The sequence below is a fragment of the Castanea sativa genome, chromosome 4 (genome assembly GCF_040712315.1).
Source record: "Castanea sativa cultivar Marrone di Chiusa Pesio chromosome 4, ASM4071231v1".
Lineage (NCBI taxonomy): Eukaryota > Viridiplantae > Streptophyta > Magnoliopsida > Fagales > Fagaceae > Castanea > Castanea sativa.
Genome location: NC_134016.1, coordinates 16,897,079 through 16,966,952, shown reverse-complemented (window position 1 = coordinate 16,966,952; position 69,874 = coordinate 16,897,079). Strand labels below are relative to the sequence as shown.

The window sequence follows — 69,874 nt, the reverse complement described above, 5'->3', positions numbered from 1 at the left end:
GCCTTACTAAGATTTCCCAGTATGCAAACTCTCGCATAATGAATTGTCTAGTGATTTTAAGATACTGCTTCATGTAAGCATCAAGGAACGTAATGTCACCATCCAAGATTGGTGCATAGCAAATACGTTGCCCTCAGTCAGCCCATTATTGAATATAGACGGCATGTTCTATGGCCCAATCCTTGTCGTATTTACCCTAGAGTGATATCTTGTGAAGTGCAGCTAAAGTATCCACAAAACTTGATGGTTGTTGCTTCATCCCGAACCAATGGAAGACACGCTTCGGATGATGCTCCTCTACTATCTAAAAATAAATCAAAAGCACTACGGACCTCCATATATGTTGGCCGGTAGTGCAATATGTGGGCAGAGAGTCCAACACCGATTCGTACAGCTCTCATGCAATCTGAATAAATGGTCAAGAATAACAAATATATTGCTATTTGTGTCACAAATGCCAGATATAACATCCATATATGTAATACAAATGGTGCAACAGGATTTTGAAAAATTGAAATAATTTGTATCCATCTTGTAATACAAATACTGTAATTTATCATAAACTCATATGGGGCTTTGTTTAGGGCAAATAAGCATTTCTTTGTTTTGGTTTTTTGAGATGCATGAATGAATTTAATATTGCACGAAATGAAAAAGGAGTGGAATTGTTCTAGTAATCATAGACCCACATGGGTAGATCATAACTATATCTTCATGTAGTAAAGTGGTAGAATATCTAGTGTGCCCGTATTGTAGATAGTGACGCACGATACAAAGCTAGGACATGCGTGGCATGCTGTGTGGTGCACTTTGGCCCGCTCCATCTAGCAAACATACAGTTTGGCCAAATGCTCATTAATTATTTACACAAAATCAATGCAAATTTAAAACATTACGAGATACACATTCACTAACAGATACTTAAATCGAATTATGGATAAAAATTAACGTACCTAATGGCAAGGGAAGTTACCTGCACCGATTGTTGTGGCAGCCTTGTAATTGGGCATATCTGTGGAAACTTTACATAGGTACACAACTACACCAACATAAGTGCTCCTCCAATCTGCTTCACTTTCTTATTCGATGCCTTACATAGGTGCCTGTTGAGCCGACCTAAGGCTGCACTACCCCAACTATACTTCTTTGCATCACTGATTGGGTCGAATAACTGTAGAGGCATGATTGAAATCTGTTGTTCCAACTTGTCCAAAAACAATATGGACCCCAACAGAACAAGTATATGATAGTGGGCATATCACTGCACTAGTACATCACTCGCATATGCAACTATGGGAACTCTAAACCGTTCAGCAAGCTACTTGATTTGTATCCTTACCTCGCCAAACATAGCACTACAACCAACTGTCACAACTAAAACAAATCAGCTAACAAAGCATCATTAGCCCTACAAAGCACAAACACAATGGAATTATTCAAAGGCAGCAAAGAGATATGTTAAGAATAAAGTTTCGAATGCACCAATAAAGCCGACACTTGATATTAAACAACACAACATGAACCAACTCTTTGTCAAGCTTAACACTTTCATTATAAATTTCAGCATTTGGATTGCATCATTGATGGTAATAATCACAGACCAGGCTATATTACACAAATTATGCAGAACAATTTTCAATTCCCAAATTTTTTTTAATAAGTAATTTTCAACTCCCAACTTATTCATAATTCATTGAATCCCTCACTTGCCGATTAATCACAATTTCTTTAGAGAAAGTACAAACAAAATAAAGATTATTTCTACTCTCAATTCTTCCCTGTAGTAAACAAAATGCAGATCACCTTTACAACCCCCAACCAGCAAGCCTATCTTTCTAGATAGCCAAGCAAGCAACAAACGCATGTTTAGGAATGTTCTTAAGGAAACAGACTAGTTGCAACTAGCACACATGGAATCTAAATTTTAAATAAAATACCAGAGCTTTGTTTGAATTCTAAATCTACTTAATCATCACACTTTTAATATACTTTATTTTTAGGCGTAAATGCACTTTTAGTCCCTATATTTTGACTTTTTTCCATTTTAGTCCCTACATTTTATTTTTACCACTTTTAGTCCCTAACCCAATTAACGCGGGACATTTTAGTCCTTGAAGCACTATTCCTTCACCAAACTAACGGGAAAATTGACAGATTAATAAAATAATAATAAAAATTTACTGTAGCACTGACACATCATCATATAAATTTATAAAAATTAATTTTAACTAAATAAAAAAAAGTAAAAACATAATTAAAAATAAAAATTCGAATGAATTATGATTTAAAGATTAAGAGGAGAGATTTGGTTCGCAAGTTTGATTTTTTCTCACCGTGAGTCGGTTCTCCCTTTGTCAGCTCCGCTCATCACCGCCGGAGGTTGGTTCTCCAGCCTCCAGTGGTGCGGTTCCTGGACTCGGTTTGATGCGGTGCATCGGTAGATTGACGTCCACAGCCAGTAAGCCACAGAGTGACACCCACAACCACAGATCGACACCCTCAAATCCAAAAAAAGCAAATCAACACCCACAATCATACATCCAAATATCTACACCCACAAATTGAAACCCATTAACCCACAAAGATCAAAACCCACTAAACACAAAAAACTTAGCTGAGATTGAAGCTTATGAGTGTTGGGTATCAAAGATCCGAGTTTGAGGAGAGAGAAGAGATCGATGGCAGCGGCGGTTAGTGTTTGGTGAGAGAAGGGATTGGTTCGGTCTTGCTATGGTTTTTGTATTTTGATGGCGGCGGCGGTTATGGTTTTTGTATTTCGTCTCTGACTCCACTCCTCTCTCTCCCTCTCGGGTCAAACTCCTCTCTCTCCCTCTTGGCTTTGATCTGGGTTTAGAGAAAGAGATTTTGAGATATGGCTTTGATCTAGGTTTAGAGAAAGAGATGTTGAGATATGGTGGTTTGGATTTGGGTAGAGAGAGGGGCTGAGATCAACGGTTGTTTGGATTTGGGTTTAGAGAGAGTTAAGCTAAGATCGGCGGTGATTGGAGCAAATCAAGGGGAAGGAAACTCTGAACCCAGCCCTTTTGCTCTTTGGGTTCTCCCTTGACTAACGATGAGCAAAGCAAGGGGTAGATCTTCAAGGTTTTAATAATGGATGCCGTGGGTTTTTGATTCGAAGAAACCGATGGGAGACATTTGAGTTTTTTGAATTTTTTGGATTGATTTGATAATTTTTTGGTTTTGATTATTTTGTATATGTTTGAGAATATTGGGGGTTTTGGTTTGTTTTTCTTGTGGGTATTTGACCTGATCTGGGTTTGGTTCTTTGTTGGAGATTGATTTTGCAGGAGATCTATATTTTTGTGATTGTTGGGTTTTGTTCTCATTTGAAGATTGCTGTGTGTTTTACATGTTTGGTTGCTAAGAAAATGCAAGAAGGGAAACAAAAATAATGATTTTTTAAATTTCTGGGCAAGGTTGCTGGAAAGAAAATGAAGAACATGAAAGAACACATGTTCTAGATTCTTTGTGTTCTTCCCAAAAAAAAGAGAAAAAAAATTAATTTAATTTTTTTCTTTTCTTTTTAAAAAAATAAGAAGGTTATAAATTTTATTATTATTTTATTAATCTGTCAGTTTTCCCGTTAGTTTGGTGATGGAATAGTGCTTCAAGGACTAAAATGTCCCGTATTAATTGGTTTAAGGACTAAAAGTGGTAAAAATAAAATGTAGGGACTAAAATGAAAAAAAGTCAAAATGTAGGGACTAAAAGTGCTTTTACGTCTTATTTTTAAAATATGGGCAACAAAAAAGGCTGATGCAGAAGAACAAGCACCAACATGCATCTAAGGTGAACAAGGATAGATTTCAATTTCACAATGGGGCAGACACTAGATTAGCCTCCAACCAGAGTCATTTATGGCATTGATGCAAGAAGATGGTCTGTCCATCCATTGTCTCTAGATGCATGACGGAACCTCACCTCCGGTTGGGCCTAGTTGGCCTAATAGATTAGGGAATTTATTTTATTTTTGTAAGGACCTAAAATTCACAAACTCGTTAAAACGCCTACTGCAAGTTTCTTGATCAAAGATCCTTATACAATATATTTGGTAGAGAGGGTCCAACAACAAAAAGTCCTCTCTCCGTAGTGTCCTGACTCTTATTTATATCATTTGTTCCTTTCATCGTGGCCTTACATCTCGCAATCTACTATGTTTTTCCCCCTGACATCTGTCTGTCGGTAATGGAGCAGAGTTCTAACTTTGCGTTCAGCACTGTTCAGGTCATATCTACATTAATGCAACGGATTGAGTTGGTACCTTCTAATTAATGCGACCAGAATGGTTGTTGCCGGGCATTTAATGCAACCCTCTAAATTAGCCTGCCACCTTCGGATATTTGTAACCCTTATGTCAGCAGCGCCCATGCCACTTCATCTTCGGGTATCTCCAGGTAACTTCCCTTACTTCTTTACTTCATCTTGCTTAATGCATGTCGGCCTTCCTTTCCTCAGGTCTTCGGGTTCTTGGGTCCTCGGAACCTCACAATTTTCTTTGGTAATCTTATTTAAAATCCCAAAGTTTCTATATTGTTTTATGCTTGACTTGGTAAATAAAACTTCTATTGGAATTGACTACAATTATTGTACAACCAAGGATGTAAATTTGACATCTACTGAGTTTTTCAAATGACAATATGGATGAATAACCACATATGACTTAACTTCAATGACAAATCTAATCCTAAAATTATTAAAATACAAGGAGATCTTATGCAAACTATCCTAACATAAGGACTATCAATGAGAATAAAAGTGACTTCCACAGATACATAGTTACAAGATTTTGCTTGTTTCTCAAATGATTTCTATCAAACACGAGTTCAACTTCTACTCCTCAAGACTAGTAAGTTAGAGGTAAAAATTAAATCAAGAAAACCCATTTAAAAAGCATGTTCAACATTTAAATAAATCATCAATTATTGTTTAAAAATCATCAATCATCAAAATTTAGATAAATCATCAATTAAAAAGTACATTAAAAAACCACGTCTATAGTTTATAAAGTTTTAATTTTTTAATAAAAATTGCATAAAACAATACCTTATCTTCTTTGGTGAGAGGAAACACAAATGGGATTATGGAAGTCAAATCGGATTTCGATCTACCTTATCCAGCTAGGGCTTCTCCGGTTTAGGACTTCACCGGTTAGGATTTGGGGATTTTGGTTTGAATTTGGGGCTTTTGGTTTCGATTTGGGGATTTCATGGCGACACTCAATACACGGCTCACACACGTTTGAAGGAGGAAGAAAGGGGTGACGCAGCTGAAGGAAAGGGAGGTTCAGGGGTTTCTAATGGTTTTTTTTTTCTTTCCAGAACTCGCTAATACTAATACCGAGTAATGATATATATAGTATGTATGTATGTATATATTCTCCATGGAATATTAGTGCTAGTGTGGGTGAAAGCCTTTATGGAAGAGGAAGGGATCATTGAGGGCATCCCCAGTCTTGTAGTGCATTCATGCAGCAAGATTAAGATTGAATGGACATAGAGGGAACGAGGTCTGGTTAAGTTTTCAGGAGGAAAACCTTTCGAAAAAGGCTTAGCCATATCCGAGCAACACAAGGCAAGCTAGAAAACCAAAGGAATTGGAGGAATCGAAGCAAACCACGAAATCCCAAAAAGGGGAGAAGTCATTCGCATTTCCAAAGTAAACTCCAGTTGGAAAGCCAGGATTAGAAGCAGTTCCAACACCAGCTTTGGGTCAACAAAACAAGCTAAGACCCGTGCGCCAAGTTATTGTCTCAAATTCATTATGTAGATGCAGGATGGGAACACCTTTAACTTAACTGAATTGAGAAGTTGAAACAAAAGTTTAAATCATTGAAGGCTTGTTTGGTAGAGTGGTTCAAACCAACAAATTCAGTTTTTAAACAACCTTACACATTTTTACACACTTTTTTACCCACAAGTATTTCAAAAGACTACAAACAACATTACTTAAACTCCTCTACCAAACGAACTTTAATTTTCTAAAAATCGAGTTCCATTTAGATTTCTTAATTCACGAAAGGCCACATTTGCTTGGTCCTGCGTGGCGCAAATTACACATAACTCGAAAATGTAAAAATCGACTTACATAAAAAACTCGATTTTCTAAAAAACGAATTTCAAAACAGGGATACAATGTTAAAATTTAAAGTGTTTGAAAACAGAGACAATTTACTGGATATTTTAAAAATAAAGGACAAAAAGCCCATCCAAAAGTTGAGAGTTTAAATTCGAATGACACTTCTTTCTCCCATAAAAAGGGAAATATGGGTGAAATTATGGATACTTTCGCCTATATAACTTATTACTATACATACATACATACATACATATACATGTACATATATATATATATAGTTGTATATATATAGCCAATTGCAAATGTGATAAATTACCTCTACCCAACATACTCTAAAAGACGAGCCAAACAAGTTTCATAAGCCATTCAAAATATAAATTGCAAAGATGTGAACATGTTTCAATCCCCCCTCCTTTTTACTTTAGGGTGGGAATTAGATGAGACTATCCATTGGGAAACAAAAGATTAGACAAAAACACAGAAACAAGATTGGGTGAAGAATAAGAAATCCTGTCACATCTTACTACCAAAATAATGATCCTTATTACTATTATTCTTTTTAACTATATTATTGCTCATGCATGAAAATGCAAGTGTCATTATATAATACACATTTATAAACAGTGCAGAGCATTAGACGCGCAAAATAATTTAATTATTTACTTCACCTAAAGCAAAAAAAATGGTGCTCTTGCATTATAATTTAATTATTTACTTCACCTAAAGCAAAAAAAAAGGTGCTCTTGCATTATAAGGAGGCTTGAAAAAAGCGATCGTTTACTCCAGCTCTATATAACTGAATTCTGATTCACTTTCAATGCTAATCTCAGTGTTAGCAGGTGCAAAAAGAACATCTCCTTCAGTAACAAGTTCGCCTTTGAATGATCCTGCATGCATAATTCCCTCCCCAGCCATGACAAGGAAAATGGAAGGGCCTAAAACTGCTGGAAAAACTGTTGATGCCCTGTAGGGAAGAATACATCGATCCACCATAAATTCATTAAAAGGTGGCAGGTACCTTCTTACATATGAATTCAGAGGAACTCCTTGCAGGATTTCAGGAAAGCCCTGCAACATAGACAAATATCAATATTCATATATTTGTAATTTGCTTCTGATGTAGTAACATCACCAAGATAATCGATAAAAATGACCCCAAAAAAAAAATATTTATTAAGAAAATATTAAAATAATATCATTTTTTTTCTTGCACTAACAGTGAAGAACAATCATTAAACTCAGTCTAAAATGGGAACCAATATATGTGCGCGTGTGTGTGTGCGAAGATTATCCACTGTCAGGTCTGTCAGACCATTAATTGGTTTCATGCTATGCAACAACCAAACATTTGGCTGAAATAACCCCACTTGGAGGTTAACAATACAGATCTCAAATTACTAGTGGAAGTGGCTAGATGAACTCCATGACTACAAGATTGCCAAAGGAAAGATGTATTTCCTTTAAAGCAAACAAAAAATCCAATAAAAACTGGATTAATACCTGAGAACATTCATTACCTGTTTGTATGTGAGCATGGAACAAAGAGTTTTGACATCACGGTGCTTGGGAGTAAGGCCAGCCCGTACAACATTGTCTGAAGTTGCCATGCATTCAATGCACTCACCGGATACATATGCATGAGGTTCATCTGCCCCAAGATACAATGCTTCACCAGGATTAAGCTTCACATAATTAAAAAAGAATGCTGATATGACACCAACATCAGCTGGATATTGCTTTTCCAACCGCAACACCAGTAGCTCCTTATCTGTTAATTTCCTCACCTGACACAAGAGGGAAAAAAGGTCCTATCAATCATCAAAAAATATGAGGAAAAACAAAAGCAGGAACACTTTTTAAATTTTTTTGAATTCTCCTTGTGCCTGTCATGCTCAATACCAAGTTAATCAGTGACCAAATGCCATCACATATAGAGATGAAAATTTTAAGTTTATTTACATATATTAGTGTAATTTTAAGGTTCCAAGAGCTACTAACAACAAATTGATTTTAATAATTGGCAATTTATACATAGGGTGTAGTTGATCCAACTGTGGGTTCATAAAAATGCATATACTATAAGCAGTAATTGAGCGGTGCAAATATTGCTCAATTTAAATTGGCACAGCTTAATCCTCTCTCTCTCTCTCTCTTGATATATATATATATGTGTGTGTGTGTGTGTGTGTGTGCGCGCGCGCGCATGCACACAGGCTCCATAATTTCGCATTTGATCAAATCTGGGTTCTAACAATTGAACATGACAGAAGTTTTTATTACACAGTGACCATTATATAGTAGGAAGCAGCATCTTCTCAAAGGCTAAATATAACAATCAAATCATCCTACAAATAAGAGCATAAAGCTCTACAAGCACAATCTTACTTATAGAACTACAAACACAAAAAGGAGATTATTAATTGCAAGTGACCTGGCTTTCAATTTGAAGACGACTTTTTATATTGGATATCACTTTCGTTATCATCTCTTTGCTAGCCAACAGGAGCTTTGTGAAAATTGACCGCAAAATAGATTTTACTTTTTCCTCTCCATCCTGCTCATTAATATGCAAGATTTGGTTTGCATATGCACTACCAACCATATCTACAATCTCAGGAACATAACAAAGTACACCCTTAAGCTCCTGGTAAGAAAATAGCAAGTTGCTCCGAGTAAATGATACTGAATTAACAAATCATTTGAGCATGCATAGAATACAAGAAAGCTTAGCTCAGCCACTACAATTACCAAATGTTCTACCACACCAGTCACCTTGTACACTTCGTATCCATAATATAAACATCCGGTGAACCTCAAAACAGTACTTCTAAAGGAAGAAAAAAAGTGTGAACCTGGCAGCAAAGAGAGGGAAATATTACCCCATTTCTCCTGCACATGCTCAATTTATGATACAAGGGATGCCTTTAAAAAAGTCTTGTTTGTTTCTGGTTTTAGTTTTATTATTGTTATTATTATAAGTTACCACACACCCAATGGGTTTTACATTCATGACCTTACCCTCCATGCAATATTGTGGGAGGAAATGCTATTTGAGCTAGAGCTCATTAGCAGTTTGTTCACAATTTTCATGAATAAAACTTGATTAAAGCTGCTGCACATACCTCGATAGTTAACAAAACACAAACACACACACACACACACACACACGCACACATGACTAACAATCAGGCAGCAGAATCCAGTTTTCAGCAAGGAGGGGAAGACTAATTTTTTATTTCCTTTTATTTGTCTCCCGACCAGAAACTACTAGGAAGTCCAACTTTTGTATATAACTGAGATCAGTCAGAGCAAAGCTGGCTGATGGTTAGGGATTAGGGATTCATCTTGTGACCTGAAGTGTCATGCGAAGAACCCAAGGGAACTACAAAGAAGTTAATAATTCTCCATTAATCTCAAAAAAGAAATTTACTAACTTTGTCATGGTAGTGTGAATAAGGGTTCAGCCAGTTGATAAACTTTTAATTCAGGAATTAAATGGGCATCACAATAGTTATGAGTTAATCACCTAATAGGTAGAGGTAAAATTAATTACATGTGCACAAACATGAAGGTAAGAATGAATTATAGAATAAAACTGGGTGCCAATCAGAATTTTAATCAATAATAAAGGTACAGTTTTATCCATTTTGAATGCAGCGACAATTTCACAGATTGCTTTCATTATTCTAAACTGTTTAACAAACAAGCAATTCTAAGCAACCCATTCACTTATCACACCTATATCAGATCATCCACAAAACTCAGATTTGAACTTGGATCCACAATACCAGTCAACAAGAAATATCAAAGCAAAAGCTTCAGATATACAAAGCTACCTTGGATCTCATAATACCTCAAGACTGATAAACCCGCAAAGGGCCTCAAACTCTGTTATTGCCAAAGCCATCTCAGGCTTGTGATTGTTGTCCTTATACACATCTGGTTGTGCCTTATGCAACGTCCTTGCCAACTCTTTATTGGGATGAGCCGATACCTTGCCAACTCTTTATTGGGATGAGCCTGTATCGACGAAGCTTTTGCCATAGAAAGTACCTATTTCCCACTAAAGAGTCAAAATCCCACAAAACTCTTCATAAACAAAAAATAAAAGATTCACACAAAACCCATCAATATATAACAAAGAAAACTCAAATTTCCGTCATATCAAAACCCAAAAACTCAACCATAAGCTTACTGCAACAAAGACAAAATTGTATAAAAAACATAAATTTAGACACATAAACACATGCATCCATATGTGGGACCTTTCACAATAGAACAAAAAATCACACTAAACCCATCAAATATTTAACATAGAAATCTTAAATTCCAGTCAAATCAAACCTAAAAACTCAACCAGAATTTTACTACAACAAAGAAAAAAATGTACATAAAAACGCAAATTTACACACCCAAACGCATATATCCATAATATAAAATTCACGAAAAAAACCCATCAAATATTGAACATTTAAGACTCAAATTCCAGTCAGATCAAACACAAAAACTCAACCAGAAAATAGACTACAACAAAGCAAAATTTTACAAAAACATAACTTTACACACCCAAACGCATATATCCATAACTTCAAATTTTCACACAAAACCCAATAAATATTGAACATTGAATACTCAAATTTCAGTTAAATCAAACCAAAAATCAACCAGAAATTTTCTAGTACAAAGAAAAATTTTACAAAAAAAAATACAAAAACAGTCTCATATATCAACCTGCAGGAACATCAGTTGTACTCTCCACATAAGAATTTTTTTTAATAAGAAAATTCACACTAAACCCATCAAATACTCAAACATAGAAATCTCAAATTCCAGTCTAATCAAGTCCGAAACATACTAACACAAAGCAAAATTGTACCCAAAAAAGAAATTCAAACACTCAAACACATAGTGGGAAAAACATGAGCAGAATTAGTATATTGTACCTTAAACAAGAAAGGAAGATCACAACCCCAGTTGTGTAAAACCTTATCACCAAGCACATTAGGATTCTCCGAAATCCACTTCTTCAAGCTCACACCCACATCATCGTCAACCGACACGCCATTGGAAGCGCGTGGGGCCTGGACCACAAACGAGGGTCCAGACTCGTGAGTGCCCATCCATAACTCCGCGTATGGAATGTCGGGTCGGGTCTCGGACCCCGAGTTCTGGGCATAGAGCCGAGCGACCCGAGAATCGTGACCCTTTAGACCCCAGTCGTAGTTTTGGACTGAGCATCGTAGCCTGAGAAGATTCTTCTGAGAAGGTGTGGAATCCATTAGAGAAAAAGAGAGAGAGAGAGAGAGAGAGTTGGGTCTAGAGTCCAGTGGTATTGGTGGCAGTGCATGTTGGGCATTCTGGTTTTATGCTTTTTGAAGCGGAGTTATGCTGGGGACACTTTGGCAGATTGGCAAGGGCCTTGCCACGTCAGTAGGCTATGACACAACTTACCAATCACAACTTAAGTGGCAGATTGGCAAGGGCACGTCAGTAGGCTATGACACAACTTAACATGTAAATGGGCCTAAAAATAAGTGTAATATTGTTTAAAAATTAAAATAAGTTTTTAAAATACATGCAGCAACTAGACACTTGTTTGAGGGAATTTGCAAGCTAGGTCAGTAGGGAAAAAGTATATAATAAGTTAACCTAGGATTAGAAGGTTTAAGGAAACTAGCATTTCGAGTTTCAGAAACTCGAGATGTGGCAAAAACTCGAGTCTCACAGCCTCGAGTTAAGCCCGTTTGGTGAGTGATGAGATGGACAGAAAACGCCACATAGATCTCAAGTTTTAAATACTTGAGTTCTTTCAAATAGAAAATCGAGTCTTAGACACTCGATTTTCTTGAAGTAAACATTTAAAAATTACTAAGATCTTGAGTCTTAGAGATTTGAGTTTAGCTGTGCAAATTTTTTTAAATACACGCCCACGCACACACACTCAGAACAGCTCTCTCTTCCTTACCCACTTAGCCTCACTTAGAACTTTCTCACCCACACTCATATCAGTCCACACTCAAGTGAAATCTCTCACCCACTCATATCAATCCACACTCACTTTGCTCACTCACTTTGCTCTCACTGCCTCACCCACACTCACATTACCTCTCTCACTGCTCCTCCCTCTCAACAAATTCATATATCAGGAATGGGTTTCATTGTAGTTGGGTATTTGTTTGTTTGTTGGGTATTATTTGTTGGGTGTGGGTTAAAAGATTTGACTATTTATTTTGTAGATAGTTAACATAACTTTGCTTTGTTTGACCTATTTTTTTATTGTTAAATTTTTTTTTTCCATTATTGTTTGTTTGACCCATTTTTTGATTATTCTCTCTCTTTTCATGAATTACTCTAACTCTGAACAATATATAAATGGGTTAAGTTTTTGTTTCGTGAAATTGAGTGATAATTTAACCTATTTTCGGGATTTGCCTGTTTTTGGTATATATTAAGTTAAAGAAGTTTTGCAGTTTAAGCCTTGAATCTATGTGCTAGTGTTGAAAGAATTATAAGGGCTAATACTGTTCAAGGCTGTTATGCCTCAAATGATACATATAATGCATGTATAGCAAGTCCGCTTCCCAACTATTGACATGATTTGTTGTAAATTGGAATAGCATCACGTTCACTTAAACCGACTATTGCTAAATTGTATTATCGTACATTATCACAATAGGTCTCTTGTCAACATTAGTTGTAAAAAAATTTGTGTCCTTCCTATTGTGTGCCACTCCAATTGGTTTCTAGGTTAAGTTTTCCAAGTTGGGAGGAGACGGAATATGGTGTAGTCTTTGAAATTGAATAATAAATTTGTGAACCTTTGATTAATCATTTGACACCCATTCAAATTTTTTCTATTTCCTATTCTTTCACTGTTGTTTTATCTATCCATTTGATTGTTATACTATTTTTTTTCCTTAATTATTCTTAACTCTGAACAATTTATTCTATAGTACTCTAATAAGTTTGTTGGTTAAGTTTTTCAAGTTGAGAGGGGAAGAAAGTATCATCTAGTCTTTGAACTTGGGTGTTAGCTATAATTTATAAACTTTTTTATTAATGATCTGTACAATTTTTAAATGTGAGGTTGATGACTTGCTTTGTTTTGTTAACTAACATAGTAACTTGACTCGAACAGGTTCACAATGAGTGGAATTGATATAGTCCTATACTACGGTGATCCGCTTAAGTACGCCAATGCAGACCAGGGATTGCCATTTGCAGGGCCGGGTATACACATGGAGTTCACCCATATTGATCGTAAGTTGAAGACCCTTGATGAATTGAAGAAGACAGTTATGAAAGAATTGTGTGTGGATCTTGTTTTGAACGACCTACAAATTACTTATCGTATGCCAACTGAAATCTTGAAAGAGAAGATTAATTACAAGTATATGGCGATAAAAGCAGACAAACATGTAAACATGATGTTTGACAGGTTGGAGAGAATAGCCGAAGTGACTATGATTGAATTATACATACAATTGGAGTCGCGTGTAGAAGTTGGTATCAAGGAATTCCAACAAGCAACCACAAGTTTACAAGTTATAGTTCCGGATGTTCAATACGAGTATTCTACACATGTAGAGGATAATGCTCATGATGATGATGACGACGACGATGATGATGATGACGACGACGATGATGATGAAGACTATGTTGATGAGACTACTGCCATTAATGGTGAAGATTTTGTCGATAGAGATGAGTTTGAAGAGATGATTGAACAAAGGGACTTTAGGGACCTTCAGAGGGACATTGATGACGATGAGACATTGGACGGTAGTGAACCTGATGCAGACAATGTTCTTAGTGTCCAAAACATTACGAACACAATCCCTGCCTACGCACTTCCTGCCTTGTCATTTTCTGCAAATACTTGGAAAAATATGGTTGATCCTTCACATATTGAGATACCATTTGTGTCTACTTGGAGAGATGGGATGAATTTGTGCAAAGGGTTGACTTTTGCCAATAAAGCGGAGGTGCAACGCGCATTAAGACCTTGTGCCCTCAAGGAAAACAAACATTTTCTGATCAGTTGGTCGAATACTACAAAACTTACTGTGAAATGCGTGGAAGAGTCATGCAAGTGGTATGTCTGTGTAGTCATGAAGCCCAATCTCCAAGGACTATGGATGGTCACGGACATCAATAAAATGCATCAAAGTTGTCCCAACCTTTGCACCAAAAAACGCAGCCATGCATTGAAGGTTGGCTTCAACTCATGACTTCTGGAACTAGAATAGGCACTTATGGCATAATCAAATAATCTAGTTGATATTTCACTCAGCTTATTGTTGTAATGAGGCTGTAGCATAAGTTGTCCTACATTCTCAATTCACAGATAAATATAAATATAAACTACATTTTCAACCAAATGTAACTCCAACCAATGAAAGACTCTTGATCCCATAGCAGTTTGAACAATGCCAAAAAGTATCACCATTTAAATAAATCTCAACATTAACACAATAAGCATATAACAATCGACAGCATTGTCAATTTTCAATGTCAGACATCAAAGCGTATGAACCAAACTATAAATTCAAGAGGGACCTAATTAGAAAAAGGCTATACCTTTGAAAATCGAAGACCCAAATAAATTTCTGAGCAAATTAGTTACAAAACCTGCAACGAATAATAAGAATTCAGAATTACTAACTAAATCCCCCATCTTTCAAAGATACAAACATATAACAACATTTAAAAGTACTAACTAAATCTTACAAAATATAAACAAACTGTTAAAGAACAACCACCATCAAAAGTATTCAAAACCAAAACACAAACAAACACAGTTTCAACTTTCAAGGATCAAAATTTCTTAGCATTCAAGAGGGAATATTTGAAAAGGATGTACCTCGGTACAAAAGCTGAAAGAGACAAATACTGTGGAATAAACCGAATCGAAGAGAAAAATTGAATCTTGAAGAGAGAGACGTGAAAAAGGATGGAGTCTCCGTTAGAGTGAGAATCAAAGAGAGAGTCTCCGTTTGAGTGAGAGTAACTGAGCGAGAGTGAGGAGAGCTGTTGTCAGGTGAGATTTTAGGTTTTAAGTAGTCAAAAACGTGTTTCTGAAAGGCGGGTTTAAAAACAATGATTAGAAATCGAGTTTTAGAAACTCGATTTTGTAAGATATCCACGTGGAAAATTTTGTCCACGTCAGTAAATGAAAATCCACAAAATCGAGTATTAAAAACTTGATTTTTAGTTTAATCTCGAGTTTTAGAAACTCAAGATTTTAGTTTCCCACATACTCTCAAAACCGGCCAACTAATGAAATCCTTAGCACAGTAACGTTATTTGGAAAGGGTGTTCACACTTGTTTACTAGACTTTAATGGTAACCAGCGTCCTAAATTTGTGTTGTAATGACTAGTGCACCACGTTAGCTTCTCAACTCCATCAAAAGATGACGAATCTGTTGAGAGAGAAAAGGAATAAAATAATATTTTTGTTTTTACCATAGCACCATTGTAAATTTTTTTTTTTACATAAACGTCGTTGTCATTGTGTATGGCGAAACAGGCAAGCAACACTTCAAAGCATAAAAAACAATGGAATGCATTTTAGAGCAATTATATATTTTTCTCTATCTCTGTTCCTACTGTAATCTGATCTGCTCTGCTGTTTGGACGATGGGATTAAAGGCATCTAAAAACAAGAAGAATTTCAGATTCCACAGGAATTGGGACCTTTTTGGTCCAAAATGAGATCAAATATCTTTGGTTTTCCATATATACATTCTCTGCAAAATCACATTTTTTTAATTTTTTTTGGTGTTTTTGTTGAGAAAAAAGAAAATGATGTTTTCACATGTTTATTCCCACCAGAAGGAAGTTTTAAATTTGAGAATTTTACATGTATTTTAGGTAAAGTTGGTTTTAATATGATTCTAGACAAACTTGATATAAAATGAAGACCGAAATACATTGGTGGTTCTTAAAAGTTTACTTGTTGAGCGTTTTCCCCCACATGGTTTACGAAATGAGCACTATCGGTCTTTCATTCACTTCCATGTCTAATAGTGATTTTTTTTTATTACATGACAAATTGTTATTTTATCAAAATGTTTACACGAAATTCTATACCCAAACTTGTTTCTTTGGCCCAACTCACACCCAAAACCGGGGGAGCTTCATACTCAAATTGAAACCCAATGCCATAACCAGATTGAGAGAGAGAGACCTTACTTTAGTAAGTATGAAAACTAATTTGGGAAAAATGATTTCATTGCTTTAATTAGAATTACAAAGCTCTATATATATACACTGATACACACTGAAAACCAGTAACTAACTCTAACTAATTCCCACAAATTGTGCTAACTAAATACTAATAGTTCTTGGCACGTGTATTACTAACAATAGTTGGCACAAGTGAACATATATACAATATTCTAACTAAACTACAAGTCGTATATAGCAACTAACTACATGTCGTGCTCTGCTCTGCTACACCTGGACTTCCTCTGTTGCTCTGTTCTTCTATATCTTGACTTCCCTTGTTTTCTTCTATATTTGAAGCAATTGATTCTTTGACAATAGATTTGGCTTGACCAGAAGGCTTCTTCTTTTGATACTCCCCCTCAAGATGGACTGAGGGCAAATGAATATTGATCAGTCCCATCTTGGAAATGAGTTCTGAGAAGTGGTTAAAACTCAAAGCCTTAGTTAGCACATCAGCCAATTGGCAATGAGTCCTGACATGAATCAACTTTATCACCTTAGCCAGCACCTTGTCCCTGACCACGTGACAATCAATCTCTATGTGTTTGGTTCTTTCATGAAATACCAGATTGGAACCAATATGGAAAGCTGACTGACTATCACAAAAGAGCAAAGCTTCTCTGTCATGCCTTACTTGAATATCCCTTAGAAGATAAAGAATTCATACCACTTCACATGTAGCTACTGTCATTGCTCTATATTCAGCTTCTACTGAAGACCGTGAAACAGTGGACTGTTTCTTAGATTTCCAAGAAATTAAGGAGTCACCAATGAATATGCAATATCCAGTCACTGATCTTCTTGTGTCTGGACATGCAGCCCAATTTGAATCTGTAAAGCCCTTTACATGCAACTTTGAGGCAGTTGAAAAGAACATTCCCTTCCCTGGTTCATTCTTCAAATATTGCAAGACTCTATAGGTTGCTTCAAGGTGTGGTTTTCTAGACTTAGACATAAATTGACTCAACTTACGATCAGCATAAGTGATGTCAGGTCTGGTGATTGTCAGATATAGCAGCCTCCCCACCAATCTTCTGTACTTGTTGGGATCATTGAGCAAATCACCATCATACTTGCTCAACTTAAGATTCTACTCCATTGGGACCTTGGAAGGTTTACAACCAAGCATACCATCATCAATTAGTACTTCCAAAGCATACTTTCTTTGACAAAGAGCTATACCCTTATCAGTCCTTGCACTTCTAAACCAAGGAAAAACTTTAAATCTCCTAAATCCTTGAGCTTGAACCTTTGATCCAATAAAACCTTGAACTGATCTACCTTATCCTTGTCATTGTTGGCAATTAATACATCATCCACATAGATTAATAAAGCAATAAAGGACTCACCTTGCTGTCTAGTAAACAGTGAGTAATCTGCTTTGGGTTGCACAAAGCCTAATTGAATCAAGGCTTCAGAGAACTTGGAGAACCATTGTCTGGATGCTTGCTTTAAGCCATAAAAAGATTTGTTTAATTTGCAAATAGCCTTCCCCTTGCTGTGGAAGCCAAGTGGAAGAGCCATATAAACATCCTCAAGTAAATCCCATGAAGGAAGGCATTGTTGACATCAAGTTGGCTAAAAAACCAGCCTTTCAGCAGCCACAACCAACAAGCAGTTCATAGAAACCATTTTGGCAACCGGATTGAAGGTCTCAGTATAATCCAAACCTTCTTTTTAGGTAAAGCCTTAGGCAGATCTCGAGGAAGATCTTCATCAATATCATGATGAATATCAATAATAGTGTCATCAGAAATGTTATGGGAAGAAGTTGAAGGAAGGGAAGGATAATGTGGAGGAGTATCATAAAAGGAAGGTGGAATAGGGGTCATGATAGGAAGTGGAATAAGAGCAGAAGAAGAGGAAATAGCTTTACCCACAGGAAAGGGAAAAACTGTCTCATGGAAAACTACATCCCTAAACACAAGAATAGTGTGAGATAAGAGATCAAAGACCTTATAACCCTTGATATTATAGGGATATCCAAGAAAAACATACTTCCTTGCTCTAGGAGAGATCTTGGAGGACTTAGAACCAGTTGTGGAAGCAAAACATAGACAACCAAAAGTTCTAAGATGGGAATAAGAAGGAACCTTTCCAAACAGAAGTTCATAGGGAGTTTTATGTTGTAAAAGAGGAGAGGGCAGCCTATTAATGAAAACTAATTTGGGAAAAATGATTTCATTGCTTTAATTAGAATTACAAAGCTCTATATATATACACTGATACACACTGAAAACCAGTAACTAACTCTAACTAATTCCCACGAATTGTGCTAACTAAATGCTAACTAAATACTAATAGTTCTTGGCACGTGTATTATTAACAATAGTTGGCACATGTGAACATATATACAATATTCTAACTAAACTACAAGCCGTATATAGCAACTAACTACATGTCGTGCTCTGCTCTGCTACACCTGGACTTCCTCTGTTGCTCTGTTCTTCTATATCTTGACTTCCCTTGTTTCTTCTATATCTGAAGCAATTGATTCTTTGACAATAGATTCAGCTTGACCAGAAGGCTTCTTCTTTTGATAGCTTCAGGAATAATGTCCCTAGGAACATCATCTACCCAAATCTTAAAATCTAACCCAACCCAAGCTTTCTTGGCAAAAGCATCCGCAACCTTATTACAGCTTCTTGACACCTAACATAACTTGTGAAATCGCAGCTGCGGCGTTAAGTGAAGGATGTCGTCCACAATGTGACCATAGAGTGCTGGACTTGACAGACTGCTATTGATGGCCTGATTGATGATTGCTGAGTCACCTTTGAAGATAACCTTATGAAGACCAAGGTTCACAGCAAAAGATACGGCATGACGACAAGCAAGGGCCTCCACCTCTGGTACAGAATGAGGAAGCGAGACATGGACTGACATTGCTCCCAAGATATCACCTCGGCTATCTCTGATAACCACTCCTAGACTAGCAGAGTTGCTTGACTTGAAAACAACATTGTCTTAATTAGCTTTGTAGCAATGTTGATCAGGTGGACACCAGCGATTTATGTAGGTTGTCGCTACAGGCCTTGGGATCGGTTCTTGCGCATTGATGAAGTCTTGAAGCATGCCACCAGCTAAGGAAGGTAGCATTTGCAACGAGTGAACTGGTTTGTTCAGGCGCAGCAAGTTGCGTCTGTTCCACAGTAGCCATGCTATAAGAGCAAAAATTTCAGCTCTGTAATCATCATGTACCTGTAAAAACTTAGACATAAGGTCAGTAAAATCCAGGGAGGGGGAGGTGTTTGTGAAATTTGCCCAGTTAAGAGACTGCCATGCCTCCTTCACTCCTTCACAGCCCCAAACTGCATGTGTGGTGTCTTCAACATCGATTCTGCAAATATTGCAAGTGGCAGAGAGAACCACCTTAAAGCGAAGGAGGTTATCCATGGTTGGGAGAGCATTGTTGCTTGCTTTCCATACAAAGTGCTTCACTTTACTAGGTACACGCAGCTTCCATATGCCTCTCCAAAAACGTTTTTGGGGGTAAGGATCTGAGCTACTTGCCAAGTTAGTTATGGGACAAAAGTTGGAAAAGGAAAAGAAAATTTGATTTTTTAGATTTGTGACCAAATAAAATGTGACCATATCTCTTGCAGTTGCAGTATTTAGTTGCGTCTAGTATTGGTCGAAAAACTGTAATTTTTTTTTATTACTTAACTTATTTTTATTATTATTTAGTTTATTTTTGTTACTATTTATGAATTTTATTGTATTTTTTATACTATTTGTGAGTTTCATTGTACTATTTCAGCTAGTTTTTAACTTCATTTACAATACTTTCAGCAAAAAATTTTCAATTTCAACTAAATAAGTTATTTTCAAACAAACTCAAGTAATATGCGTTTCTGACAGTAAAAATAATAATAATATGTGACGAGTATCAAGTCATGTTTTTGATTGATTTTGGTTGTTGTTGGTTGGTTGATTTTGGTTGGTGGTGATGGGTTTATAACCATGGTGGGATGTGGTGGTGGGTTTGTATCAGCGGTGGGCTGTGATGAGGGTGGTAGTGAGTTGGTGGGAGTGATGATGGGAATACATTTATGATTGGTTTTTTTAATGTTATTTTAATACTTGTATATATTATTTTAATGTATAAAATTGAAAAATAGAAGGTGTGATGAATGATGAATTGTAAAATGATGTGTTAAAATTGATAAAATAAGTTTTGATGTGGTAAAATAGCATTTGGCACTGTATAGTTGACGAGAATGCTCTTAGTTGTTAATGGTTTCTAAAAAAAAAAATTGTCACTCAATGGGCCTCCGTGTTGCTTGCCAAGTCCAACCCAAGCCCAAGCCCAAGCCCAAGCCCGCCAACCACCTGAAAAGGAAACTAAAAAGGAAAAAAACCAGCACAGATCATCAGTGACCGTTCTCTCACTCTTCTCGGCCTCCTTCAGCGACTCTGGTTTACAGAGTTCAATTCGTCTGGTACAGCCTACCTTCGGATTAGGTACTCACACTCTATTTGTTTTTCTTTTACTCTATTTCATTATCAGATTTGTGTTTTTTTACTTAAACCCAATGAATTTATTATTTTCCCAAAAGATAAAATTTTTGTTTTCTCTCCTCTGAGATATGAAAATTAGGAAAATTTGGATCTTTGGAAATGACCCTTTTGGGTTTCATGATTTTGGGTATCATAATTTCCAGTTCAATTTTTGTTTCCCTGGAGTTGATAAATAACTATCTATTCTGGCGGACAAATTAGACTTGAATGAAAGGTGTTCGATGAAATGCGCCAGGGACGTTCATTTTTGCTTCCCCTTCATTTTTATGTACTAAAGCTTCACATGTTGATATGCATGATGCCCCAATGAGGGTGTATTTTTTTTTTTTTGGGGGGGGGGGGTGTTGTGTATATAATGCATCATGATGTACTATATTCTTGTTAATTAATTGAAGTTCTGTTACACTTTGCAGGGTGTTAATGGCAACCACAGCTTGTTTTATCATTGTAAGTAGGAATGACATCCCTATATATGAAGCTGAAGTTGGATCAGCTGCTAAAGTATGCCATTCTTTATTCATCTTTGTATTTACGGTTTCCTTTTCCTTTTGTAGAAACTGTAAATTCTTTTTTCCTTGTGAATGTCTACTTTATTTTTCTTCTTTGGTAAAGAAATGCCTGTATTTTAGAGTAAAAAATTGGGGAGGCATAATCGCTTGTGACTTTTAGTGTTTTTTCTTTTATAGTCATTTAAATTCTACTGAAGTAATCTGTAACGCATATTTTCAAGGCTAACTACTACCAGATAAAGAAACATTCTATTTGACATGGAATTTTGTTTTGATATCTCGCCTGCATGTAGAATCATAAAAGGGAGCAAATAATGTAATGCTAAAAGCATTGGTCAATATCATGATCTTTATTTTTTCATAATTCAATTGTTGGGGAGAGGGGGGATTTGAACCCTGGAATTCTTCATTGGAATGCCAGTTAAGCTACAAGGCACTTGGTGATCTGCATGAAGAGAGCTTTGCTATTATGTTGATTCATGATTGAGTTTTGTTTTCCTTCTTTGCTGCAGTGTGCTATCATCACAATCCTTTTCGTTCTCTTTCGATTTTTTTTTTTAAACTCACCATATGCGTTTACATTAGGGTCTTATAAAAGCTATTTGTTGTTGGTGTTGTATATCTTGCTAACAGAGAGAAGATGCTGCTCAGTTGCATCAGTTCATATTACATGCCGCTTTGGATATTGTTCAGGACATTGCATGGACTACTAGTGCCATGTGAGTTCTGTCCCTCATGATATAAATATGTCAATGTATTCTAGAGTAACACCTATGCTTTTGTCTATTATTCTTAGAAAAATGCTATGTCCACAACTTCTTCATAACAATTTCACAACAAATACCATGTGGTAGGTTGTTAGTGGTGGGTAAAAAAGTAATTTCAATTGTGGATTCAAATTAGAACTAGTATCAATCTGCCACCTAATATTTGTTGTGAAAGTGTTGTGAAAATGTTGTGAATGTAGTAGTTCTCATTATTCTTATGTTGCACTTATTTTTGTCGTCAATGCACCTCTTGACATTCTCCTTTCTTATATTCTTAATACAGGTTCTTGAAAGCAATAGACAGATTTAATGATTTGGTGGTGTCAGTATATGTTACAGCTGGTCATATCCTCTCTACTTGTGGATGATTTATGGATGGCATAAAATTTGTGTTAATTTCTATTTTTGTCATTAGAGAAAGTTAAATTTTAAATTTTTTTAACGTTAGACATGCTGGGGGGACTCTTGCATGTGTGTGTTGGGAGGTTTTATTTATTTATTATTATTTAATTTTAAAGATATATATTTTTTATAATTTTGATAGTTATTTATTTTGAAAACTTCAAATAAACATAAAGTATACTATGCATAAATAAATAAAATATACCTAATGATATATATTAAAAAATTTATTGTCATATCACCATTGTGTCATGTCCTAAATTTTCAAGAATTACTGTGTCGCTGTCTTGTGTTGTGGTGTGTCCATGTCTGTGTCCATGACCATGCGTCTTAGCTTATGCATTGGTAAGCTGGTCACCATTGTTTGGATCCCGTAAACTTTTATATCTAAAGTTAGTATAAAACATAACCCCCATCATATGAAATCTCCAAGTTGAGAAGGCCGTCTCTGATGGATTTTCTCTGGTCATTGGGATAACCTCTCAGTGTTCTGTTGTATGACTTGTGTTGAAAATGGAATTTATTCGCCTCGTACGTTAAGTCAAAAAACTTTTCACTAGTTAATGTTAGTTATTTAAAATCTTAACAAGGACATGGCCATAGTTGTATGGTTGTACCACACGCATGAGAAACACATAGTATGGGATAATAACGATACCCACACGTCTTCTTATCTTCTTAATACCCAGTTTGTGGCTGTAGTCACTGTTGTATTGTTTTGGCATGCTACAAAACTACGACAGTGAAAGGTCTTTTTGTTATTTTTGTAGTTTTCTGCAGGTATATCTGTTATAATTTAATATTTTCTTTGACCACAAGCTTACATACACGATTGATGCTGCTTCATGACTCTCGTAATGATGATGGAATTAAGAGCTTTTTCCAAGAGGTTCACGAGCTTTATATAAAGGTAAATAATAGATTTCAACTTTTCTATCAAGTTCCTTTTTACTCTCATACTAGTTATATTACTATGTAACATGTTCTTTTTGGTAGACTAACTCTCTTTAACAATGATGATCATGAGGTAAAATAGTTATTCTTGTTCTTTTACATGTTATGATTTTATGCTGTTAAGAGTAATGCTCTTTATCCAGAAGCTTTAGGATGTTAGAAATGAACTGCCAAATGGTATATAGTTACTTCCTGGTTTACATTCTGTAATTACAGAATGTAGAATCAATAGTGAAATTTTGATCAGTACCCAGTTATTACACTTTCATGAAAGGGTCACTTCTAGAAGGAAAACATAGACTTATTCTGGTATTCGCCAAAATGGAGCCAATGTTAATCCAAAGATCTGAGTCATTGGTTTTATGAAGCCTAAAATTGCTCATATCTGACAAAGAGCAGCTCAAAAAAAACTGTGAACTCAATTAAGTGGGTTAATAATTTCAGCATAATGCAAAAAGTTACAATTTGATTTGTGGCTCTCATGCAAATATCTTAACGTGCATCCCTTATCTTTCTTCTTTTCCAACTTGTGCATAGAGTAACCTTACATTTTGTTCCATCTATCTATTTTTATTTATAATTTTCAATTCAGCTCCTTGTTCTGAAGAGGTTCATAGGTGGTACCGTGGCCGAATGGAATTAGAAGCACTAGATAACATTCCAAAAATAACTATGATTACGTTAAATGCTATAATTTTCTTATTTTTTTTAAAGATGCTATCATTTTGATGGTTGGTCCCCTTCTTTGAAATGGGTATACAGCAGGCACCAAATTAAATAGTGTTATGCATAATGCACGCTTCATGACTATCTAGACCAATCAATGGCAATGAGAGTTTTCTAGGTTTGTCTGCTGCCATCCTGCCTCTTCTTGTGGTAGCAGCTTGCTTTGTAATTTTTTATTGCTCTTTTCCAATATATTTAGTACTTATAAAAAAAAACAGTTTTCTAGGTTTGTTGACCTTTTAATTTGTCGTATGGCATGCTATCATAGATTTTAACATTTCATTTGTTGAAAAGATTCTACCTATCGAAAAATAAAATAAAATGATGAACAACAGTCTAGGCTTTAGTTGATGCAGGACAGTCCATGCCACTCAGCCAAGGAATGATGATGGTGAGTTGGCTGAAATGGGCACTAGGCTTCACCACTAAGTGTAATTGGACTCGCTACTTGGAGCCTTTTTATAGAGCTTCTAGGAATACAAATATTACATCACACAAAATTCTCAACTAAAAATAATCTAAAATCTTATCCCTTTATTAAAAAAAAGAAAGAAAAGAAATTTGATCCCTATCAGCATTCAATATAAACAAAAAAGAAAATGAAAATCTAAAATATTTCTTCCATAAGATATGGTGTATGCACCAGCTCCTCTGGGGTGGGAGAGACTCAACCTTATCAAGCAAAGCTCTCAATGGTCTTGTAGCAAATCAATCGACATCAAGTGAATCCACACCATTTTGCAAATGCGATTCCATTGTTTTGAAGCATAGGTCTTGTGTTGAGAATAAGGTAACTAATGCTTTGAGTCGTCTAGTATCCTACTTTTGGTGATGAGCACAAAAGAAACACGGTTTGAAAAGACTTTGAGAAGAGTATGAATCGTGCTTGAACTTTGGGGAGGTGTACACTAATCTGAGTACTGAGCAACATCCAATTGAGGATGATTACCTCAAAGTTGGTTATTTATTTAAGGCTAACAAGCTATATATCCTGCCCACATCGGTGAGAGATTTCTCGGTGTGGGAAGAGTATGCGAGTGGGCTTTTAGGGCATTTTGGGTGTGATAAGACCATTGAGGAGGTTGAAAGACAATTCTATTGGCCAAGCCTTAAAAGGGACGTCTACAAGATAATTGACCAATGTCAACTAGCCAAGCATTGTAATCAAAATGCTGGCCTTTACACCCCTTTACCTGTACCAGATCGCCCTTGGGACGATTTATGCATAAATTTTGTACTATGTCTCCCTGCACCCTTAGAAAGCATGATTCCATACATAGGTTCTCTAAAATGGCTTATTTCATCCCATGTTCCAAAACAACTGTTGCTTCCAAGGTTGCCAAACTTTTCTTTTACAAGTTTGTCAAGTTATACAGCCTAACTAAAAACCAATGTGTCTGACAGGGATGTTCAGTTCATGAGCTATTTTTGGAAAACCCTTTGGCACTTGCTAGGCACAAAGTTAAACTTTTCTACTGCATACCATCTCCAGACTAGTGGTCAAGTAGAGGTCTTCATTACTTGCTTAAAAATAATCTGCTTAGATGCCTCATTGGTGAGCATGCTAGGAATTGGGATTCCATTCTTCCAATAGCTTGCACATAACAATTCAGTCAATGGGTCAATAGGCATGGTCCTTTCAAGGTTTTGCATGGTTACAAACCTTGGAGACCTTTAGACCTTCTCCCAATGTCATCCAATGCTAGGGTTTCCAAGTCTGCAATAGAGTTTGCCTGTCGCATGCACGAATTTCATTAATAGATCAACAAATGAATTTATGCTAGTAATATTCAATATAAAATTTAGGTTAATTCACATCGATGTCATTTAGAATTTGTCATGGGGATTTTGTCATGATTTAAATTTGGCCTTAACAGTTTGCCTCAGGAGCCGTTAAAAAAGAGCTGGCCCATTCAAGGTTCTAAAGTGAACTGGTCTGAATGCATTTCATAGATATTCTATTCCAACTATGGTATTAGCTCAACTTTTAATATAGAGAAATTAGTTGCTTATAAATGTCCAACAGTTATCCCATGTGATCCTTTTTGAGGACCCTCTCCAGTCTCCATGTCCCACTGGCGAACCTTATCCCTATGCCCACACCACCAATTTTGCCACAAGCACATATCGAAGCTATTGGTTCCATTTTGGATGAGCATATTGTTTTCACTAGGGATAGAGCTATTCAGATTTTCATTATTTATTTATTTTGAATTCAGATAAAGATCAGATTTCATATTTTTCAGGTAGGGATAATATTTCAGATTATTTTTTGTTGAGGATTTTGTGGGATGTAATTTTTTATATTCTTAGAAGCTCTATATAAAATCTCCAGTTGGTAATTTTAATTAGACTATTATTGAATAACAACTTTATTTTATGAGAAGCTTCCCTATCTGCTTGGTGGTGATTCCAAACACCTTTAGGTATTGAATCCTAGAGTATCCATCATCATTCTCTTACAAGATTTATGTGATGAAGAGTGCACAAGGACAATTTATTTAATGTTAGAAGCCAATAGTTTATTACTATTAGTCCATTGGATTTTATTATAAGTCTTATTAATTAATTATGTTATTAGTACTTACTAAAAAAAAGTTAATTATGTTAGTATTTTTTGTGGGGTTAAATTAGTCATAGTAGTCTGTATAAGCTTGCTATTGTTTTTCAATGAGGATAGCTTGCTTTGATCTATGAGATTTTTTTTGGAATTTTCTGATTGCTTGCTGGTGATTCTAGGCGAACCTCTAGGTGGTGAACTTAGGGTTTAGACTAATCTAGATGGTAAAGCCTTGGGTTTGTTCAACCTTCTTCCTAATTTCCTACAATATTCCTTTTGTGCTGCACCATAATGGCTACGAAAAAAAAAAAAAAAAACTGGGCACTTTCTGTTAGAAAAGAACATTTGTGATTACATCTTATTTCAGTGACTTTATTCTGACATTGCTGTGCTATGGAAGAAGTTAATTGGGTGATATGGTGTCTGGGAATATGCAGGTTCTTCTTAATCCCCTGTATTTGCCTGGTTCTCGCATTGCATCATCACACTTTGATACAAAAGTCCGTGCCCTTGCACGAAAATATCTGTAGGGGTCACTGATTCTGTTGGGGACAAGCTCAAGTGGTTCTGGGAGTGAGTTGCAAGTCTGAATAGCCTGAGTTCAATCTCCCCTCTTCCTGATCCTTTGATCTTTTTTATAAGCTCAAAGGCTCTTAATGATTTTAATTCATGATTGTAAGGGGTTGTTATTTGTTCGTTATACATCAGATTTTTCCCCCTATCTGTGCATTAATCACTAGGATTTAATAACTTTTGGCTGGTGTATATTAGTCCTAAATTTGTTGTCATGGAATGCTGTACTGCAAATCTCTACTTTTGCCAGTTTGGAGAAAATGTCTCCATCTCCTGTATCTACTGATTTGATTTGACGATTAATAATTATTAGGATATGTTATAACAATGAGTTGCAGCCATTCTGAAGTGGAATATAACTTTTTGCAAAGACCCTAATGCAAACTGGAGGAACTTATTATCCAACTTAAATGTGTGTGTTTGTCTTCCTTCCATTGCAAAGCCATGATAGAACAGATGATGTACAAAACATACGCTGCCTCTCTCCTAAATCCAGAGCACAAAGAGATGATTGTAATAACGGGACTAAAACAGTGGATAATTGCCTTTAGTTGACGGATGTGGCTACATACCAGTCTGACCAAGATTAATTGAAGAAACCTATAGGTCGACTATGTCAGATACGTGGTCTAGTGCTCCAAAATTCAGTTACTTTGATAACACAATTTTTCTGAACTTATTTTCACCATCGCTCATGTGGTCTGTTGTAATTGGTGCAGAACATAGCTGGTTTCATAGCTCGACCAATGTGGAAACGATGCTATTTTAACCATAATTTATCATCTTATAACTTAAAAGTTTTGAAAGATTTTTATATCTCTAAATTTACTCGACAACATTGGGTTGTTGCCAGCTAAAAGGCTACAACACAATTGCGTCATAACCAAAAAAACTAAGGCTTTTCTATTATCGTATCGTATCACCAAAATTAGAAGACTTGACAATGATAGTGTTCCCATCAAAAAGAAAAAAATAAAAAAGAATGATAGGGTCGTCAATAGCCTTGTAGTTCAAGTGACATATTCTGGTATTTGTAACAGTTACATTCGAAGTAAAAATGAAGATCGAAGTTAAAAAAGAAGGCAGTACCATATAAGATTACCAATCAAAGATTTACATTGGCAAATATTGCTTTGTGGGCGTGTAGGATTGGAAATCGCTATGTGTAGTGATAACCACTGCTCACCCATAATTATACGACAGCAACACACGTGCCATGTTTGTTGCTTCTCTTATAAACATGCCAAGTATTTCTCATGCACACGGCCTACACAACTATAAACACGCATGCACAAAGGGTGCCCAATGCACAATAATTGTAAAAAACACACACACACACACACACACACAGCTATGAACATCAATTCGGATTTTAAGTTATGGGCCACTTTGTTCCTCTGCATGTTGGTGCCGTTTCTGTGCAATGCTGGATTGGTCTCTGCTGAGGAAGGAGAGCATGTGCATGTGCATGTGCTTACGTTGGATCACTCCAATTTCACTGACATTGTCTCCAAACACAACTTCATTGTTGTCAAGTTCTATGCTCCATGGTATGCTCCTCAATGTATCCACTCTTTTTCTGTGTCTTTCTTCATAATGGTTTTGTTTGGTTAATTGGAAATGTAGGACAGTAGCTTTGGCCTTTGAGTTTGCTTTATATTGAATCTTTTAGTCAGCTTGCATTAATAGTTTTTATTTTTTTATTATTTTTTTATTTTTAAATTATCGTTATGCATGTGATTATGATAATTTCAGTTGTTGAATTATATGGGTTTTTTTCTGAATATTTTTGTTTAATTAAAAAAAAAAAAAAAGACCATGTAATCTAGTCTACTCGAAATAAGAAATAAATTAAAAAAAAAAAATTCTCAAAAAAAATTTGACGATGTAAACTCCCAAAATGATAGTTGAACTTAAAATACATAAAGAAAATTGATAAAATAGGTGAGGCTGAGAGAAACTCAAATTAAAATTTCAAATTAGAGTTTCAATTTTGCGCCATGTGTTCTAAATTATTTATTCTTAAAGAGTTTTGTTTCTTAATTTTAGAATCAAATCTGAGATCACATTATAAATATTCATCCAAGTGAGTTATTACTACAAAAACCAAAGAGTTTAGAGTAAATGAATCGTAAAAAAAAAAAAGAAGTAATTCACAATAATAAATAAATAAATACTATGGGAAATTTACATTTTATACTTAATAATATCCTTACAAATTTTTTTAATGAGTTAACAAAACATAAAAATGACTATTAATAGTATTTAAATTATATATATAGGTATTATATTATGCATCTTGTTATATATATATTTAAGTATATCTATGCACATGCATGAGGTTACAAGTAAGTAATATATAATGAACTACACAACCCAATAAGTAGGACTAGGAAGTGACATACTAACAAGACAAGATAGGTATAAAATAATTTATAATGAGTACCAAAGTTATATATATAGGAAATACAAAGATAAAGGTGTAATGATTTAGTTACCAAAGTAACAGATTTACAACAATTAATAACGATATGAAACTTCACAATAAATAATGAAAAGGAAGAATATATAGATTCACTACCACATGATCATAACAGGAATGCAAAAAGAGATGTAACCAAAACATGATTAACAGCACCATATCTAGTGTATTGGCCCTATTGGGTCCGCAAGAGTAATGTCCCATGTATTGGTCATGTAGTTGAAGGTCACTTAGAAGTTAGAACTTCAACAATCACCATCACCACATTTTCCTCAACATCACATACAAAAACAAGGTAATTTAGATCACTATTCACTCCCATGGGTGAGGTCACTGAAATCATTCATGGGATATAGAGAAGCAAGAGTAATTTATCTCTGATTAAAACACTATATTTATGTCATTGCACAATGCACAGGGATGTTTCGACAGACATATATAAGGATCCAAGAATAATGACAGATAGTAAAGTGCAGATAAGTCTTAAGGACAACAATGGAGTTATAGGTGTACAAGAAATGTACACATCGAATAACTCAGACTATACAAATAAGGAAAGATGGAAATGTATAGTGTGTAAAGTTCTGCTTATTTAAACTACACCAACCAAATAAACGAATTCATCCCACAAGATTCATTATAGAAATACTTGAAAGCTAAGCCAAAGAAACATAATCATTCCCAAAAAGAATATTTATAATCTCACAGTAATGCCCTTTTTTTTTTTGGGGGGGGGGGACTTGCACATTTTTAAGAAGGTTAGCTCTTATGTTTGGAGCCTCAAACCTAGATAACACACACACGACACATTCTAAAAATATTGATAGTGGCTCTGCCTACGCTACTGCCAATAGGAATGTGAAGGGGTGATCACAACATAATAAATCTCACACACCATGTTTTCCCTTAGGGATGATGATGATAGCTTCCCATGTAGATATTTCGCTTAGTGAAAAGATATAAATTTAAAAAAGTTTACATCCATTCAGAGGGATTGCCATCCTTCTTTGGGACCAACAATACCGTGGCTGGTGAGCTAGTAGTCCTCTAATAGTAAAAGTGAGTGATTTACTGAGAGCAGCCTATTCTGAGCATTTTTAGCTATACTGAGCATTTTTGGCTGTAAGATTCAATATGACCTCAAGTTTATCCCCTGTATTTATTTCTTGCACATTTTACATTTAATTTAACCATCATTCAAACTGTTCTATGCTATAAATGATCCTTCAAGAGTTTATGCTTAATTAGATTCTTGTTCAAACTTGTGTGATTAAAACAATTCTTGTGTTCAAGCATGTGTATTAGCTACCACATTGTTTCAGTAGAGATTTTTTATTTTTATTTTTTTCCCTGAGTTTGTTTCCTCTGACCTGTGTACTCTTATCTCTCATTTAGAACTTTAAATTATTATTTTCTTGTTTGTTTTGTTAGGTGGGTTGGGCTCATATTTCAGTCTAATATATCTTTCCCTTCCCTTGTGCAGGTGTAACTTTTCTATGAAGCTTGCTCCAGAGGTAATTAATTTCTTTTCTCATTAGGTTAAAGTCATAGTTGTCCCCGTCCTTTGCAAATGTAGGCCAAGTGCATTCTTAATTGTATAAATTTTTTCAAATGCAAATTTTGTAATTTGCAGTATGAAAAAGCTGCTTCCATTTTGAGTAGCCGTGACCCTCCAGTCATTCTGGCAAAAATAGATGCAAATGATGAAGCAAATGAGGCACTTGCAGACGAATTTGACATAAAGGCTTTCCCTACTCTTAAGATTTTAAGAAATGGAGGAAAGAATATTCAAGAATATAAAGGCCCTCATGAAGCTGATCGTATAGTAGCTTACATGAAAAAGCAAATTGCACCTGCATCAATTGAAATAAAATCTGTGGAAGATGCTGCTAGCCTTATTGGTGAAAACAAGATCTTAATTGTAAGAATTTTTTTTTTAGTTTCAGCTTCTGTTTCTTCCCTTGGCAAGTCCACTTCGTAACAATAATGTGTGTCCAATTCAACAGGTTGGAATTTTTCCACAATTCTCTGGGGAGGAATTTGATAACTTCACTGCTTTGGCAGAAAATTTGCGTTTTGACTATAAGTTTGGTCGCACTTTGGATGCCAAACTCCTTTCAAAGGGAGGATCTTCAGTGGACAGGCCAACAGTGAGATTGATAAAACCATTTGACGAACTGTTTGTTGATTTCCAGGTACTGTGGAATGCAATTTGATTACATAGATCCTATGGCATTTGGTATATTACTTTTTAATATGATGAACAATTTTGCTTATGCCTTACTGTTTCCAGGATTTTAATGTGGATGCTTTGGAGAAGTTTGTTGAAGAAGCTAGTTTGCCTATTGTGACTCTTTTTGACAAGGATCCAAGTAACCATCCATTTGTTATCAAGTTTTTCAACAGCCCTAATGCCAAGGTCACAAAATTTATTTTTGTGCCGAATGAAACTGTTATATACTATTTCCTTTATTATTTTAACTGGTTGTTGCTGGGTGTGGATGTGCACTTACATGTTTTTCTAGGGTCTGGTAATCCCCATTGCCCTTATTCAAGTCTGCAGCCTTTCAGTTTTTTAATATTTGAAATTCCAAATTGCCTTTTGTCCCTATTGTGCCTTCTTAGTCTACAAGAGTGCATTTTTATATGGAAAAATTCACCCAATACATTTTTTTTTTGCCTAATATCATTACTGATTTTTTTAAATCCCCAATAAATGTGCTAATAGTTAAAAATAAATAAAGAAAGAAAGAAAATAAAAAGCAGTTATACTAGTACACAAGGCTCCCACTTCTATGGGATCTGGAGAGGTGGTTGGCAGACAACCATACCCCCAATAACCTTACTAATAGTTTTTTTCTTTATTTTTGGGGGACTGGTAGGCGATGCTATTTTTGAACTTCACTGGCGATCATGTTGATAGTTTCAAGTCAAAATTTCATGATGTTGCTTTGCACAACAAAGGAAAGGGCATAAGCTTCCTAATAGTTGATGTTGAGGCGAGCCAAGGGCCACTTGAGGTTATTGTTTTTTCACCCCACCCATTTTTATTGTTATTTTTTAATAGCCTACTCTTTTGGCATGTTTACATTGTATTTGGCATGGGCTGGCAGTACTTTGGATTCAAAGATGACCTGGTACCTCTCCTCTTCATATTAAAAAATGATGGTCAGAAGTACCTGAAACCAAACTTGGAGCCTGAGCATATTGCACCTTGGTTGAAGCAATACACGGTAATGCTCTCCTGCTTCTTTTGCCACTAATATGCATGATTCATATTAGGGTTTACTTTTCTGGGTGATCAAGAATGTTTCTCCATACACCACCTGTCATCCCTGATCATCACACCAGATTAACCTACTCATACGGGGGAAAGGTGACGAAGAACTAAGAGAAAGTGACGAAAACCAAGGAAAATACAAAGGAAGAAAGGTGACGAAGAACTAAGGTAGTAGACAAAGGACAACTAAAATACAAAAACCAAACTTAAAACATGAAGTAGGAAGCTACGGGAAAGTAGAAATGGTGAAGGAGAATAAGGACGGAGAATGGCTACAAGACAAACACACTGATTGGGTAATGAGAGTGTAAGAAGATCATGGAAGCTTATTAATGACATATATTGCTAAAATACTATAGAAAATAGCTGCAGAATATGGAATAGAACATAGAACAAGGTACAACAAATTGAAGGATATTATTATATTGAACAAGTTTTTTACAGGACTGGAAGACATAGACATAGTCTTTGTCACCCTTTTCCCCAATTTCAACATGATGCATTATTCTTTACCTCATGAATGTAGTTTGTTCCATTTCTTGACTAAAAAAATCTTGCACAGTTATTTTATTGCTTGATTGTTTGTCTTATTCATTAAAAAAAATTTCTGATTTCCAATGTGGTCATGTTTCAGGATGGAAATTTAAATCCATTCATAAAGTCAGAGCCCATTCCTGAAACTAATAATGAGCCTGTGAAAGTGGTTGTTGCTGAAAGCCTACATGACATGGTTTTCAACTCTGGAAAGAATGGTCTGTCTTTAACTCTTTATTAGTGTTTCATTAGTTGCATCATTCAAAGTTTATTCCTATAGTTGTTTGTTTAAAACCGCACAATTTGAAATTTTTAGAAGTTTCTTCCAAACAGAGCTGTTGAATGGATATTCTAAAACCTAATTGAAAAGCTAATGATCTCTACATATGAGTTGGGACTAGACCAGTCCCACTGATGTCAGTGATATCTATTTCGTTTTCACTTTGATTATTATTACTATTTTTTTCATAAAACATATCATTTATCAGTATTAATAATAATATCTGATTTATGCCCATGCAGCCAGAAAGACATATTGTTACTCATGCAATCTCACTTTTATAAAATAGAACATTTAATTAGAATGCCATAAATTACCATTTTAACAGTGCTGTAAAAGTCCCTCTATGAAGTATTCTGAACCTACTTGTTTTAAGTTAAAGAAATTAGCCTTCACTTTTCTGATGCAGGACTAATTAGATAATATTTCTGTCTGTGCTTGTGGTGGGATTTTGGGTAGGAAAAGTAATGATTTTGGGAATTTTTATGGTGAAGAAAGGCTATAGTTAAGGTTTGTTTGTTGAAATAGGGTTTGAAAAGGTTTCACATTGGGGGCTAATACAGACTCCGAGTTTAGAAATCTGCTTACCGGAAATTGTTGACAGCAACAATATTAGGATTTAATTGTTGTTTCAAGGGGTTCTTGGGTGTCTGTTTGGTAGAGAGTATGTGAATTTTGGAGTTTTGATATGTAAGGAGAAGAGAGAGATAGAGAAATTTGTTATTGTTTAAAGGTAATGAAAACAATGACTGAATAGAACAGTGAGGCAAAGAATAAGAAGAGAGAAAACTCTAGGCATGCATTTTTCAATAAAACAAATTAATCATAATTTCATTTATGAAATATTAATTCTTTGAGTACATTGATTGAACGCAATATACGTGAGAATTATTTCTCATAAAAGTAGCATTAAGACTCCTAATTAATTTAACTACTAAACTAAGGACCATTGAATTCAAAATAAAGACCAACTTGGTCCCAAAGTAGAAACCCCTAGAAAGTTTCATGCTTGAATTAATTACCAGAATATCCTTAATGTATTACAGTCAAATATGGATTGGGCTTAGGCCTTATGCAATTTTTTGCAAAATTCGTTCAGCGATTGAAAGTTGAATCTTTTCTGAACTGCTTTTTTTGTAAGCAAAATGGTGTTGTGAGAGTTTTAAATTATATTCCTTAAAATAGCATTATGATGTTACACAGCAAGTTTATAAATGTGTTAAATTTGTGTGTCTTGTGAGGATGGCAATGATTTGTTATATAGGCAAATATATTGAAATAGAGTACATATTACATTTTCTTTATCTTGATAACTCTCCACCTTTCTGCCTCAACAATTGTTTAATGCTTATTGTGGAAAAGAAAAAATGTTAATGGTTTTTACTTGTTCTACTCACAGTTCTGCTAGAGTTTTATGCACCTTGGTGTGGACTTTGCAAGAAACTGGCCCCAATTTTGGAAGAAGTTGCTGTCTCATTTGAAAATGATACTGATGTTCTCATTGCAAAGCTGGTAAGAATCTTTTTTTTAGTCATGTATTCCAAAGACAGTTCGTTTGCCCATTTGTAAATAACTAGCACTTCAGATTGTGCTACTAATTTGAGTTTTGTGGTATTTGGTTTAGATCTTTGTTCTTGTTGTCATAGAGCACAGATTTTTCCACAGCACTTTACAACATTTTGCCCCTGTAGGCCATCGGTGAAAATAGGTTAAGTAGTTGAAACCAAAGCATCCATATTTAATGCGTTTAGAGGCTAATAGCTTGCAGCTTTGCACAACTTGAGCCTCAAGGAAAGAGCACTGAAGCCAAAACCTTGAGACAAAGTGATTTAGGACTAACAGTTAGCTACAGACCCAAGAATCAGTGAAAAACAAACATCCAATCTACACGTTGTAACTTGTATTTTTGTCAAAACCATTTTCCTTTCTTGCTGATTGAACCCGGTATGAACTCACAGTACAAATAAGCATAAATAATAAAAAAATGTTTTAACCTTTGTGTTGCATTCATTTATCCCTTTGAGATTGGTCAATTAAAGTTAATAAACATGTTACATCAAGTTTTATACTAGTCACATAGCGTTTCATATAACTTATGTCTATTCTTTGTTACCTATATTTTTTATATTTCTAAACATGTTAGATCCATAATAGCTAACTTTTATGCAATTACTGACTGCTATTCTAATTAGTCATCTACTCACCTGTCTGATCTGTTTTGTTAGATACTTTAACTTCAGTTAATTCTATCATGTTTCTAGTACTTCTTCAGCCTCAAATACATTCTTAATTGGTTTTGATTTTGAGTTGTTTTGATCTTACTACCGTCAAGGATGCGACTGAAAATGACATCCCAAGCGATAACTTTGAGGTACAAGGATACCCAACTTTGTACTTTAAATCTACCAGTGGCATCCTGTTGAAGTATGATGGGAATAAAACAAATGAGGAGATCATTGATTTTATTCAAAAGAATCGGGACCAGACAGTCCAAGTCCAACCAGATACGACAGTGAACGATGAACTGTGATTAAGGTAAGTACTAACATTTTAAGGTAAGTACTAACATTTTTTATGCTTTAATTTATCCAATGAAGTACTGGAATCTTATGATGAAACTAGTGACTTCTGAGTCCTATTTATAATGTTCTTTTACACCTTGAAACTATATTAGTGTATTGACTTCCATATTTATGTCTGGAACACAGGTCAGCATGCTTGGCTAAAGTGTATTCTTCACATATGTAAAAATCTATGCAGTGTATGCCTCCATCAGCACAATCTGATTTTTCTTTCTTTATTTATGCTGTGTAAGATATGTTATTTAATGGATGTGTACTTAAGAATTCTATTTGCCTGTTTCCTTGTAAATGTTGCAGTAGTGCTTCCAACTATAAGAGGAGATACTTGTATGGCGGATTTTACTTGACATCATTAGCGAGTCTTCACAATTTTTTTGCAGTAGGAAGAAAATAAGAGATGCAAGACAGTCTAAGTAGTGCTACATGTAATTCTCAGTTTTTCCATTATCAAAAAATCCTTAGTTTTGCCATAGTTTCCTTGGCTGTGACATCGTGTACTTTTCACCAGACATTTATTTTAGTTCCATTCAGCATGTATCTATTGTGAATCCTCTCTCTATCTATTTGGGATGGTTAAAGTTGGGCAGGCTAGCACCGTTAGGACTCACCTAGTAATCTTGCTTTTGATTTTTAAGCCAACCATTTAAGACACAAAACAATACATGCTATGTTTAATCCATGAATGAATAAAGGAAACTTTTGTAATCTTAATTCTTATGTCAACCACTGTGATTACTTCTTCTTCTTTTTTTTTTTCATCCAAAAAAGATGCAATATCAATTTCTCCAATCATGCATAATTTTTTGAAAAATTATTTTTGATACAAAAAATAAGAGCTTAGGCACAATAACTCTACACATTTCCACCCGTGAATGAAACTAGACTCTACATATACCACAGATTGTATCCGGGTGAATTAGTTTGGATACCCTGTGCATTGGAGATTCTTAATTTCTTGATAACCAATGTTAAGCAAGACCATTTCCTCATTGTCATTAACCAGAAGAAACTCCACATTCCCGAGAAATCATTAAAAAAGTAACAATATACTTTCTGCTACAGATAAAACGCAAACTGTCCAGATTATTGACTCAACTAATTAAGGCTGTCCAGTTTCAAGTATAGTACTTCATCTTGTTTTAATTTCTTGGTTTCAACCTAATCATCCAATGTGTCAGCAACGACCTTTGTCAGTTAAATGCAAAACCAACTTTAAGTTGGCAAAGACAAAGAAACAAAAATAATAATATGCGTATATGGAGATATTTCAGCTTGAGTTATTACAGCTGACTTTCTAAGAATTCAAATGCGATTAGATGGGTATATGGAAAAAGATAAGACTAGGATCTAACAGAAAATTACTAAGGAATTTCATATCCACGAATAGCATTGGCAAAACAAAGAGCATATATCATATATGGGAAGTAAAAAAAGAAAAAAAAAAAAAGAATCAGGCAAATCAAAATTACTACTACTAGTATAAGAAATAAAGACCAGTTAAAGGTTTTACGAAGCTTGGGAGAAATCTCAATGAATGGTTGTAGGACTTGGAGAGGTCAACCCATCCAGGAACTTTCACAACTAATTGAAATGCTAAGAGACCACAAAACCTATAATAAGGTGAGTTACCCTCTTGGAATTTTCTCTATTAATATTCAGCTACCAACACTAACCATAGTTTCCATCAAATTGTATGAAACTTAGTTTGTCACATTACCCACTTGTACGGACCCTCCCTATCCTAAAGTGATCAAGTCTGTGTGAAATTCCCTAAAACAAATAGACACCAAAGCAAACAATAGCTGAGATGTTATTGCAGAAAAATCTACTCAAACCCTTAACTAGCTCTCACTCTACATAGAATAATAACCCACCCCCCCCCCCCCCCCCCAAAAAAAAAAAAAATTCTATCACAATTCCAATGCATAACAAATCAACAATTTACAGATCCATCAACAAATGACAGAGACTGAGGAGGAATAGAATTAAATTTTAACAAATACATCATCCATATGATATGATCTCTAAATCACACATAACTTATTATAAAATAAAACATAAACTATATACCATAACTCTAAAAGACATTTCCACCCGTGAGTGAAACTAGGCTCTCAACATAAACCATAGCTCGTATTGAGATGAATGATTCTGGAAACTCTGGAAGTCGAAGGTTCCTAATTTCATTAGAACAAATGTTATACAAGACTATTTCGTCATCGTCACCAGCAAGAAAAAGCACTCCATTATTGAAAAATTGTAGGGGCCTGTTAATTCCTAACAAGGGTCCTACAACAAGTTGTTTGGTCCAAGAATCCTCAACCCCGTATTCACGCATCACCCATATATCAAAGTAATTCTGTGTCACAGTATCCACCTTATAGACAACAAAAGCAAGGCAATCATTAAACACACAAAAATCTTTTACCCTTGCATACTTGGAACTGGGTACCTTAGTTTTCGAAACACCTCATCTGGCAACTTCGTTATCCGAAACACCTCATGACTCATGTCAAAGGATAGAATTATCTCACAAGCACAATTCTCCCCGAGTTGGTTTATGTGGCCGTTGTCAAAGAAACCGAGCCAATGGTGAGCAGCATTAAAGTATATTTCATAACAAGGAGAAAGCAACCTAATGTTTGAACGATAAATAGTGTTGTCAATAACTCGGGCCCAGGAATGAGCATTTAGGGAGAAAACATGAAAAAAATTGTAGTAGTCTGTGAAGAGTGATTTTTGGGTAGGTGGAGAATCCTTGTTATAACTTATAAGTGACAATTCTAACCACCTTGTAGTCATTAGAGTATTGATCATAACCAAATGCATAAAATTAATGCTTTAGAGTTATATGGGGGCAGGAGGAGCAGGAAGCATGTGATAAGAAATGATCTTACGTTCTCTGATTGCCGGATTCCATAAGACAAATGAATGGAAGCGGCCGCCAGGGGCACGGAAGGAACCACCAATGCAAATAATACCATTGATGCAACTAAACATGTTGATAGTTATAGTTTGTTGCATTGTGACCAAGCCCAAGTCCTTTGAAAGGTTCACAATGCGTCCACCTACAACATCATCATTATCATCCGGATAAGGGTGCAGGGAGAAGCCATATCCTCCTATTAAGTCAGAGCTCTGGACCAAAATACTTGGATTTTTTTTGTTTTGTTTGATGGTGAAGGTGTTTGGCAATGAAATTTGGGTTTTGAAAAAGAGTAGACCATGGCTTTTTAACGCACCTGAAACGAAGTATGGATTTCACTGGAAGCCATGACACGATTTCTTCCACCAGCTCTTCCGGTAATTATAAATTATTGGATCTTCCCCTTCTCGACCTTCGCCCTCGCCTCCACATTGAACTCGAACTCTGACATTTTTTATTATTATTTACTACTAGGGTTTCAACCATTGTGATTACTGACTTACACTTTACTTCCACAAAATATTATTATATTAATATATTACAACCAAAATTACATACTCTTACCTATATAATATTTTTCATTACATATGAGTTAATAAGTCATTAATTTCCATGTGGCCTTATTATTATCTCCACCTTACTATCTACCGTTAACAACTTAACTAGTTATTTATTTATTTATTATATTTTATGAAGCTAATTTTGCAAACATATTAGTTAAGTGATCAAAATTGAAACATATTAGTTATGTGGCCACTTTTGAACTTGAGTTCCAAAGGTAGAACACTGAACATATGAGTCTCATGGTAAAAATCATGAGATGATATATATTTTTAAGTTTATAGTAGAATCGAGTTTCAAAAGTGGTCACATAATTAATACATTTCAATTTTTGTTACATAACTAATATGTTTGCAAAATAGCCTAATGCAAAAAAGCCCCAACTTAATATCTTAGCAATTGTAAAACACTTATGAGAAAATTTATGTTTTTATAGACTTACTGAAATTACAATCAAGATATCAGTTAACACCATATAGTAGCTAGCTAGTAGATAGAGCAGCACCAAACACCTACCAACAAAACTCTAGCACTACTTAGAAGTTCATCAAAAACTTCAAGATGCCCTTAATTTTGATCCTACCCAAGTGCCTAATGTTGGTACAAACACAATGATAATAGAAATAACACAATGAGAAACTAAATAATACTTCTAATTTTTTTTTTAATTTAAAGAAAGATATTACACAACACTATTTGGACTGAGGCGCGACACTCGCTCTCTTTAAGGAGATTCAAGCCCTTGGTTGGCTAAACTTTGTAACAGGTGTAGACCGTCTCTGGCTTGTCTCCCCTAAGATACAACAGCCGAACAAGTATTGTATGACTAGAACAACTTCTACATAAAGTGTTCAAGTCCAAAACTCCACCAGAAAGAACACCCTTCCTTGCTAAGAACCTCTTTTTTTTTTTAGTGTATATTGCAGTAACTTGAATTAGGTCTGAATGAGTCTATTTATAGGCTTAATGGGCCTCTCGAAATTACTACTCAAATTAATCTAATTAATTAGATACATTGTTCTAATATAGTGGGTGTTACAAGATTAATTGTTAGATATTATTCTGATGGGCTGGAGTTACACAATCAATGTGAGATAAGGAGTTTTTGAAGAATGAAAATGCCCAAACGGATAGTCCATTAAGTAGGTTAATGGCTCTTCATTTTCTATAATAAAAATGGAGTATTAATTCGGGTCGTTTACTCACCAACGAATATGGTAATTACTCTGAATGGGCTGTCAAGTAGGAGGATCCAAGAGGTTGATTCATTTCCATTTTTGACACCTTCACCTCCCCCTTGTGCACGTATCTGGCTCAATATCTAAGACAATTCATGTTAACCCATTAATCACCACAAATAAAAAAAACAAAATAGTATTTCTCATTTTCAATGTGGGATTAAATATTTTCACTAACTCCTCATCTTCCATATTCACTCCCACATCTTTACATTTATGTTATAACATTTATTCATTTTAATTATTTAATATTAAAATATTCCAACAATCCCTTACTCATTTTAATATTAAATTTCTTAGTTAAAGAGAGATTATCAGGCAAAGATGGGTCACTACGCATCATGAAGGTGTGCTTTGCATTGAACTTTCATTTAGTAAAACAAAGATCTCAACTCTAGAGTCGTAGGGGTCTCCAACTTAAACTAGGATTGCTTTAGGGAAATTAAGTGTCACTGCTTACACATAACAACCCAGGTATTGACATGAACTTTTACAGCTAGCATTTTACGGTCGTGTGCTAATCCCGGTTTCATGAGTGTAGTTGAGATTAAGTCCAAATCTCATAGGGAGCGGCCCTACCCCCATACTCACATAGGTGAAATTTTGTCAAGGGTGCTCCTGTAATTCTGACACCCCACTCATACGAGTTACAAATTTCATTAAGATTTTTTTACTCAACCTCTCCATATTACAGGATAAATGCACTTACATCATAGAGATGAACAATTAAAAAATTATTTACAAAATGAACAATTAAAAAATTATTTACAAAATAAATAATTAAAAAAGTAAATTGTGCATTTCTTATGACCATCGTATGATTTGTTTTTCTCATTGAACCCAATTCTCAGGATCTTTGGTCCTTAGGTTGGGTATCCTCATACATAGCTCATGATTCTATGGATTTTAGTCCCATCCCCCTTGATGTATTTCAAACTCTATCTTTTGCCAAGGTCTTGGTAAATGGATTTACAATATTATCATTAGATTTAATATAATCCACAGTTATGATGCCACTACTCAAATAAGATCGCACGGTACTGTGCTTTCTTCTTATAGGTCTGGATTTACCGTTGTAGTAACGGTTTTTAACTCTACCAATTGCAGTAATGTTATCACAATGAATTAATATAGGTGGAATTGACTTTTCCCAAAGTGGAATTTCATATAACAAATCTCTAAACCAATTTGCCTCTTTACTAGCTGAAGCTAATGCTATTAATTCAGCTTCTATTTTTGAATTAGCAATTATTGATTGCTTTTTAGAATTCCAACAAATAGCACCACTACCTAAGATAAAAATATAACCAGTGGTAGAGAGAGAATTACTTGACAAAGTATTCCAATCGGCATCATTAAAAGCTTCAATCACAGAAGGGTAGTTTTTATAAAATAAGCCATAGTTTTTGGTACCAATTAAATATCTCATGACTCGCTCAATAGCTAGCTAAAAATCTTTACTAGGCTTGCTAGTAAATCTGCTAAGCACTCCTGCTACATATGCAATGTTAGGTCTAGTACAATTACTAGCATAACGCAAACTGCCAATGATACTAGCATAATCATTTTGATTAAAAATCTCATTATCATTATTTACAGGAAATAAATGAACACTAGAATTAAAAGGAGTAGCTACATTTTTGTGATCATGAAAATTATATTTTCTCAACATAATGTGATTGATCAAGAATATTCCATCACATGTTTTTGTAATTTTCATGCCCAAAATAAAATCAACCTTACCAAGATCTTTCATATTAAAATAGCTTTTAAGCATATTTTTTGTTTTATTTATTACATGCATATTTGAGCCAAAAATCAACATATCATCTACATAGAGACTAATAATAATATGTAAATTATTCAATGGTTTAGAATAAATACATTTATCACATTCATTTGATTTATAACCATTCTCAATCATGCAGGAATCAAACTTTTCATGCCACTGCTTAGGTGCTTGTTTTAAGCCATATAGGGATTTAGTTAGCTTACATACCTTGCTTTCTTCTCTAGGCTCTACAAAGCATTCAGGTTGATCCATATAAATCTCTTCCTCTAGGTCTCCATTTAGAAAAGCAGTTTTACATCCATTTGATGAATTTTCAAATAAAAAATTGCAGCAATAGCAATTAACAATCTAATAGATGTAATTCTTGTTACCGGAGAAAATGTACAAAGAAATCAAGATCAGCTTTTTGTTTAAAGCCTTTTGCAACAAGTCTAGTTTTAAACTTATCTATTGATCCATCCGGTTTCAACTTTTTTTCTAAAGACCCATTTACAACCTATGATCTTACAACCAGGTGGAAGATCTACTAATTTCCAAGTTTTGTTAGAAATTAGAGATTCCATCTCATCATTTACAGCCTATTTCCAAAATATAGCATCAGGTGATGTTAAAACCTCTTTTAAATTTTGGAGATTTTTCTCAATGTTAAAAACATAATAATCAGGACCAAAATCCTTTTCAACTCTAGCTCTTTTACTTCTTCTATGTTCCATTTCAAAATTTTCTTGATTTTGTAAATGTGAAGTAGAAGAACTAGGTTGTGACAAAATATTTTCTCCACCTCCATTATTTTTTAATTTAAAAGGAAATTTTTCTTTATGAAAAATTGCATCACCAGATTCAAAAATTATTTTGTTTTCAAGATCAAAAAATTTATAGGTTGCACTATTAATCGCATAACCAAGAAAAGCACAAGTAGTTCTTATACCTAAATTAGGCATTTTAGGGTCAGTAAGCCTTACATAAGCAAGACAACCCCATACTCTCAAATATCCCAAATTTGGCTTATGTCCTTTTCACATCTCAAAAGATGTGTGTGACTTTTTATGTGGCACCCTATTCAAAATATGACATGCAGTTAAAATAGCTTCACCCCAAAAATGTAAAGGTGCACCAAATTCAATTAACATGACATTTTTTTAACTTAATTAAAGTTTTATTTTTTCTTTCAACCACACCATTAGAAGCAAGTGAATATAGTGCAGTAGTTCATGGATAATTCTCAAAGACTAAACAAATGAGTTGAATGCACTTGATTCATACTCACGGCCTTTATCACTTCTTATTTTTCTACCGAATTGATTTTCAACTTCTTTTAAAAAATCTTGAATTTTTTCAAAAGCATCACTTTTATTTTTCAACAAATAAATAGTTATATATTTTGAGAAATCATCAATCAAAGTAATAATATATCTATTTCTTCCACGAGTTAAAATTCCCTCAAATTCACATAAATCAAAGTGAATTAGTTTAAGCAATTTAGTATTTCTTACAACACTTTTATAAGGCATTTTTGTAATCTTAGCTTGACTACAAGTTTCACATTTTTCAAAATCTTTTGACAGTCTTGGCATTAATCATAAACTACTCTTGATTCCCACACATCTACTATTTATATGACACAAACGAGCATGCCAAAAATTAATAGAATAAAACATATAAATTGAACTGGTAGATACTTTATTATTCTCAACATTTAATTTAAACATTCCATTGCAACCATAACCCTTGCCCACAAATAATCCATTTTTAGTGATTATATAATTATCAGATTCCATAATTTGCTTAAAGCCAGCCTTGTTAAGCAAAAAACTTGACATCAAATTCTTCCTCATGGACGGAGTGTAAAGAACATCTTTTAATGTTAGCACGCGTTCAGAAGTAAATTTCAATTCAACCTCACCACTCCCAAGAACCTTGGTTTTGCTAGAGTCACCAAGCATAACAGTTTTTTCTTGTTCAAAAGGAGTGTATAATTTGAACCAATTTTTATCATAGAAGACGTGCCTATTAGCACCAGAATCTGCCCATGCCACCACATATTGCACCATATTGATGTCAGTAATCATAGCCACTAAAGGCTCTTCGGTTACGTTAGCCTGCGGGACAGATTCACGTTTTTGAAATTTGCAAAATTGAGTAATATGCCCACTTTTACCACAGACAAAACAAGATCTATTAAATTGATCTTGTGAAGGGAGTCCTTGCTTCTTATTGTAATTTTTATCATAGAAGACGTGCCTATTAGCACCAGAATCTGCCCACCACCACATATTGCACCATATTGATGCCAGTAATCATAGCCACTAAAGGCTCTTCGGTTACGTTAGCCTGCGGGATAGATTCACGTTTTTGAAATTTGCAAAATTGAGTAATATGCCCACTCTTACCACAAACAAAACAAGATCTATTAAATTGATCTTGTGAAGGGAGTTATTGGTTCTTATTGTAATTTTTATCATAGAAGACGTGCCTATTAGCACCAGAATCTGCCCACCACCACATATTGCACCATATTGATGTCAGTAATCATAGCCACTAAAGGCTCTTCGGTTACGTTAGCCTGCGGGACAGATTCACGTTTTTGAAATTTGCAAAATTGAGTAATATGCCCACTCTTACCACAGACAAAATAAGATCTATTAAATTGATCTTGTGAAGGGAGTCCTTGGTTCTTATTGTAATTTTTATTTGGGTTTTCCCTTCCTTAAGGTCTATTATTATTTTTAAAGGCTATTTTTTTAAAGCTTCAATTAACCATATTTAGGAAAATGATTTTTGGGCATGTTATTATTATCTAAAATAAGATTTACTTTTGTGGTGGAATTACCATTGGTCTTTTGTGCCTTTCTCTAAGCTTGTATCCTTAAAACAAAAAAGTAGCTTTAAGCTAACTTCTTTCAAAGAAGCCAGTTTATTGGCTTTAGATTTGTTTGCGAAACGCACAAGTTGATCAATTCCCACCAGTACCATGGTGTTTCCTTGCATCCTTCTTCTTCCCCCAGTCATGAAACCTGAGGTGTGACTCAGCAGGAGCAATCAAGAAATGCACAGCCTGCGTTGGAGTAACAATATCCAGAATGGCTTTCAGCGTTCTCAAGCTAAAATCATCAGCGTTATGCAATATCTCCTCCAAGCCCTCCTCCTTTGACATTAGAGCCAACTCAACTTGTTCCTCATCAACTCCACCACCACTTCTCATCAACTCCGTTACTGCATGTGACAACCCAACCATAGTTGAATCTGCTACCGACTCCTGATGCTTCGCCATCTTCTCAGCTATATTTCTCTCCTCCTTTATAGTCCTCATCTGCAACTTATCAAGCTGGTTGAGCTGACTTGGAGAGAGATCACCCAAGTCACCACTGCTCAACCCTTGAATAAAATCAGCAAGTTGGTCCTGAAGTTGCATCCCTAACTTGGAGTAAGCAAATGAAAAGCCATTGTGGGTCGCCACCCTCCTATCCACATGAACGCGTCCTCAATTGTGCTTGTCCATGAGGGTGTTAGGATGCTTAGCACGTCTTTCTTTGCCCACCATGACTTAACCTGATATATTATCCAAGTGTACCAAAAGGTTAATCGGTTAACAAATGATGATAGAACTTAACACGTAAGATTTTTAAGTTTGTAAATGAAGGATATTGCGGAGAAAGGTTTAAATTTAGGAAAATTACTTGTTACACACACTTCTTTGCACACAATTTTATACACATAAAAATTGGACTGAAAGTATGACTTGAAGTACTCATGATTTCTACTTGAAAATCATTACTTTAAGTCATATTTTTAGTGTAATTTTCGCTTGTGTGTAAAGGTGTAATAACAAGTAGTGTGTAATAAATATTACTAATAAATTTAGTGTGTAATATATCATTAAAAGTTCAAAGCATTTGTTCATGTATATGAGACGCAAGCATATGTGCTATAAAAGCATAAAAAATCACCGCATACTTTTGGTGCGATGGTCACTCCACAAGTATTAGTGCTTATGGGGTGTGGGGGGTAAGGGCCGGAGTTCAAGTCTCTTGAAGGAAGCTTCACACACATATACACTTAGATTAAACTAGAGTAGAATTCTATCTTGTATAAAAAAAAAAAAAAAAAAAGCATAAAAAATCGACTATAGCAAGTTGCATTAAATGCTTCTTTATTAAATGCTCTAAGACACTAGTTAACCAAATAAAGTTAACAATTTTCTAAAAAGTTTATGCTGTTATGAAATCATAAATGTAATTATTTAATTAATTATTCTAATATAACCTGATAATAAAACTCGTAATGATGAATGACTTGGTTGATGAGGAGCTGCAAGGGAGGCTTGTCAGCGATGGTGGTGTTAGTGTCTATGCTTTTATTGTGTTGCTTAGAGGCTGATATGAGGGCCTCCAGGTAGTTGTTTGGATGGACAAGCCAAATTAAGCTCGAAGAATCTTTGGAAGCTTTCAAGCTCAGGAGTGCTGTTTCTTTGGTCTGATGCTACGTAGTTACCACCATCTGGGTGTAAAGACATGGTGGTTTTGGTTTTTAGAGTAGAGCACATTGACAAAATATTTGTGTACAATTCAAACTATGGTTCCTCTTTGGGGTTTTATATAAAATGGGGTTGGAGAGATTGGGATGGGATGGGAGCTGGACAAAAGGGTCAACTGGAATTTTTTATGTCATTAATTATAATTTTGGACTGTACACATGAAATTTTGAGTCCAGTCTGGATTTCTGGAAAGGTGATAAGTATTTAGATTTTTTTGCACTAGTATGGGATTTTGGGTTTGCTTAACTTGAAAGAATACTCAAAAGTTTTGAGCCAATAAAGAAAACTAAGAGAGAGAGAGAGAGATTGACGAAAGTTGCAGTAATGATTGGTCAATTTGCATTGTCATCATAGCAGCACAAAGTGTATAATATTTTCCAAAACAATGAGCTTGCCTATATCAAGGTGGTATTTACTTTCGTCAGCTTTTGATATTTTCTGTTGTTATAATGCCTGCAAACTTAATAAGTTACTGCATTACTTAATGGTGAGGGAATTGTCACGTTACTACACTCGAGTCTTGACAATAGATTTGGCAGCTTATGGAATGCTTAGCTTTGCTTATATTAAAAAAAATAGTCATGTGGCATCACTGGCATGTACTGAACTGGCTTTTGATTCCTTGTTAAAGAAGCACAAGAAAAATTCTCTTATTTCTCAAAAAGTGATGTAAAGAAGTGGACTTGAATCTCTTTTTGGCTAAGTACAAAGTAGTCAAGTACTATGGACCTCAATCTAAAATTGAAAGCTGCTTCTGAAAACTTGGAAGAGAGGGTGAGATTGTAGGCAAATATACAAACAACAAAGAAATATAAAATTGGAAGGGAGAGTTTGTCAGGAAAAGACTATGCTGCACATTGCTTTCAAGGTATCAAATTTATTAATAATAGATAATTAGGAGATGTCATTAGTTAGTGGATACATATATGAACAAATAAAATCCTATGAATTTAACTGTTGTGAATTTGTTGTTTTGTACTAAACATTACTTAGGAATGAAAGAGTTTTTTTGTTTTGTTTTTGTCACACCACGTACGTTTGAGTCGATTGGATGGTTTTGGATGTGAATTCAAGGGTAGTAAAGTTTGGAACCCTCCATTGAATCTTGAGTCCAACCTGTGAATTTAAGACCAATTCTATAAAATACAAGTCACAAGAAGCAGGTTCATACTATCATGGAATGGTCACCACAAGTTACAACATGATATTAAACTAGACAAATTTTTTGTATTGAATAGGAAAAAATTTGTCTAGTGACATGAAATTACCATATTCAGCAATCTGTTTAATAATGAAAATGTTGACATGACTAAACAAATTGCATACATGTCATTTAACAATAATAAAGAAATTATTTAAATAGAATTAAAAGTGCCATGTCATATGTCAATCCTTAAATGAAAACAAACAAAAAACCAAATTAACGCTTGAAGGGGGGAAAAATCCACATTAGCATTTAAAAATATATATATTTTTTAATTAGAAAAAACTTCCGTACTCTCTATTTTCTCTCTAATTAGTGTTGTTGAACTTGATGATATTATGTTTTATATAGCCTCACAGGCCATGTCCAACATTTGGAGAGGGTGTTTAGGCTGTTATTAGAGCATAAATTTTATGACGACACCAAGAAATGCACTTTTGCCACAAGCTAGGTGGATTTATTAGGGTACATTTTTAGCTACAAAAGGAATCAAGATAGATCAAGCCAAGGTTCAAGCAATTCTTGAGTAGCTAATTCCAAAAAATAATGGAGGAAGTCAGAAGTTTTCACGGCCTAGCCACTTAATTTCTATAAGATTCATCAAGAATTTCAGCTCTATAGTAGCATCACTGATTGACAACTTGAAGCAGCAGGCCCTACTATGGAGTCTAGAAGCTGTAACCAGTTTTGCAACCTTCACATCATTTATAATCCTCCACGTTCAAGATTTTGACAGTGTTTTTTAGCTGGACACAAATGAATCCATCCAGGGAATTGGTGGAGTTCTTGTTGGGAAATTGCTTCAAATTCCAATTGTGACTTGGAAAGTCAATTAGGTTTCTTAGTTGAAGAAGGAAAAATTAATTTGGGTTTCCTTGTGGTGGAAGGAAAGGCTATTCTTTGGTGTGGAAGGAAAGGCTATTCCTTATTAAGGAGGTAATGTATTTATAGTCCAAAAGGGAATAGGAAAAGAGTCATAGATAATACTACAAAGAATTTGATGGATTTGGCCTAAGGGTCCTCCCTATGAGGAGAGGGAAAATAGAGCATGAAACCAAGAGAGAAAAAAAAAAAAGGATTTTTTCTTAGGAGGAACACAAGAAGGAAGAGAGAGCAAAATGTTGCTGTCTTCAAGAGGATAGCCAAGGAGGAGAGAGCAAAAAGTTGCCGCTTTCAAGAAAATAATCAAGGAGGAGAGAGCAAAGTGTTGCTGCATTTGAGACACAAAAAGAGTGTGTGTGAGAGCAAAGAAAAACAAGAGATATTTTTCTTTAGTTGTGAGACATACACAAGAGATATCATAATTGATTTGAGAATAATGAAATATAATTGATTCGGAATTTGTTCCTTTCAAAGAAAAAGGATTTTTCACGTAAATATTTGTGTTTTGTGTATGATTGCTATTTAGGATTGATAATAATGTTAGTAATATTATTCAAGACCCAACAGTTCTCAGCCAAGAAGGTAAACCTTTAGCATTCTTTAGCGAGAAATTGAGTGGTGCTAGACTTAATTATTGCGCTTATAATCTAAAATTCTATGCTATTGTCCAAGCCATTAAGCACTGAAATTATTACATGGCAGATAAAGAGTTCATCTTAAAAACTGATCATGAGGCCTTGAGTCATCTCAATAGTCAATAGAATTTACACGAGGCATGCCAAGTGGGTGGCAATCTATAGAAATTCATCTTCAATATCAAACACAAAGCAGTCTCTTTAAACAAAGTGACTGATGGTTTGAGCAGAAGGCAAGCTTTCTTAAGTCATACACAGGCTGCAATGTCAGGATTTGATGCTTTTAAAGGGCATTACACTATAGAAAATAAGCTACCAGTTGTGCTAGCAGTCTTGAAGATAGGGATCATGCAGCCTACCCAAGATGAAGGCATTCAGAGGGATGCAACTTTGTTTGCCTCAATGCTCTTTAAGAGACCACATTATATGTAGGAAGCTCATAACCAGGGTCATTTTGATAGAGATAAGTCTATGCCCTAGCTACATCAAAAGTTCTTTTGGCATGTCATAGAAAGTGAGGTATCGAAGTTTTTCCGAAGGTGCATGCCTTGCTTGAAATCCAAGCATTAATGCTGGACTTCACTTGCCTTTTCCAGTATCTTCAAGACCATGGGAATTTATTAGTATGAATTTCATTCTTGCACTACCTCCCACAGCAGGATATGGGAGAAAAAAATAATTTATTAACCAATTATATAAATTTATCTATTTTTAAGATAGTATACCTTAAATATACTTTGATTTAATAAGCTACATGTGTTATAAGAATAATAAGAAGAAGAAAAAAAAATTGGCTCAAAAAAAAAAAAGAAAAAAAAAATGATGAATTAGTCGTCTAGATAATTTTAGTTGCTAAAATTTAATTCTAAAATCATATATATTTTAAAACATATAAGGGGGAAGGCAGATTTTTCATAAGTTGGGGGCTATGCTCCCAAGCCCTTCGCCAAAGACCGCTTTTTTCATACATTATTGAAATAATTGACGGCAAGTGTTAAGAAAATCACTTTTACCTATGACCACAACAAAAATTATGGAAATTGTAACAAAAATTATATCCATAAACTCCCCTAAAAATAACGGAGACCATTGCCAACTATTACCTACAGGTTAAAAACGTTGAATACATGATAAAGTAAAGTCAAGAAAAGCAACACTTCTTTATCTTAAACTCTTCCCACGTATTTAGTTTTCTTCATAATTTGAATGTGAAATACGACAACCTATCAACATGCAAATAACACATGGAAAATGCTTTAAAATAAATCACCATCGTATTACTAAAATCGATGATAAATCTAACAATGGGCCCAATGCCAAAAACATTTCTTTTTTCTACTTTTCTTTGGTAGTTTTGTAAAGGGAAAAAAAACAAAAAAACAAAAAGAAAAGAAAAGGCTAAAATTTGATTTAGCCCCTCTAAGTTGGGAATATAATTTTTTCTTAATTTTTTGGGGTCAATTTTATCCTCTAAAGTGTCTAGCATCGCATCACATTTCTCGTTTTCAAAAGATAAATAAAAAGCTCTGGATGATTAAATTGATCTAAATGAGAATGTTGTTAGAATCAAAATGAAAATGTTATATACTAGTCTTAGGAACTTCTAGGCACATATCAACCACATAAATGGATGGGGTTTTACATTGCTGACTTCCACAACATACGTTCTAATAATATTACAAAAGGAATGCAAATAAAAAATAGCATAGATTAAGCACCCAACAACACATAATTAAAACTTAGAACATTATAAGTCAAGGAAGCCCGTCCCTGTTTAAATTCTAACTAGTAATTCTAATTCTTCTACTACCATAAATTTCATAGCGGTTTATTGAAGTGATCGATTATGAAGAGTGAACAAACAGTCTTACATTGACTTACCAAGTTTTTATCGCTACTCATAGCTGATCATTATGCCAAAAATTGTGGTACAAAAATTGTGTCACCGGCCAGTGCCACCAGTCCCAGGACATCGTCCCTCTTCTTCCCCCAATCATGAAGCCTGAGGTGCAACTCAGCAGCAGCAATCAAGAAATGGACGGCCTGGATTGGAGTCAAAACTTCAAGAATTGCTTTAAGAGTTCTCAGCCGTAGATCATCAGCATTCTGCAAGATCTCCTCCAACCCTTCCTCTTTAGTCCCCAAAGTCGACTCAACTCGCTCTTCCTCCACTCCACTAACACTACCACCTCTTTCCCTCATCAACTCAGATACCACATGTGACAACTCAACCATGGACGAGTCTGCCACAGTTTCTTGAAGCTCTGCCATCTTCTCAGTAATCTCCTTCTCCTCCTTAATAGTCCTCCTCTGAAAAGCGTCCACCTGGTTGAGCTGACTCGAAGAAAGATCACCCAAATCGCCAGAACTAAACCCGCGAACCAACTCAGTGAATTTATCCTCGAGTTGTAACCCGGATTTGGAGTAAAGCAAGTGAAAAGCCATACTGGGTCTCCACCCTCCTATCCACATGAACGCGTCCTCAAGTGAGGACCTCCATGAAGGTGACAACATCGCAAACACGTCTTGCTTAGCCCACTTCGACTTTGCACCATAGTATTGCTCGTAATGGTTGATGACTCGGCCGATGAGTGGGGTCAAGATCACCGAGTCATCCTCAGAGCTAATGTTGGAGCTTTGCTTGTGGTGTTGAGAGGCAGAGATGAGTTCTTGGAGGTATTGGTTTTGCTCGGAAACCCAGAGCTCAAAGAAGTTGTGGAAGCTATCGGGCTCGGAAGTGGAAATTGGCATGTTGCAGCGTTTCAGTTTGGGAGTAAAGATGGTCAAAGAATAGAGACAACCTCGGAGTTTGCACGGCCAAGCCCCAACTATAACAAATTGCACAAGCCAGAGTTTGATTCTGCTTCTGGATTTTATACTGTGAGGAAGATCGGTTGGATAAAAGGGTCCATTTGGGATTAGTAGATTTGGTGCGGTGAATCAGAGATAATAGACAAAATTTCAAAGGAAAGTTAAAAGAGATTTGGATATGCTTTTATATTGAAAGGAAGTCGGCCAAGATTCAAAAAGGCAAGAGGCCTTGTGGCCTTGGTTTGTCATCTGTGTTTGTAGTTTTCCGAAAATGGTATGATAAGATTTTTTTTATAAACGAAAATTATTGGTTTATTTTACTAAGCAAATGTATATAATAATATACACTTTTATATATGTTAGAAATACTGAATTCAATAGTATTGTATTTTTCACTGAAACAATATACATGAGTGTCTTTATATAGGAGGCATATGAGTGCTGTACAAGTAAATATGTGTGCAATACAAGTAAGAGTGTAGTACAATGTGTGCTATACAAATAAGTAACTTAGTTGGGCCAAACCCACAATACGTTAACAGCCCCTCAACCTCAAGGTGGATGTGAGACCAGCTTGAGGTTGTCAACTAAATCATGAAGGCGTCCTTTAGGATGGAACTTGGTGAAGATGTCTGCAAGTTAAGCTTTGGAGGAGACAGAGAAGAGCTTGAGAGCACCATGAACAAGATGATAACGGATAAAATGACAATCAATCTCGATATGTTTAGTCCGTTTATGGAAGACATCATTGTGAGTAATGTGAATGGTACTCTGATTATCACAATAAAGAGGAGTAGCAGAGGATGTAGACACACCTAAGTCCTTAAGAAGCCATCGTAACCAAATGAGCTCAAATGTGGTATCAGTAAGAGTACAATATTCTGCTTCAGTACTAGAGCGGCCCACAAAGGTTTGTTTCTTACTTCGCCAAGAAATCAAGGAAGAGCCAAGGAGAAAACAATAATCAGTGGTGGACCTACGATCAGTGGGATCTCTTGCCCAATCAGCATCAGAGAATGCACGGAGTACAAGAGGAGACTGAGCTGAGTAGAAAAGGCTATGGAAGAGAGTGCCCTTCAAGTATCGAAGAATGAGCAGAACAGCAGCATAGTGAGTCGACCGTGGAGCAGACAAATACTGGCTTACTTGATGAACAACATAGGAAATGTCTGGATGAGTAACTATGAGATAGACTAGGTTGCCAACCAATTGTTTGTAAAGAGAAGGATTAGATAATGGTTTCCCCCCCGAGGGAGTCAGATGCACATTAAGTTCAACTGGGGTGTCAACAGTCTTGTTGTCAGTGAGTCCAACACGAGACAAAAGGTCAGAGGCACACTTGGCTTGAGTAATATAAAGACCAACTGAGGAACGAGTGATTTCAAGCCCCAAGAAATAGCTAAGGTGTCCAAGATCTTTCTTCTCAAACTGCTGACTGAGAAAATCCTTGAGTTCTTGTATGCCATTAAGGTCATCACCAGTTATGATCATATCATCCACATAGAGGAGAAGTAAAATGGTGCCTTTATCAGAACAACGAAGAAATAAGGCAGCATCATAAGGACTGGCAGTGTAACTCAAGCGAAAGATGGTAGAGCTAAATTTTGCAAATCAGGCTCGTGGAGCTTGGTTAAGACCATACAATGCACGTTGAAGGCGGCAAACCTTGTTTGATTCAATGGAGAGACTTGGAGGAGGTTGCATGTAAACTTCTTCACTCAAATCTCCATTAGGGAATGCATTTTTAACATCCATCTGAAAAAGATCCTATTTTCTAGCAGCAGCAACAGTTAGGAAGGCACGAACAGATGAGATGCGAGTAATCGGAGTAAAGGTCTTTTCATAATTAATCCCATACTCCTGTGTAAAACCTTTTGCAACAAGACGAGCCTTATAGCGCTCAATGGACCCATCTGAGCGAGTCTTAATCTTGTAGATCCACTTACAACCAACCACAGATTGTCTAGGAGGGAGGGTAACCAGGTCCCAAGTATGGTTTTTGGTTAATGCACCAAGTTCCTTTTTCATTGCAATCTACCATAAAGGGTTAGTGGAGGCCTCACGATAGGTTTGAGGCACGTGGAGTCTAGCAAGGGCAGTGTAACAATGATAATCAAGTGAATGTGTAGGAATGGATCTTACCCGGGTTGAGTGACGAGGTGGAATGTCTTGTGGAGGTGGAAGGTCTTGTGGAGGATCTTCAGGCGGAGCAGGAGCGGGGGACCCAGGCTCAAGTTGGGGTAGCTCGTCATCAACCTGTTCATCTTCGACCTCCAGAATAGGCATCAAAAGGATCTGGAGGTTGAATACAGAAGTCCAAAGGAGGATCAAGAGGATTTGGAGAAGGAACATGAGACTCTTCTGGAAAGACTTCAAGTACAGATGAGGTAGTTAGGGAAGAACGAAAATGAGAGAGTTCAATAAACAAGCGGTGTTCCTAGAAGACAACATTACAAGAAACACGAAGACGATGAGAGACAGGATCATAACACCGATACCTTTTTTGTGTTTTGCCATAACCAAGGAAACAACAAAGTCTAGATCGAGGCTCAAGTTTATTGTGCTTATGAGGTTGAAGAAGAACGAAACAAGCAGATCTAAAGGAGCGAAGGTGATGATAGTCAGGGGGTGACCCAAAGAGGCGCTCATACAGAGTTTGATTTTGGATGATAGTGCTTGGAATGCGGTTAATAGTGTGAATAGCATGAAGAGTAGCTTCACCCTAGAATGGAAGAGGAACTTTGGCAGAAAGAATAAGAGCACGAATGGTGTCAAGAATATGACGAAGTTTTCGTTCAGCTCGACCATTTTGCTGAGAGGTACTTGGACAGGTTAGATGATGTACAGTGCTATAGGAGTGTAACAGAGCTTGAAAAGCATATTGATTATATTCAAGAGCATTATCAGAAAGAAAAATTTTGATTCGTTTGGAGAATTGGGTTTCAACTATTTTTGCAAAGTTACTGTATATTGGCAAAATTTCAGAATGAGATTTCATAGGAAAGATCTAACTGTAACGAGAATAATCATCGATAAAAACAACAAAATATCGAGATCTACCAATATTAGTAACAGGAGAAGGTCCCTAAACATCAGAATGAATTAACTCAAAAATAATATTAGAAATAGAATCACTATTATTAAAAGGTAAAGTTGGCTGTTTTCCTAACTGGCAAGAAGTACAATCAAAGTTGTCTTTGGACACAGAACCTAACAGACCCTTAGAAGCTAACTGTTGTACCCGAGAAGAGGGTGCATGACCAAGACGAGAGTGCCAAAGTGAAAGAGAGGGTAAGGAAGACACTGTAGTGGCAGCAACAGCAACAGACACCGGAGCAATAGGTGGAAGATGAAGATTGTCCACGGAAAACATACGCCTAACTCTAGGGCCGGTCCCAAGCTCTTGCCCCGTCCTCGGATCCTGCACAATACACCTTGAATAGTAAAAAATAAGGCGATAACCTAGTTCAGCTAATTGTCCCACAGAACACAAATTATAGGATAGGTCAAGAACATGGTAGACCCTAGGAACAAAGAGGTCGGAGGTCGAAACAAAACCTAGACTATTCCCATGCATGGTGGAACCATCAGCTATGTGAATATTTAGGGGATGTGGAGCAGGGTCAAGTTTGGAGAATAAGGACGAGTGAGGTGTCATATGATTGCAACAGGCAGAATCAAAAAGCCAAGTTTGAGACTTACCAGGTAAAACTGAGAGAGTAGTGGAAAGAGATGCATTACCAGCCATACGAATAGCCTAAGCTATGATCTCATGTAGTTCAGTAGGTGAAAGGTTGATAGTGGATCCAGAAGACTGGGACTCAACTGAGATGGGAGGCATTGGTGGAGTAGACTCAGTATTAGCAACTGCAGCAGTAGATTTGCTGCGACGGTAACAAGTTTCAATAGTGTGGCGAGGACGCTTGCAGTAGTTGTAGAACTTTTTGTTAGTCTGTCTGCGACTATTGTTAGAGCTAGATGGATCACTTGAGTGCTGAGGTTGCTCTATGGGTGGAGCAGAAGGAGTAAGGGCCAGAACATTAAACTTATCCTGGGCTTGAAGAGTTGCAAGGCGAGCTTCTTCTCTTACTAACTCGTTTACAACAGTATTAAGAGAGGGAGAAGAACTACGATTAAGAAGATGACCTCGAATGGGCTCATAGTCCTTGTGGAGTGACATCAAGAACTCATAGAGACAAAATTCATCTCTAATAGCAGCATGTTGTTGAGTATCTTTTAAGCATGCCCAAGTTAGATCAGAAAGGTCAATTTGGTCCTAAATGAAGCGAAGCTTATCATAGTAGTCATTGATGGACTGCCCCGGTTCTTGCCTGAGTTGATGCAATTCAACCACTAATTGATATTTCATGGATCCGTGAGTAGTAGAGTATCTTTTGGCCAACATATCCTATGCTGATTTCGCATCATCAAAGCTGCCCATCAAATTGGAGATGGAGGGAATGGAAGTGTTTCGAATCCATGTGAGGATCACGTGATTGTGACTATCCCATTCAATCATGCGACTGAGGAAGACAGTATCTTCTTCACTTGCCCCCTTCACAGGAATAGTGATTGCACCAGTACAATAATGCCAGAGCATGCGACCCTTAAGAAAACTGCGCATAGCTTGAGACTAAGATAAGTAATTCCTAGTCCCCTCCAATACAGTATTGATGGGGCGAGGAAGAAAAATATCTTTTTTATCCATTTAGAAACACAATATGCAAAAACAGACTGCAAAAATGAAATCTACGCGAAAAACTGACTAAGAAGAACCTGGGCTGCAAAAAGTCAACTTTGGAAAAAGTCAACGGTCAATAGTCAGAGATGACGTCAGTAGGTGACTGGATGCTGACGTCAACTAGGGCTGACGTGGCATTGATGACGTCATGGATGACGTCAGCCTGGAAGGATGACGGTGCGTGAGACATGTGTAGCGCGTGAGCTTCAACGCAGGTTCTTTGAGCGGCGCGTGGGGGCGCGTGCGGTCTCCGATGGTTGCAAGGCTTCCACAAACAGGTAGATCGGGGTAAGACTGTCTTCGTGGTACCTTCAGAAAATTTATCGGAGCAAGATTCATGGCGGTGTCGGAAAAGGCAGTGGTCTTTACAGTGTTCGAACTCCTCAACGGCAGTTGCTACAGGTCCGGAACCCAAGGATAATGTCTGGAAGACTCGAAGGTTCAACGGCGAAAGGCTGTGACAGTTGTTGTGACAGCGGAAGCAATATTAAGAATAGAGTTACACCAATAAAGACAAAATTGCTATGAAAAGGTCAGAGCAGTGGCTCTGATACCATGTTAGAAATACTGAATTCAATAATATTGTATTTCTTACTGAAACAATATACATGAGTGCCTTTATATATGAGGCATATGAGTGTTGTACAAGTAAATATGTGTGCAGTACAAGTAAGAGTGTAGTACAATGTGTGCTATACAAGTAAGTAACCTAGTTGGGTCAAGCCCACAATATGTTAACAATATAAATGTATACAAATATTGATGGTATAATTTAAACACAACCCATGGCAGTTTCGATCTCAACACCAGAGTGGCTCTCTTAGCTTGGGTTTGTTGATAATCTTGGCACCGGAGCGGCTTAGGTTTGTTATTTCTCTCTGGGTTTGTTGTCTCCGGTACCTGGGTTTGTTGCTTTTGCTGGCATTGTTGCTTAGTTTTGTTGTTTTCTGGGTTTGTTGTCTACGATGCTTGGGTTTGATTTTGTTGTTTTCTAGGTTTGTTGTCTCCAGTGTCTCTCTCGTATTGTTGCCAGTGTCTCTTTGGCTGTCGCTTATTTTCTTGGTTGGGTATTGTGTTTTTGGGTTTGGGTTCCAGGTGGATAATTTTCCACTCAGCACTGCTAGCGTATAAAACTTGGTTCTTTGAAACTTGAGGGGCTAGAATGCGTGGAAGGAAAAATGCTCGAGATGTTAGTTTCCTAAATAGTTTAAAAACTATGCTAATTAATAAAATTGTTAACATTTGGGTATTAAATTGCAAAAAAAAAAAAAAATCCCTTGGTTTGTCATCTGTGTTTGTTGTTTTATGAAAAAGGTAGGATAAATTTTTTTTATAAACATGGATTCCAGTTAGCTCAACTGGTAGTCTTTGATGGTTGTATAAAAGATCTGAGGTTCAATCCCCGCATACACCAAAAACTTATTAGTGTCTTGGTTTGATGATAAAGAGCTATCATCAAGAGCGGACGCCATAGGTTTAAATTCTCTAAGAAAAAGCTTTTTTTATAAACAACAATTATTGGCTTATTTTACTAAGCAAATGTGTACAATATTATACACTTTTATATAAATGTATACAAATATTGATAGTATAATTTAAACTAATAATTTTACTTTTATAAAAATGCACATACAATCTATAAAAATATAAGTTTCAGTTATCTCAACTGGTAAAACTGTTATTATTGAATAATAAATACAGTATGATGTTCGAACTCTGTCTATCCCTAAAGCCAATTATTGTATCTTTGGCATGTGAATGACGATTTTTTTTAAACCCTTTCTCTCAATAAAAGATTTTAATAGCAAATAAAAGAGAAAACAATAATTTTAGAGTCACAAAAGTTTTAATTATTGGACCCAAATAAAAACCAATAAAACATGGCATTAAACTTTTATGAAAATTATTATGTCAATAGAATTACTCGAGAAAAACAAGGCTAGACACCTAAGAATTTTTACAATATTGGACTCTTCAAATTAGAATTTTAACTAAAATGTCCACTATTGTGGCTAAATTTTAACCAAAAAAAAAAACTCCCCCAACTAGTCATGCATCACCGTTGAAGAATATACAAAAAGCTATAATACTCAATAAAGACATTGAGTTTTAGCAAAAAATAAAATAAAATAAAATAAAGACATTGAGTGGTACATTGACAAAATGCAATCCAGTCAACTCAATGATAAGGATATTTTTGGCAAGCTAAGCCTATGAAGACTGACGGCACCAATGGAACTGTCAACCCCATAAAACCGACGAAGCTCTTAAACGATGATGCAACCATAAAAGCCGACGGACGCGTCTCCCCCACGAACCAAAGGAAGATCCTTGAGCGACGGATGGCCATAGATTGACGGAATCTAAAAGCCGACGAGTCCTACATGGCCTTGCTTGGTCCTCACGAATACTCGTATATGGAAATATCTTGCGTATCATGCACTAAAACCCTACTGCTCACCCATATCTCCTCATATGGAAAGACCTTAAAATCTCGGAAACCCTAATACCAGATCTTCCATACAAGGAAAAATCCCTACTCTTAAGGGATTTTAGTTCACTGCTCACCACTATATAAGCACCCGACCTCCTCTTTTCTCAGGTACGTAGAAAATCCCTAGCTCTCTCACTATAGAGTTCTTAGAGATTTCTCATTCACTAAATTGACCTTCGGAGGATCTTTGGCTGGTACCAAGCTGGTGCCTTCTGTTTTGTCCTTGTGTTCTTATTCTGTAGGTATCCATTAGTGTGATTTGGAGCCAATAACTCACTAACGATTTCAACACATTATCAATTGGTGTTTTCTGTAGGGACCGAGTGATTAGCCATATCATCGCTTCTAAGACAAAGAGTTGCATGGTCCAGACGCGTTCAATTGCTACCATCAACCAGGAAACAGGGAATCCCTCTAACACCTTGGAAAGACAAGTATAAACCCTGGCTGCAAAAGTAGAGTGACTTACCCAACATAACCAGGAGTTGGAGCAATAGCTGAATCAAAGGAACGAGCGACATCTAGAAGACCAGCATGATGAGCAAAATGGGAGTCACCTGCCAACAGGAGACTGGCAAGAAAGGGAAGACTAGGAAGAAAGCAACGTCCCTAGATGACGGGACGGTCAAGAGGACACTAGCCACTTGTTTGAAATGGAGATCAACATGATGTGCATGGCCTAAAACATGCAGATGATAAAAGAGAAGATGGACATGATGATGAACATCATGAGGGGACGGGTATCCACCAATTTGGATGAGTTAGTCCAACGGGCGGATTCCCCTCTCACAACCTAGGTGACTTCCTTCCCCCTCACTACTAAGTCTCGAATGCCACAGGTGGAACATACGACGAATTAAGGGACCCATTTGACCATCTAGAGTCGTTCAAGACCCTTATGCACCTATAAGGGGTCCCATATGAAATTATGTGTAGGGCGTTCCCTACTACACTCAAAGGACCAGCAAGGGTATAGTTCAGCAAACTTACCACCTACACTGTCTCCACCTTCAAAGAATTGAGCGGACACTTCGTCACCCACTTTATTAGGGGGTAGAGGTACAAAAGATCCTTAGCAAGTCTACTAAATATTAAGCAGTGGGAAGGTGAGAGCCTAAGGTCGTACGTGACCACTTTAAACAAGGAGGCCCTCTTAGTTGATGAAGACGACGACAAAGTTCTCATCATTGCATTCACCAAATGAGTTGCAATCTGGATAGTTCCTTTTCTCTATCTACAAGAATGACTTGAAGACGATGGCCGATATGCTGTACAAGGCCATGAAATACATGAATGCTGAAGATGCAATGATCGCCCTAGGGGCAGACCAAAGAAGAGAGAAAGGTAGGACGATCCTTGTTAGGCTAACATATCTCTAGCAACAATATATATATAAAACTGAAACCTTTGACTTTTTATTGACCTCTCTAGAGCTTGCCACATCATTATCATTTTTTTAAAACAAAATTATTTTTGTTTAGTTCAAACTTAACAAGGAGCGAAACTCTATCTCTATAACAAGTCCAACATAAACTCAAACTCATCATTATTATTATTTTTAAACGAAATTATTTTTGTTTAGTCCAAGGAGTGAAACTCTATCTCTCTAACAAGTCCAATTTAAACTCAGACTCAAACGTTGATAATTTATCTCTAAATTTGCGAGGTTAATCATGAACACTGTAAAAGCAGTGCAAAGTCCAATATTTTTTTTAAAGCCAAGTAGAGGTATGAGCTCTTCTTCTGTTATTTTCTTCTCCTCTACTTTGTTAAAAAAAATATATATTTTGTGGTTTTTCATGTATTTTTCAAAAAGTAATTTTCGTACATAAACTACTAAACTCTTTTTAGCCATTTTTTACAAGATAAAAATGCTTAAAATAATTGAAATTTGAGGTTGCTACTACGGCATGTCTTTGCTTCACCTCACGTTATGAAAGTATGTTAATTTCTTGGGCAAAAAGCTTATTTACGATATATTTAGAGGGGGTACAACTTTCATTATTTCAACGTGGGCTCCTGCTCAACTTTTTTTAGTATAGGCCACATGCTGATAAGGTTCGTTTAAAGTTTATATCCATTAAAATTTAAAACTTATTACTTTATGCATAGGTTCTTGTACTTATTCCTTTTTTCTTATATTTCTCTTTTGAATGGTCATATATATTTTTTGAATTGTTTCAATAACTTATTCTTTAATTATATATCGTTTTTGGCATTTTGAAAGTTTTAACATTTGAACTTGTATAGTCATATATGCGCACACGCGCGCGCGCATATATATATATATATTATCTATAATTTGTAGGCTCTAAATCTTTTTTGATTCCTTTCAATAATTATAGCCATAGATTATTCTTTTGAATGTAAAACATTTTTCTCTTATATTTCTCTATTATTTAGTCATATTTTTTTTTTGTTTCAATAATTTTTGAACAATAAATCATCTGATTCTTTATATTTTTTTGGTCTTTCAAAAGTTTTAATATCTAAATTTTTTACTTTTTTTTGCAGTATCTAAAACTGTCTGAGAAATTTTTTATAAGCCATTGCACGTTCAAGCAATGGTTTCTTCATCAAATTGTAACATAAATTAAAGTCATACAAGAGCAAATTATGCAATTGTGTAGTTTTTAATCAATTTAAGATTTTATAAAATTATTTTAGTCTACCTCACAAATAGATAGGTTCCCGTGCATGACACGGATGCATAACACGGGTTAATGACTAGTGTACTATAAAAATAAAGTTAATAAAATAATAAAATTTGGTGTCTACGTAGCATTGTTGAATAGTTTCATATGTGTGAGATTTAGTTAGCTCAACTGGTAAAGTTTCTGATACTTGAATAAGAGACTTAAAATTTAATCTTTGTCTACACTTAAAACTAATTGATATTTTGATCGAATGATTAAAAATTATCACGTTATAAGTTAAAATCTCCCAATAGTTCCGTATGCATGTGAATCTTCGAAGAAGGGCCGCTACGTATATTGTCCTCTTCTAATATTATACTTGCAACAAAGCTGATCTCTGGCGTAAAATTTTACTTTTTCTATAGTACAGCTATGGCTTATGGAGTTATGGGTGAACCAAATTAAAAGGTTTATGTCAGTGATATTTTTTGTCGCGTAAGTGGACAACTTGCTCACGCAGCTTACTTAGTGCAACTTGCAAGGGATTGGACACTGTTGCCAGTGAAATTGGAGTTCGGTAGAAGCTTTAATTATCTTATCTTATGATTATTTATTAACTATTTGGAGTTGTTTTACCGCAAACAAATTCAAATTTTTTGTCATAACACTCTTACTAGTTTTTTTTGTCATTTTTATATGAATTTACCACTTTTTTTCACTACTTACATTCAACTATGTCAAAGAATTATGACAAAAATCATGAATTTGTTTGTAATACTAGAGATTTTTCTGTTTTCTAAATTTCATTTTGCAGTGATGCAAGAAATTTGGAAAATGATTCAAAGAAATTAATTTACTTATCATTAATTCTATATATCCTTGTCTTTCTCTTTTGCCATTTGCATAACTTTATTCAAGGCTGCTTTTTATTTTGCCTTTTTACGACTAACTCTAGCTGTTCTTTTGTGCCTTAATGGAAACCATAGAGACAAATAAAAGGCAAGAAAGGTGATTCTAGATATGAAGGTGATGCGCACAAACAAATAAGGGATCAGAAAAAACAATAATAAATTGACACTGCAGTCTGCCGACGTCGAATTGCTGCTTTTTCGCAAATGGAAATGGGTGGGCGGTGTTTGATTTTAATGCTGGCAGTTCATGCCAAAGAGCCACTTTTCAGGATGACCACTATTATTGATTATCACCTCCAAAGCTTTTGTCGGATTTTCCCGTTGGTAACCATACACTACACTGCATTATAGAGTGTAGTGTATGGTTGAGGTTGGGACTTGGAGTAGGAAAGGAAAAGGCAACGGGGATGAGAATGGGAAATGATAAGGAAAGGTATTATGTGTTTGGTATTAACTTTTTTAAAAAAAAAAAAATGTGTTAAAGTATACTTATATTTTAAAAATGTGAGAAACAATTTTAAAAAGTTATGTATAAAAGTTAAAAATTGAACAAGAAAGCTGAAGCCAAATGAAATCGAAATAAGCTATTAATTTGATAATTGGGAAAGGCTAATCATATTTAGTTCAATTTAATTAAAATAAGAATTTGGGTAAATTTCACTAATTACCCATGAGGTTTGGACAAATACTAAGGAGGTCCAGAAGATTACAAAACTGACAATTTCAGTCCCTAAGTACAAACGAACTCTAACGTCATTAACCTCAGTCCTCTCATCCTTTTCTCTAACTATTTCTCTTCTCTTTCTTAACTGATAACTTTCTCAGTAAACAAACAAGGAAAGAAAATTGGTATGTTTTTCAATAAACAAAAAGGGAAATAAAATGCTTGAATGGAATCAACAATCAAAACAGAAAACACACAACAAAAATCACAAAACCATCAAGAACCGTGACCAAAAAAAAATCAGCCTCTCAACTCAAAATCCTAATCCAAAACCAAACCCAATAAATCAAAACCGCTCTTAACTAAAAACCTAAAACATCTTCTCAATTTCACAAACACTGCACACTTCATCACCAAAACCCTTTCCCTCACATGGTACATGTAACTAGCGAGCTTCTTGAGAACTTTCTTTCCGGTTGTCCCTTGCTTGAACTACTACATGTTAGCAGTGTTCGCCATCTCTTCAATCTAAAGATTTCCGGTGCATCATTGAAGTTGAAGTTCTTACAGATGCATTGTCCCAATTGTATGATTGTCGAGATCGTTGCTCCAAATCTTGAGTATCTTGGCTTTGATGGTAGAATAGATTTTCATGTTGATTATGCACCCCGCCTTCTGAATGTATGCATTGGTGGAACGTCTTATGGTATGAGGAATGCATTTCGCTCACTATCAAGCTGTCTTGATCGGCTAGAGGGTTTGATGGTCGACTTTAGAATGCTTGGAAAAGTAAGGACATTAAATTTTTTATTGGAAAAAGTTGACATATTGTTTAAGGGCATTGGTTTAGTAAATACTTTTTAAAAAAATTCTTAAAATGATTAATTATCAAATGCCTAAGAACACCAATTAACATAACCCATCTTTATTTGGTTATATGCACTTTTCTCTCTCTCTCTCTCTTAGATAAATTGTTCTCTCATCATAAGTTTGTTCTTTTCAGGATAAATTGAAATTCCAAAAAGGTCAAAAATTAACCAATCTTAGACGCCTTATATGGAGAGTTTCGGCTTTCGATGGAATGAGCCTCTCCACTGGTTAGTACCTTTGATAGAAGCGGCACCTAATTTACATAAATTTACTCTAGAGGTGACTGTTCTTACTTTATACTAGCTTGCCATTTAGTATCATTATAGCTTTTTATTCTTTAATTAAGGTGATGCAATTTGCACATTGACCGTTGGCTCATGGTTTTCCATCTTTATATCTATTTAAGAGATATTGCTTAAACTCGACTTTCTTTTCTTTTCTTTTTTTTCCTGAAAAGAAAAAAAAATGATTGCCAACTCTCTAATTGGTATCACTAGGCTTACTTGTCTCTTTTCTTTTCTTTTTTCCTTTCTTGATAACTTTAGTTTATAGTAATATTTAGATTATCTTGCACTCTGGCTTGCATGATATTCTTATTTTCTTTTTCCCAATTGCAGCTGTCGTGTATAAATCCCCCGAGAAAAAGAAAATTAGGAAGGTGATGAAATATCCGAATGAGCACCTTGGGGTCAAGGAGGTGGAAATTGTGGGATTTGCGGGGTGTGAAATAGACATGGAGCTTATTAATTACCTACTCAAAAGTGCCATCAAGCTTGAGAAGATCGTTATTACACCTCGCTCAGAAACTGCGAAGACACAGAATATTAAAGGTGCCAGAGAATTGGCTAAGGAGCTAGAGAAAAATCTACCTGTGGGAGTTGAGTTTGTTTTATTGTAATTGTGGGGGTCAAAAACCACTCTTCACCGGGGATAATATATGACTTCTTGGGAAGTAGTTTGATTGGCAGACAATTTATTTATGAAAGAGAAAAAATGGTATAAACACTTCACAATGGGAAACTCAAGCAATTGATTTCATGAAGTAACGTTTATACAAAGTAAGATTGTTGGGTTACAAGAGAAAAACTTCAATTTCCCGTTGTGTTACACTACAACAGTATTATGGTGTTTCACTCCTTCTCCTTCTACTCTCTCTCTCTCCCTCTCACTTTTTTCAATCCCCCTTTCTTTTCCTGTCCTCCCCCTTATATAGGTATCTTTTTGTTCTTATCTCTACAACTGTCCTGTTGCCAGCCCGATTTTCAGGGATATTTTCTTTTCCTTTATCAGTTTCCTCCCTTCCCTTTTCCTGGAATTTGACTTTTGAGGATATTTGTACTGTTCAGGTTGTCTCTTATGCATTCAATGCGGCAGAGGTTAGGTGGAAATCCCCTCATTTATGTGGACGTGAAGATCTTCAACCTTCTTACATGTTCTAGAAGTCTCCCGAGGTTCTAGGTACCTTCTGGAAATTAGACATGCATTATCCGTGCACTTTGCCTCTGGTAAGGCTAGGCTCTATTTAGCTTATTGCCTTCTTCACAGGATCGATCTACTAAATTTCCCCTCCTCCCCCTGGGTACTCAGGATGGCCCTATTGCCTTTCTTCCATACCCTGTAACCCATAAGCCCTCCTATAAGTATATGTGTTTAGCCCAATTCATTCCACGGGGCCCAGTTGGTACTTGGGCTTTAGGCCTAGATGGGGACTCTTCCACTCCCCACAATAGCCCCCCACGATCTCCAGGTCATTATCATTGAAATGGGGATGTTCGAGAAAAACGGAACAATCATTAACTAGCATTTATGAACAGTGGCAGCGTCAGGTAATAAATGACGCGGACACCCTCATATTTCTTGCCCCATGATCACTGGCACGCATTACAAAATGGACGATCATATGGGATTTTTGGAAAACGAAAAAATTGGTGGGAAAGAAAGGGTCTCTTCTGTCCCTTCCTATCCCCCATTTCCCTCTATATAAGGAGGAACCAAACCCAAACCTGGGTTCCTTTCTATTGATCTCTCTTCAAAAACACAAAAAAGAAAAAATTTCCACCGAATTGCAAACTTCTTAGATGATCTTTAGGCAACCACCAATGCACTTTTTCTACTTTTTCTTCTTGTTGCTAGTCCATTTTTTTTTCTTTCTTAAGATTAGTTTCATCCTTTCGTCTTTTCTCTTAGTTCTTTTCCTCTTCTTCCCCTTTTTTGTTTTAATCCATATCATAGAGCTCTGCAGTTAATGTGGGGGAGTTTAGATCTATGGTTGACACCCCTAAAATGTTAGTTGAGTTTAGGAGAAGAGAAAGTACAACATCTCTGATGATGTTGAGGTGAGGTTTACCCGGAATTTGAGGTAATACTCTCAAAAGGGTAAGGCAAAGTGGTAATTCCACTTGTGGTCATTGTAGAAGGGGGAGTTAGGATCCCTGTGAATGATTTACTTACCAATTTTCTACGGCATTTTAAAGTTTATCCCGACCAATGTACTCCCAACGTGTTTAAAGTTGTTAGTAGTGTAGATACTCTTAACAAAAAGCTCGAATTAAAGCGTACCGAGCATGACATCAACTATATTTATAGTTTTCAAGATATTAAAACCTTTGGGTTTTACTTTAAAATACGGCACAAGGAGGTGAGGCTTATCTTAGGCCTTCTGGATTCCGAAAAAGAGACAGAAGGAGATTATCTAATCATCTCGGGGAATTAGTACCCCGGCGGAATCCATTGTCCCACTAGTGTGGGTAAAGTAGGTGGGTAGATCTTATAGGAGCTTCTTTTCATTAATTTATTATTATTATATTTTTTATTTTCAAGTTATCACATAAATTTTGTTTGGCTAACCTTCATTCATTTTTTTTTAGAGGAGCGCGCTTTCAAAAAGAAGAGGCAGCTAATCAATTCCACTGACCTAAACAAATTATTGAGGTCCTTGATCTATCCTCATTCCAACAATTAGCTTCAAGCAGCATACCTTATCCTCGGTTACTCTCCCGTATATCAGAGTTTTCAGGCTGTAGGAAAAGCCATCACCTAAACCATCCATTACATCCTTACATTGACGTTCGGTGCAAGGGGTACATTCTACCCCCTTTGAACGTGCTCGGAGAGAAAAAGGGTGAAATCAGAGCAATTCTTCTCCTCCCTTTACCCCAGCAGATTTGGGAGTTACTATTGCTATCCCAACCCCGATTAACTATCCTTGGCGCCACAGAAAGAAGACAACGGCAATGCTCCTTCCCGCAGCCCTTCACCAATCCATGAAGAACCTGCAATCTAGACTGCTGTCCTTCAAGAAGAATCTCCTACCGAGATGTTGTTCCAAAGAGGACAGGGTAACCCTTAGCCAAATCTTGGCTACCCCATTGTGTCTCAAGCCCAAACTCCTCTCACTCAAGTTGCTACTATTCCTATAGCTCCTCTAGTTACTGCGGTAGCTATTACTTCTACCCATGAATCTAGGGCCTCTGAAAATTCCCCTCCCAACTTGGGTGACACCCATGTTAATGCTACGGGTGCTCCAACCTATACTAAGGCTTTTATGGTGGACGGGGAGCCACTTCTTGCAACAAACAAAGTCAAGCCTTGGAGGGAAGGCTACGGAGGCAAGGTTGCAGAATGCGTAGGCAAGGTTCTCCTCCTTCTTGAGGACATAAACCACTGGGCAAAGCGGGATGACGAATTCTTATTGGTCAACATGAAGAGGGAGGCCATCATGGTAATAAACCATCCTTTTATATTTCTTTCGCTTTCTCTTTTTCTTTTATACCTTTATACCTAATCATATTTCTTTTTGCATATTGTTTGGTAAGGATACCAATGTTCTGTGGTGGTTGAGAAGAGGTTTTTGGATACTAAGGCCAAAGCTGAGGAGCTGAGCAATGACAATGGGGATCTTTTGAAGAAGATCTCAGATGTCATGAATAAGGTTTTTGAATCTGAAAGGCTGTGGTTCAAGGCCGAGGAGAACACTAAGGCTATCACTGAGAGGAAGAAGGCCTTAGAAAAGGAGTTGCAGGAGACAAAGAAGGCTCTTACGAAGAAGGATGCCAAGTTGAAAGGCTATGTGGCAGTGGATGATGCCAAGGTCCAAGACGCTTATTATCAAGGCCAGTATGACTGCATCGCCTCTGTGAATCCTAAGGTGCAACAGAACCTACAAGTCTACTTTTCAAAGAGATGGACAACGGCTTTGGACAAACTGTAGGTGGAGGCTTTATCTCCCTGGAGGCTAGAGAGTAACATTTCTATTCCCCAGGAGTTTGTCATTATTCTTGTAAGTGGGCAATTTGCACCCGGTCCAATCACTAGACGGACTTAGGCCCAAAAAGCCTTATACAATAAAAACTTGTAGAGTGTGGGCTTGAAACCTAGGTCTTATGGATATTAGACAACAGATGGAAGGCTAGATTACCTCTATACACACAATCAATGGATAAAAATAACAAATATTCTCCTCAGACGCAAGCCAAAGA

General features: G+C 35.9%; 4 protein-coding genes and 1 pseudogene across 6 annotated transcripts; 2 read left to right on the top strand and 3 right to left on the bottom strand.

The window, feature by feature from the left end:
- Positions 1-6,620: 6,620 nt before the first annotated feature.
- Positions 6,621-11,488, bottom strand: LOC142630536 (mannose-6-phosphate isomerase 2-like). 2 transcript variants are annotated; one of them, XM_075804525.1, is made up of 6 exons: positions 11,040-11,488; positions 10,091-10,149; positions 9,950-10,058; positions 8,528-8,740; positions 7,614-7,880; positions 6,621-7,164 (listed from the first exon to the last, which is right to left on the bottom strand). In XM_075804525.1, exons 1-6 carry the CDS (start codon positions 11,373-11,375, stop codon positions 6,874-6,876), a joined length of 1,275 nt encoding a protein of 424 aa, XP_075660640.1. In that variant the 5' UTR covers positions 11,376-11,488; the 3' UTR covers positions 6,621-6,873. The 2 variants fall into 2 exon arrangements, with proteins under 2 accessions (XP_075660640.1, XP_075660641.1); XM_075804526.1 differs by lacking the exon at positions 8,528-8,740.
- A 9,202-nt stretch (positions 11,489-20,690) lies between these two features.
- Positions 20,691-27,667, top strand: LOC142632192 (uncharacterized). Of its 2 annotated transcripts, none has more exons than XM_075806605.1 (6): positions 20,691-20,791; positions 21,262-21,349; positions 21,991-22,076; positions 22,408-22,472; positions 23,354-23,436; positions 27,204-27,667. In XM_075806605.1, the coding sequence occupies exons 2-6, from the start codon at positions 21,269-21,271 to the stop codon at positions 27,294-27,296; spliced, it is 408 nt and encodes a 135-aa protein (XP_075662720.1). In that variant the 5' UTR covers positions 20,691-20,791; positions 21,262-21,268; the 3' UTR covers positions 27,297-27,667. The 2 variants fall into 2 exon arrangements, with proteins under 2 accessions (XP_075662720.1, XP_075662721.1); XM_075806606.1 differs by having other exon boundaries at positions 20,694-20,793; positions 21,265-21,349.
- A 1,025-nt stretch (positions 27,668-28,692) lies between these two features.
- LOC142630227 (protein disulfide-isomerase-like) lies at positions 28,693-36,445 on the top strand. The gene is made up of 10 exons (XM_075804200.1): positions 28,693-28,889; positions 31,305-31,335; positions 31,455-31,742; positions 31,828-32,016; positions 32,115-32,240; positions 32,704-32,841; positions 32,935-33,054; positions 33,736-33,853; positions 35,315-35,427; positions 36,248-36,445. The coding sequence occupies exons 1-10, from the start codon at positions 28,693-28,695 to the stop codon at positions 36,443-36,445; spliced, it is 1,518 nt and encodes a 505-aa protein (XP_075660315.1).
- Positions 36,446-45,864: 9,419 nt separating this feature from the next.
- LOC142632535 (protein DOG1-like 3) lies at positions 45,865-52,171 on the bottom strand (annotated as a pseudogene).
- LOC142630943 (protein DOG1-like 4) lies at positions 50,395-53,324 on the bottom strand. Its single transcript, XM_075805006.1, has 2 exons — positions 52,151-53,324; positions 50,395-50,868 (listed from the first exon to the last, which is right to left on the bottom strand). Exon 1 carries the CDS (start codon positions 53,018-53,020, stop codon positions 52,181-52,183), a length of 840 nt encoding a protein of 279 aa, XP_075661121.1. The 5' UTR covers positions 53,021-53,324; the 3' UTR covers positions 50,395-50,868; positions 52,151-52,180.
- Between the last annotated feature and the right edge of the window lie 16,550 nt (positions 53,325-69,874).

Bases quoted from the DNA above. Each gene is read 5' to 3' on its own strand.
- LOC142632192 (XM_075806605.1), top strand. From the start codon at position 21,269: ATGGCAACCACAGCTTGTTTTATCATTGTAAGTAGGAATGACATCCCT. The intron at 22,077-22,407 runs GTGAGTTCTGTC...TTCTTAATACAG, and splicing joins GCATGGACTACTAGTGCCAT to GTTCTTGAAAGCAATAGACA. The intron at 23,437-27,203 runs GTAAATAATAGA...GGGAATATGCAG, and splicing joins TTCACGAGCTTTATATAAAG to GTTCTTCTTAATCCCCTGTA.
- LOC142630227 (XM_075804200.1), top strand. From the start codon at position 28,693: ATGAACATCAATTCGGATTTTAAGTTATGGGCCACTTTGTTCCTCTGC. The intron at 32,241-32,703 runs GTCACAAAATTT...GGGGACTGGTAG, and splicing joins TCAACAGCCCTAATGCCAAG to GCGATGCTATTTTTGAACTT. The intron at 33,854-35,314 runs GTCTGTCTTTAA...TTCTACTCACAG, and splicing joins TTTCAACTCTGGAAAGAATG to TTCTGCTAGAGTTTTATGCA.
- LOC142630536 (XM_075804525.1), bottom strand. From the start codon at position 11,375: ATGGATTCCACACCTTCTCAGAAGAATCTTCTCAGGCTACGATGCTCA. The intron at 10,150-11,039 runs GTACAATATACT...AGTGGGAAATAG, and splicing joins ATCTTCCTTTCTTGTTTAAG to GTACTTTCTATGGCAAAAGC. The intron at 7,881-8,527 runs GTCACTTGCAAT...CTCTTGTGTCAG, and splicing joins GTCTTCAAATTGAAAGCCAG to GTGAGGAAATTAACAGATAA.
- LOC142630943 (XM_075805006.1), bottom strand. From the start codon at position 53,020: ATGCCAATTTCCACTTCCGAGCCCGATAGCTTCCACAACTTCTTTGAG.